Source organism: Pelecanus crispus, chromosome 7, assembly GCF_030463565.1.
Source record: "Pelecanus crispus isolate bPelCri1 chromosome 7, bPelCri1.pri, whole genome shotgun sequence".
Taxonomy (NCBI): Eukaryota; Metazoa; Chordata; class Aves; order Pelecaniformes; family Pelecanidae; genus Pelecanus; species Pelecanus crispus.
Window position 1 is genome coordinate 39,259,372 of NC_134649.1, and position 50,980 is coordinate 39,310,351.

General features: G+C 50.8%; 1 protein-coding gene across 1 annotated transcript; it reads left to right on the forward strand.

Annotated features, from left to right (window-relative positions):
* Nucleotides 1-11,234: 11,234 nt before the first annotated feature.
* On the forward strand, nucleotides 11,235-42,648 carry CHST13 (carbohydrate sulfotransferase 13). Its single transcript, XM_075714424.1, has 3 exons — nucleotides 11,235-11,328; nucleotides 38,420-38,502; nucleotides 41,803-42,648. The coding sequence occupies exons 1-3, from the start codon at nucleotides 11,235-11,237 to the stop codon at nucleotides 42,646-42,648; spliced, it is 1,023 nt and encodes a 340-aa protein (XP_075570539.1).
* The last annotated feature ends 8,332 nt before the right edge of the window (nucleotides 42,649-50,980 follow it).

Consider the following 50,980-nt stretch of genomic DNA (forward strand, 5'->3'; position numbering starts at 1 on the left):
AACCAACATGAGCTTGGTGCTTCCAGCCCAGAGGGATTTGATCCCCCGTCAGCACAGGGCTGATGCACAGCAGCAGCCACTGGATCTCACCAGCTTCATGGTGCAAAGGGGAGCTCTGAACGGCGGGCCTCAGGCTTCATGCACCATGCAAGCTTGGATGAGGGCCATGTTGCAGTACTGTAGTGATTTATATTTCATTCCGAGCATGTCCTTCTCTGCCACCCCTGCAATTTGAGCAGCATTTTTTTATTTCCTCATTAGTTATTAGGTATTCCTAGTCTTGCTTTGATAAAACCAGGAGGCTGGAGGCAGCTCTACTCCCCCATCTCATGTTTGGGAGAACCCTCTGAAGGACTGGAGGACTGCACTACTGAATTGTTGGGCAGGGGCATTTCAGGGCATAAGCCACAGGGAAGCTGACTGAAGCACTTTGTTCAAGCTCCTCCACTCCGTTAGCTCGAGGATGCCAAATGGAAGTAAAACAGAGCAAGCTTCAGTGCAGTTCTCATTGCTTCAGGTTTTAAACATTGCCACATACGCCTGAGCTATCTTGTACTGTGTTCGGCTGGTGTTTTCTGAACATGCCTCCATTAAAAGAGATAATCATGTTTTGTTTAAATTCATTTCTGAAGTTTGAAAATCAATTTCTTTTTAAGACTGCCCAGTTCCCTGAATTGAACCTCTGCACAGTAGCATATTCAGTTTCTGCTGTAACCTGCTACTGCTGCTTTTAGCTGTAGCTTTAACTGCAGAAATAACAACCAAAAAAAAAACCCAAAACCAAGCCTACTATTTGCTTCATTTTTTTTCTAATTTTTTTCGATGACACTGGCTGCACTGTTAGTTGGAAAGAAGGTTTGGGGAAGGCATATGAGTGTGCTTTCTTCCTCAGCTGAGAGAGGCATTTGAATTCTCTCTGGCTTTGCTGAAATCACAGTATTGCTGACAACATCTGTAGAAAAGAATTAGCTTTTTCTCTCCCCCCTTACTGAAAGCAAACTTTAGAGAAGGTCAGGCTCATGGGTCTTTCTGTGGGTTATTTTAACTACACTGAAAAGTGTAGAGCCTGTCTCACTGCAACCAGCTGGAAATATAGCAAACGCTTAAAAAGTACAGGAGCTAGCTGCCATCAATATATAGATTTGGTAACAGTCAGACTGTTCTTTAACGTTTTCAGCAGTGCTAACATTACAAGCCAAGAGCTCTGAGAGAAGCCTGCCATGCCCTGAGCAGTGTGGAGCATCAGTAACTCAGCCAGACAGACTATCTGCGCTTAAATGGGAGGTCACCTTGTGGGTCATACCAGTACCTCCTCCAGGGTTGCCTGTGGTAAGGTTGACAGGCATATTCTCACTGGGCTGCAACTGACTTGATGATCTTAAAGGTCGCTTCCAACCTAAATGATTCTATGCTTCTAAAAGCACTTGGAAACTAAGACTGGGACTCACAGGCTTACGCTTCTGGGAGCACATGATGCAGAAACTCATGAATCATCACTCCACGCTTAATATCTGCAAGAAGAGGCTAAGGCATTACCTGCAGACCTTTGATCTAAGTTGTTTGGGCTGCAGTCTGCAGGCAACTTGGGCTGTTTCTTCTGAATTAATTGTCGTAGTAATAAGAGCTCCAGCTGCAAATCCAGTGCTCTGTCCCCTCCTGTCTATGATGGACTGTGCAAACACTGGACCAAAGTCCTTGTTTGAAAGACTTCTTTATAATAGAGAAGAGCCAGCTGGCTGGGCTTTCTCTGCGGTGGCTCAGAGACTTGGAATGTGCTTTCTCCACTCCATACTAAGCTGATTTGGTAACTTTCCAGGACTAAAATTCTTGCACGAGACACCTCTGGATAAAGTTTCTGGAGGAGGCAGACACCATGCCTCCTAGATATGCCTCCTAGACTTTCTGGGTAGGTGGCTGTCTGATTTTAGCAGTGCTGGGGTTTGCTAATGCAGACATAATTCAATTATGGCACCCAGAGGATTGGAGAAAAGCCTTTATTATTTTTAGTCTAAATAAAAATAGTATCTCAGGCTTCTTAGAATAGTGAAAGCACAGCGAATCATGGATGATTGCTGGACAAAGAATATTTATATGCTTTTTCAGCCAGGGTTTCCATGAAATAGAAGCTGTTTAGATTGGAGTTGACCAACCCTGTCATGTCTAGGCACATGAAATTAGTTCTCTATGCTTAAAATTGCAGTAACAAACCTGGGTTTGACTTTGTGGCAGCACATGCAGGGTACAGCCTCTCAAATGGTATTTAGATGATGATGATGATTATTTTAATCATACCCTTTCAGTAAACAAGAAACTCTGTTTTAGTCATGAGGGAATGTTTCAGCAGTACTAAAGGGATTTAGGAACCTAAAGACTCATCTAAACATGGTCGGTGAGGGCAGTACCTAAGTCACACAGGTTTCTTTGAAAACATTGCTCCATTTGTGGTCTTCTGTCATTCTCCTCTTCCTCCAGGGCCAGGCTGCTTCATTGTAAGGAGTCTCAGCAATGTCAGCATTTCTGGACAGTCTGGTTATGCTGTCAGGATGTGGGGTGTCAAGCGGAGAAGGGACAGACCTGCCCAAGCTTCCCTGATGTGAGAGGGACAAGAACGTACGGGACCTCTGTCCCTGCCTATAACACAAGATTTTAAGGAGAAACGGAACTTTCTCAGCATGCTCATTCTGTGGTTAAGAAGACTTTTATAGCACTGCTCTGACCACTGATGGCAATTTATGTTGTTATTTACAGGCTGGGTTTTTTTTTTCCTTGCCTTTGTATTTGGAGCCACTTCAGATGGATGTGTGCATAATAGCGTCAAAGTGAACGCTGCAGGGAAGAGAGCACTCTCCAGCACGCAATGCCCCGCCAGGCTGAGGAGCTGCTTCATTTGGCCATGAGCACTTCTCGCCACAGTACACCCCCTCACTCCACTCTCAAGGACAAATGTGCCTTTGCTGAGACCTAGGGAGTTGGAGAATGAAACACCCCAGATCACAATCTTGTGCTCATTGCTGCTATGCTAAGAAAGGGGACTTTCCAGACGAGGTACTTAAACTAGGGTCTCTCTCTCGTGCTGTATCTTGGCTGCTGGCTGGTTGGATGTAGAAGATCACAAGACCAGATCATTTGGTCCTGGGGTTCCGGTCATGAACAAGTCAACATAAATAGATCGAAGTGCAGGAAACAGGACTTTTCACAGAAATTTCTGAGCAGTCTTTGCAACCTGCTCTGCTCCTAAGATACCAGGCTTGTCTGTGCTATTGAGTCTCACACTTCCAAGCAAACAGAGCCCAGCTTAGAATAATCTGTTTTATGCCTTTTCTGAAGGTATAAAAGCATGTTGTTAACAAATTTCTTCCTATCAAATGTATGTATAGACTTCCTGGATGTGGTCCCTCAGCTGGGATAAAAATGAATACAGTCTCTGAGCAAATAGTTACAGCAGCCAAAGATCTGGCCTTTTCATTATAGGCTTCGAACTAACAATTCTGGGCTTGCAAATGCATCAGCAAAGGCGCCATGCCTGTGTGGGCAAACACTCCCTCCCTCTTAGTTATCACCAGCTTCAGCCAAATGGTTTAAAGAGCACAGTGCTCAAATTGCCCTGAAATATGGAGATCTCCTGATGGCATCTCCAAGCTCCTGTTTCCCCATTTTGGGAATCTTTTGAATGCAAACTGTGCCCGGGCTCCAAGGAGAGAATTTCTGGTTCTGACATGCTGGAACCATGGTGCCCATCTTGCGCCCATTTCACCTGCCACTGCTGGGGAGGTCCAATAGGACCTGAATGCAGACAGAGGCTTAACAGATCAAAGACTGCAAGCACTGGCCTCACAAATACCTTGGCAAGGTCACGACAAATTACTGTGAGGTTTGGTGTTACCCAGTAATGGAGACTCCCCACTGTGTTCCCCTGAGTTGTAGATGGTAGGAAACCAAGATGCAGGCTAGTTTCTCCTGTTCTAGAAGAGCTTCAGGGGAGCAGGTAAGAAAACTCAACCCATTCGGTCTTGATGCTTTGAAAAGTATTTGAGAGTTAGCCACTATGACAAATAAACCTCTTCCCTTCCTTAGCCTTTGCCTGCCTCACCCAAGGGATTTCTGTCCGGGAAAAGGCTTTCAAGGCAGGAACCCCCCACAGGAGAGGAGGGCTGTCACAAACCTCTTCCATCCTCCACTCCAAATGCAAACTGTGGTCCTGATAGCATGCCTGCAAAATATCTGTCTCTGCGTCCATGTGCATGAAAACAGCCCTTCTCACCACCCCACAGAGTGTGTACAGTGAGTGTTTGTCTCGTGAAGCGGTTTCGAAACAAACCTTGGATAGATGTTAGTCACCTCTCCTGGTGCACAGCTGGAAGGCATTGCAATGTTACACTGATGAGTGCAGTGAAAGGGGGCTCGGTGGTGTGCTCATGTGGCTTTGACTGTTTTTAAAAGATGTTCATCAGTGTAACAAAAGTTGGCAGCTCCTCCACTGCCTGTTACTTGGCTTCAGTACCATGGGTATCTTGTTTGTGATGCTACGATACTCGAAACAGAGATTTGTGTGCATGCTCTGCTTTCCTAGAAGCTAGCAGCAGCTTCCAGAGGCAGGCTGCCTGGCTGCTGTTTACATGGATGCTCTTCAGTGCTAGTGCCACCAGCCTACCCGGTCAAAATGTGCTGGCATGCATGTGGCATTTCTATTCATCAGTCTAAGCCCAGCCATTTCCATCAGGGGAAGGACCACATCCCCAGAGAGGATGTCCCAGTCCTGGCGTGGATCTGGCCATCATGAGAAGGGCCTGTTTTCTTTGGGGAAGACTGGTCATGACTTGTTTTTAATCCCAAACTCAGGCAGTAGGGCAGTGCTCATAATCCCCCGGGGACTTAAATATTGCTGTGCCCCACTGTGAGGTGATGGGGCAAGATGTAGGCTGCAGTCAGGCTTTTCCATCTGTTCAAAAAATTACAGGCTTCGGCCCTTGAGAGCCCATCCTGCCCTGAGGGATTTGGGTATATAACTATGGGAGTATTTGTATTTCTTTTTCCCCACAACAGCATTTGGTTTTATTTGCTGGGATTTGCATTACAAGATAAGAATGAGATAGAGGATATTTTTACTAAACAGTGAATATTCAGTGGCCACTAATCCTAAGAAACCTGCAAGAGAAGGTAATTCAGGACCTATGAAAAGTCTGGCAATGTACCTGCTCTGACTTAGGTATTTGTGAGCCAGGTAAAACCCTATGGGCCCTGCCTCAGGAGTTCTTAGCCTTCCCTTCAGAGCATTCATGATGCTGCAGATACAGTTCTTCCTTGGAGGAGGCAACACCTTAAGGAATCAGAGGGAGAAATTCCCACCTCCAGAGGGAAACTTGAAACACATGTTTTTCTTGCAAGACCTATTTGTGCTTGAAATGCTCAGACTCCTCTTTCCCAGCCACCATAACCAGACTGTAAAAAAGAGCACGCAGTATACAAGTCCCTGCTCTGTGCAAAGCCTTGCTTGCAGGAGATCTCTGTGGCACAACAGAAAAACTACTTCTGTCCCTCTCCTCCCTCTGAATTGTGTTTCCTTGCAATGCAGGAGAAGCTCTGTATTGAATCGTCCGCTGTGCACTGACATATAATGGGCAGGACCGTAGTGGTAGCTTGCTCCAGGGCTTTACAGGGTTCCCTTGAGCAGAAAGGTCATTAGCTGGCTCCCATCTCAGCCATGCAGCAACATTACGGAATCCCCCTCTCTTTGTATAACCCTGCATGTTACAGGGATGGCAGATAGAGCTGACCAGTTGCAGCCGGTGCTTTGGGTAGCAGGCTGTGGCTTTCTGCTGTGAACGTGCATGAAATAGCAGAGCAGGAAGCAAACGGTGACTGCAGGAGTCTCACACTCATAGTGGGAGGCTTGACAGGTTTGCTGCTTTTGCTGTCGGAAGTAACTGCTGTTCCCAACGCTGTGCTAGGATCAAGGGTAATTGGCTTTCCAGTGTGTATCTGTAAATCACATCCCTTCCTCATGCAAGCCTCAAAATCAGACATCAGCAGAGAACAAGCTCCCAGCTGGTACCAGTATATAAACTAATGAAATATAAATGCCTGGTACAAAAGGCAAACACGGTCCCTAGTTGCCACCACTGAATAAAATGGTTGATGGGAGTTTCCATCATACCAGTGGCATTTCCAGTAGATGCAAGCATTGCACGCAGAGAGTAGTCCTCAGAGCCTATAATTTGGTTTGCTCCCATTACCACTGGTGCCTTTAAAAGAAAACAGCTGCTGCTTTTTTTTTTCCCCTCTTTTTTTTTTTTTTTTTTTTTTTTTAAATTGTGGCAGCAAGAAAGTTAAATGAATGATTTCCTGGAATCTATGTTGACAGAGGCCAGCATTTCATGATTAAAAGTGAGAGCCCAGTTTTTAGTTTCTTGGTCTCTAGGGAGATTTCCCAGGAGATCAGGAGATAATTGCAAAAGGATCTGTGGGAAGTGATTAGCATTTTGTTGGGGAACAGAAAGGTGGGCAAGCTATGGAATTAGCCAGGTTACAACATTAACTACTCAGGACCAGATGTTATTTGCACTATCCTAACCCTTAGTACTTTTTTTTCTGACAAGGTGTACGAACCTGCTTAACTTTAGGTAACGTACGCTGTCATACCCACCAAATCAGTGGGATTCCCCAGGGTGTGGAGTGTCTTTGGGATCAGCTGCTTATGCCCTGCTCTCTCCCCCTGAGACCAAGGAGATTTCTCAAGGCATCAGTTCTACTTTGTATGATCAAGTGGCAAAATCTGGCCATAGATTTAAAAGATCCACTAAGTATCTTGTTTTATTATATGTACTTTTAATACTCCAGTTACCTCTCCAGAGGTATTTAATGTAAATTCTACCTTTTATCCAACAGCCTTCTCTTATATACTGAGCCTGCAAACATTTACTGAAGCACTTAATGGTGAAAAGTCCACCACAGCATGACTCTCTGCTGTTTGGAACTACAGCTGTTGTAAATCTGTGCAAAGTGGGCATAAACACTAGTGTTTTGATGAAATAATATTTGAAAACCCACATTCTGCATGTGAAAAGGACTAGGAAAATCAATGCACCTAGGACTAGGAAAATCAATTTGAGAAAGCAAATATTCCTGCTTGGTGACATTAGCAGAATTGACTTTTCCTGGTTAATACAAAAATGTGACAGAACCGGGTGCCCTGCTTGTCTTTCAGGGCAGAATACATTGAGTGCCAGTTATGACAAGGATGGTTCAGACAAGGTGGTAGGAAAACCTTTTGAGGGTTTGTAGTGCTAGAAGGGATTGCTTGGCAAGATCACAGGGTGTCCCTCTCTGGGAAACTTTCAGAACAAGCTGCACCTACATCTGCTCAAGTAGGGGATGAGCTGCGGCTTTGCAAGGTCCCTCTCAGCTGACACATTACAGTGATGCCATAAAAATTTAAAACAAAGCATTGAGTATCGGGAGACATTAGGGCTCGTAGACATCCTGGAGGCAGGGTGATGTCTAATGCAGTGCTTAGAAAACAGAGAGGAGATTACCCACAGTCATTTCTGCAAGTAGCTCCCCAGATGTTGGTTTCTGAAGAAAGTGTGTACTGCATCAGTGTAATTCCCTACATACCTGCCCAAGCCTTTGCTAGCTTGGTAAAATCTGGGGGCTCTGGCAGCAAACAGTGTGCACTGGTGCCTGGCCACCAGCAGATGGAGGTCTCACCAGCGCAAGGACAGGGTAAACTATTTCTGTGGCATTCAAGCTAAAGAATTAAATAACTGGGTGCAAAAGCAAAATAGCCCCTAGAAAGACGCCTTTTCACAGTAGCTGGAAAACCAGGACTTGGGGAGGAGTTCAACAGATTCCTCAGTTTCCAGCTGAAACTAGCTGATGTTTAACTTCCATTCAACATGGTCGTCAGACCAAAGCTTGGGGTTAATTTCACTCAAAGGCACCAAGGTCCTGGGAAACAGCAAGGCATTTGTGAGAAACCTGCTGAGAAGACAGAAACAAGCACCGCTAATGAGCAGGGAGGGAATCAAGCATGCACTGCACCAAAGGCCCAGCATCTTTCTGCAGGCAAAAAGCACTCCCTCTTCACCTACAAGTCAGATGCAGTTCCAGGCCTCAGCAGTAACAAATAATTTTCCTCCAGGCCGTGTTATTAGTACCGTTTGACCATTGTTCTTTGTCTTTACAATCATAAATAGCTCCAGCCGTGGTCTGAACCCCACGGTGCGAGGCACTGTGCAGACAGGGAGCAGGGTGGCCCTTCCATGAGGAGTTTACAGCCTGGCAGAGAAGGAGCTATTGCCAGTCTCTAGCAAACACTCATTTCTCAATTCTTCAAATTAACCTGGCAAAGCGGCAGATTAAAAGAGCCAGGCTCAGTGCTTGCTCATGGAAAACTGCCACACTCATTTTACATGTGCTGCTAAGTAGTTGTATTTTCATGTGTGCTTCATGCTTGTTATTCTCCAGTCATCAGTGGGGCTTGGGGAGGGAGAGAAGGGGCTTCTCCAATGCAAACTGAATCTGATGATTCCTTAGAAATAGGCTCGGGATAATAATTTGGAAGTCTGAGAGCCCGAGCTTAATCCTCTGCTCTTCTACGCTTCTGGGGTGACCTCTTTTCTCAGGTAAGCACCAGCCACTTTTGTCCACCTTATGGGCTGGGATTGCTCTTTCTTTTCTGGATGGTGGGGCTGCAGGGGAAGGGGGATGGTACCAGACATCAGCATGTGAGACTGGGGAGGTTTCTCAAACACACAGAAACAGGCAACAGCAAAGCCCTGACCTCCCAGCAACTGGTGTCATTGCCACCCAACAGCTCTCGCCATAATGTACTTCTCCCTTGAAAATGTTTGTCCTTCTAAAAAGGGTGTTTTAGCATTGGAGCCCATCATATTTGCAGCTGAGTCCAAGTAGGATGCCTATAAAATCTTCATGGCATGCTTCCCCTTACCTCATCTAGCCCCACAGATCTGAACAACATGTTCACCTGGGACTGTTGGAAGACCAGCCTTGCATATCTGATGTGATCACAGATGGCCCCGGCCCTGCCCTCCAGGTACGAAATAGTCAGCAGGACGCAACAGGTCAGTGTCTGAGTTTCAACCGGGATGTTTTATTGCATTTTCTTTTAAAGGAATGCCCAACTATGGGTGAAGCTTTGTCACTTGGCGCTGTCTTTATTTCTTCTGCTGAACCCACGGAAGCCGGGCTAAGGGGATGATTATTTTCCTTAGCTCCTCTGAGAGCCTTGGTCCAGATTTTCCGGTGCTTCAGTACTGGGAGATGCAAATAGTGAAAAACTTACCTACTGTCTGAGCGCACCTAATGGCTCCTGAAAAGCTACTGGAAGGGGGCTCCCACTGCACAGGCTGGACATGCCTTCAGTCTCTGAACCTCACTCTGTTCCCTTGAGAGGTTCAAGGACAGCAGCACCAGATATCCCTTTTGCTGTAGTGGACACCCAGAGAACTGCTGTGGTCTCCTCCAATGCTGACAAACCCCCTACGTCTTTATTCCCCTCTCAGGTTTTTGGAAGCCTCTTCAGAAACAAAAATAAAGGGAGGTCTCACTTTGTAGTGCATCCCTATTACAAGGGTAATACCTGTAAGCAGATATCAAAATGTATTCACACACATCGTCCCCCCCTCCCCACCTGGACTCAGCCAGTCCCTTTGTCCCTGGGGTCTCTCAGCCCATCTGTGCATGTAAGGCAGATCCCAGCTCTTTGCACACTCGCCAAGAGGGCCAAAATTGCTGCACCACTTGCAAGGAGGCGCAACCTGCATCTGCAAAGCCATTCCCAGCCAGCAGCCAGCAGCTCTCCCCTGGCACTGTCTGTCTCAGTCCCCGGTGGCAGGGGTTACAGTCCTGCCCTGCGCACATCTGACAGGCACCGGGCGCGGGAGCTGAGGTTGTCTTTTGAACTGGTTACTGCAGACACTGGTGTGTCCTTGCAAGGAGCTGTAAGTATATTAGGGTCTCAGCTGTGGTCTCATTTCTGTTGCCCCTCTCTAGACCATCCAACACGGGCTTTAAAGAGCTGTGTAATTCCATGGTGATAGCTCAGCTTGGCCTGCAAGGCACTGCTCGGGTTCTTATTCCAATCCAGCTCCCCTCCCTGCAATGAATTCCTTCTTCTGGTTTACTGTGCCCTAAATGAGGGCAGAATGAAGCCCAGCATGCGTGCACACCCAGGCTTTCTTTGTCATTTTCAGTGCCTCCTCCTTGGGCTGTCCTCTTAAAGCTAAATATTTTGGGGATGAAGAGAGAAGCAGTGATTGACTGTTGTCAGTGGGTATCCAGCTCTCAGCCTGACTGTCGAATTCAGCTCTCAGGCTGTCTAATTTGGCAAGTGGCCTTTGAGTAGATGTTGAGTGTTTTACAGAGATGGGTCAACAGCATTACTGGTATTTCAAAACTGGAGCAACAGAAGCTCAGGGCTTGTTTTGCCTGCAATTACAGAGCCTGGAGGTTAGAGGACATGCTAAGAGAGCTTTGCGCTCTTGCTTTCCAAAAACATGCAGAGGTAGGTTAGTAGAAAATTATGTCCTCCTTCTATATAGCTTTACTGCTTGAGTTGAAATTAGTCAGGAGCGTTATTGCCTTCAGTTAAAGTCTGCAGGGCCAGGGGGGTAGCAAAAAAAAAAAAAAAAAGAAGGAGGAGGAAGAGGAGGTATGTTTTAAGGCCACCACGAAACTTTGTGATGCTTACGAGTTAGGGAACGGGCTGAGAAGAGTCGTCAGGAAACTCCCGAGCGCTGCCAGCACACCCGTAACCCTCTCTTCCCCCGCGGGGAGTTCGAAGCGGCCGCGGGAGGGCGGCAGGGGGGTGCGCAGCCCCGGAGGGGCAGGCAGCGGCCGCAGCGCCGGCCGAGGACACCCCCCCCCCCCCCCGGCCCCGCGCCCCCCGGCCCCGCCGCGGCTCCCCCGTCCCGCCGCCTCCGCCGCTCGGCGGGGCTGCATGGGGCGAGCCGCGCCGCGGCCGCCGGGCGCCGAGCGGCAGCCCCGGCGCTGCGGGGCACTCGGGGGGCCAAGTTCCCCTTCCCGCGGCTGAGCCGCTCCGGTGTCACTTCCTGCCGGCGGCGGGGCGAGGCCGGGCGGCCCCGGCCGCCGAGCGGAGCGGGGCGGGGCGGGGCGCGGAGCGGAGCGGAGCGGCGCCGGGGCCGGCGGGCGCTCGGCCGGGCCCTGGCCGCGGGGCGCTGGGGCTGCGCGGCGCCGCCGAGCCGCGGCGGAGGATGCGGCGGAGCCGGGCGCCGCGGCTGGCGCTGGCCGCCTGCCTCGGCTCGTTCCTGCTCGTCGTCTTCTACTTCCAGAGCAGCCTCGCCCCAGGTGGGTCCGCCGCGCCCCGGCGAGGGGTGCCTGCGCGCTCGGCGGGACCCCCGGCCGGTCCGTGGGAGCGGGTGGCGGGGGCAGGGCGCGGGGGGCCGGGCACCGCGGTCAGCCCCTTGCTGGCTCCCAGAATCGCTTCGGTGTCGGTGGAGCCGGTGTGGTTCAGAGGCGCCGATCCGCGGGGGAGTTGAAGTTGGGGTCAGCCGGCGAACTCGCCCGAGGCTGGACGTTTCTCGGCTGGGACCACTGAACTTCGCTGTTGGCGTTCGCTCGCAGCGTCTGACCGACTTCCCACAGCAGCGACGTGAAATTCGTGTTTCATTTTTAAAGCGAGCTTCTTTTGGGTGGCCGTCCCGTTCGGTGCCCCTGCCTTCAGTGAAAGCGGGGCACGGAACCGTGCGCAGCTTCGCGCAGCCCCCTGAGGCTGCGCTGGGGTTCGGGCAGGGAGCGGGGCCGCTCTGTTCCACAAGTGCCTGTTTCACATCCACGGGCACTAACAGTCCTGGGGAATCCGGCTGAATTGCTCGAGGGACTTCTTTAGTGTGTGCTCTTAGAAATATCTTCCACGTTGGGAAACGAGTCATTAATAACAGTACTAAAACATAAAAGTTTTGTACTCGAGGGTTTCTTTCTTTCCCTGCCTGCTTTCTGCTCTTTTGGGGAAATTAGCTCCTCTTTCCTAAGAGACGTTATTGGGTAATTCCTGTAGTTTTAACAATGTACTGATGTTTTCTGATTACAGCAGCGATCCATCAATGGGGCCTTTAAAGTTACGTCTTAAAATTCAGAAGACTGATTTGACTGAAATGTTAGCGGAATTTTATCAGTGTGGACTAAATGAAATGCAGTTTTCCTTTTATAGGGGCTGCTCCATCACTTTAATGTGTTTTTCCCTAAAAATAAAAAAAGGCGTAACTTGTTGGCTGAATAAGATTGAAGAGGAGTTAGGTTTCGGCATGCATTTGTTTCTAGAAGAGCATGCGAAGCTTGTCAAATGAATTCAGTAATCCCAGAAGACCACAATCAGTATTGTGTTCCTTAATAAGTATTTTTTAAAGAAATGATACATGCATCTTATTTTAGTATTGGGACTGTTCAGTAAAAAGTGCAGCACTGAATCGGCTCTGATCTCCCCGGCTCCTAACAGACAGACGATTGCATTTTACGTTGGATTCGCTTTCTAGTATTTGACTGGAGAATGTGGCTCTTTTCAGGACTCAGGTTTTCAAAAGGAGATTTCTGCGTGTCCGAGTCAGCAGAACTTTCTGTGCTTGCTTGACTTTAATCCCTTGCATGATCTCAACGCAGTTTCACGCAGAGTTCCTGTCAGGTCAGAGCAAACCAGGTGAGGGTAATGGTGATGGCATCTCACGAAGGGGCTGGGGGATTTCAGGATCTGGAACACTCCCTTGAGACGTGCTGGCCAGCTGAGGCTTTGGGAAACGTGACAGCCTTAATAGGCTGCAGGTCCTTTGCCTTGATACGGGGCAGGTGTGATTTTTGAAAGGTCCTGTAGTTGGTGATAGGTCTGGGGTAGGGATCCTGACCTGGTGGAAACCAGTGGTGTTTGTCACTCAGTGGAATCCCATTTGCAAGGGTGGTGAACATCCCCTGAAGATTTGCCCCTTAAGGTTCACAAAAGAGGTGAATTAAAGTTTATACATTCCCTAAAATTTGGTTACTTTCTAGCCACATAGTTGTCTCCCTGGGTCCAGCCTTCATTTTTGTGCCATTTCTTTCCCTTATCATTTTTCAGTTTACAGTTTTTCCTTTCCTCTTTAGTTCTGTGAAAAACTCACACTAGCAGAGGAAAGGTCATTACCATATACAGAAAAGAAGAAAGCTAAAAAATTGCTGCTTTTTTTTTTTATCCCAAAGGAAAGCAAATAGAGGCCACTTACTTGAATTTTAGAAGTTACTAGTTACAATAATAGTTAAACAATTTGCAGACAAAAATGTCATCTTTAAAGTGATGGTTGCTTCGAGGTTATTTTGAGTTCTAGTTGTCTGGTGTCATTTGGTTTCTATATAATAATGAAGAAAAATGCTAGAAAAAGCAGCAGTGCTATGAGTTTCCCCTGGGAGCAGTCAGATGCTTTTCTCCGTCTTCAGCAGGATTCAGAGGTCGCCTTTCCTGGTCACCCACAGTCCATTCCGTGTAACGTGCCGAATTAATCCTTGCTAACAGCACATAGCGATCAAACCATCCTGTGACCAGGACAAGGAATATGACATGGGAAGAAAGATGATATAACCAGAAACCTTTAAGTTTGAGAGCACTAAGGGCTCACTCATCTCGGGGAGCAGGAGCTAACCCCTCTGTTTGCATTTCCCACTTTTAACTCCATCCAGGCAGAGTTGTGCTGGAGCGGTTTGCACTGAACTCCACGGCTCTGCTGAAATAAGGCTTTCTTGTTCTGCCCTAGGAACACCCACACGCCAGCGTGTGCTGAAATAACTCTGCTCCTAAATGCCGCTGAGTTGGTTATTTTGGTGCTGGGCTGAATTTGTTTGTACTGAAGTCGGTGGCAGAATCCCCCATTGTACCTCCTGGAGGCAGAAATGGGCTCGCCTGTGTTTCCCAACCTCACTGGCGCTCAGGAGAGGTGAGACAAGTCTCGGTGCTCCCCAGGGAGAGCATCCACGTGTGGGTTTGTGTGCTTGAGCATGCACCGACTTCATATCCCCAGTTGTTTTATTTTGGCTTTCCTTGCCTCTGGCTGTACCAGTGAGCAGTCCCGGGGGGCTGTAGTCCAGTCCCCTGGCCGTGGGGTGCAGCTGCACCCATGGGCTGTCCCCTGCTCCCTTCAAGTCAGTGATGACCTGTCTGTCCCGTTGGCCTTCAGCTGTCTCACTGCAGCCTCACAGACACATGGCAAGAGGCAGAATATCTGCATCGCAGGAAGGTACTAAAGTGGTGCCGAGCAAACTGTCAGGTGGAGTTTTTGTAAGACTGCCATAGTGGGTAGTTATGGGGTTTGGCTGGAACAGTCATCTTCCAGCATCTCCAGGCCCTTCTGCATCTGGACTGGTGATGTGGGCAGGTATGCTCAGCTCCTGGGCAAACCTCACGTGATCTCAGCTCGGTGCCAGGGGTGACGTGGTCCATCAGGGGGACTTGGTTGTACTGGTGTCAACCCACAGCCATCCAAGAGATCCCGTCTGGCCTCAGCGCGATTGTCATCCATCTTCTGCGTTGATCTTCCTCTGCTGTGTGCTCCAGGGATGGCACATCGTTAGTGGTGGCTATGCTGACTTCTGCACACCGTACATTTTCCGCACAGAGAAGGTGGGAATAAGCAGTGGGGCTCTCAGAGCATTGTTTCATCTGACCCTGGTTGTAGCGTGTCTAGACTGGCACGGCGGCAAATGTTGGAGGCTGCTGATCCTTCTCTACATCAAAGCTTTGGTCACTGCTGTTCTCAGGGGAACCGCACTGATTTTAGCGACAGTGGGGGAGCTGGGGATGACTGTGCTAGTACAGATGTGGGACAGAGAGAAGGGAGAACATCTGAAGGAGGCAGAGGGAGATGGGTGGCAGGTGGTAAGGCCCTGTATTCATCTGCACCTGCGGTTTCTGCAGACCTTAATTAAAAGTACTGTGGGGCCACCCCGATGGTAGGTCTTTTGGGGAAACCATGAGTAGGCAAAATGTACTGACATCCAGAGAGCTGGCAGTTTTCAGGCTGCTGGTGAGGGGCCAGAAGGTTGTGTGCATGAACTTGCAGTCTCCTAAACAGTTAATAAGCAGCTCCTCTATCCCAAAACAACGTACTTCCTAATAAGAGGCAATTGGGTGCTATATGAAGCATTTTACATAACCTGACCCCTCTCGAGGCTTCTATCTCTGACCAGTGTTATTTGAGGAAAAAATCCCTTTGCAATCACAGAAGTGTTTGGAGGAAGAGGCACCTTTGGGCGCCTGAGGCAAGGAGGGAGGATGAGATCATGTAGTCTGATCCCAAGGGACCCTTGCATAAGAGCCGGGCTATTCTGTTCTTGCCCCATCCTTCCTGTGTCCAGTCCAGTGACTTGTGTGTGCTGGAGGTGACTGGGGGGGACAAAGGCAGACTTTGCACAGAGGCAGCCAGCGGGACGGGGACTGCTCCACTTCCTTTTGTTTCTAGTTAGTTCCAGTACTGAATCACCTTCTTCAATAAGAAAGAAGGAAAACCCCTCAGGCTCGAAATGATGCTTTATTTCTGCTCCGGTTCTGTCTGACTGCAGCATCCATCTGTTGCTTCTTACGTCTTTTTAGCAGCACTTGCTTAACACTGGCTTCTGCTCTCCCTGTGTTCTTTCATGACCTGCTATCAGCATGAGTTGGATATCCACGGGTCTTTACGGGTTAGATGTACTCAGCCTTCGATCTGACTCTGTCACAACAAGAGATACCAGAACAAGGATCGTAGTAGCACCAAGGTTGTGATACTGCTCCAGAAAGGTTTGCGAGTAGGGAAGCAGCAAGGACCCTCTCCATCCTTATCTGCTCCTGCATCAACCAGTTGGATCTCTTCTGGGCACTGATAGAGCAAAGCCTCCTCCAGCTACTCCCAGAGTGGGGGCACCACTTCCCCAACCTGAGAGAAGAGGACTGGGGTGTTATAGGAGGATGAGCAGCAATGCCTGAAGCCACACCACTGGCATGTAGCACATATCACAGGCAGGAAACTGTGCCTTGTCATTCTGGTGTGGTTAGCGGCACTCTGATGTGCCAAGGTGGATATGGAAGATACCCATTGTCACCACTCTCTGCCAGCTTTGGGATGATTTCTGTTGCCCAGCCCAGCATCTCTCAGCACCAGCAGGTCCTGGAGAAGCTCTTGCTACTGATCTTTGCAAATCTGGCCTTTCAAGTTTTCTGAGCTATGCATCCAAAGTCAGTGGTTGCTCTTGCAAACTGTCAGTCAGCTCTGAACTTGTGCCTAAAGATTTGTCCCTTCGGGGGGGGACAAATTATTACAGAGATTATAGAGATTTTAAGTGATTTGACGGACATCCCACAGAGCAGCAGTCCCTGAACCTACTAATGCACCTAGACCTCACCTGAATGGAGCGACTTACACACTTAGATATTAGCAGACCTTTATAAACCAGGTTTTTTTTTTTCAGAACAGGAAAGAGCCTATTTTAGACCTCAGTTCCTCCCCATTGTTTAAAGGTATTTTCAGGCTGAAATTCAGGCGCTGCCTTGGGATATGAGTGCGGTTCAGTCAGTGAAGGCTTTCTGAGACTGGGTCATGTTTGCAGCTGGCTGACACATGTCCTCAGCCTTCCAGATAACAAACGCTACGCTGCCTTCGCTCTGGCTTAATGCTGCAAGTGCAGGCAGGGCCTATGTGAAATCTAAGACGCCCTCTGAGATGGTATTCATTTTTCTGTTTTGTTTTGATTTGTTTGCTTTTGTCATGGGACAGTTTTGCCCGGCTCAGATTCCCGGTCACAGTGCTGTGATGCCCAGGAGGCAGCCGCTGCCCTTCGGGGAGCCATTGCTCAAAGTACAGTGACGTTTGTCAGCCGAGGCATTGGGCAACGTGGGCTGGAAAGAAGAAGATATAAAATTCTGTAGCCATGACCCGTCACGGTAGAAAAATCTGCCCGGTCCAATGCTGAGAGCAGGGAGTAATGAAGCCCATCTGCTCCTGAGGGCCAGGCTTTTCATGAGGAATGCTTTCTCTACTCCTTCTTGGCTTTCTATGGTTTCCTGAGAATCTTTGACACTTGCAAGAGGCTTGCGAGGGGGAAGGAGGGGGCTTAGCATGCCAGGAGTTAACTCTGTGCCTGCAGGAGAGATCTGTGTCTTGGTGGCTCTGCCAAGGTGGATCCAGCCTTCACTGGCCCCACTGTTTCCCTCTGGCAGAACATTGCACCTGCACTTTCTGCTTTGTCCTCACTCCCAAAACCCCAACACTCCTATTTATCCTGCAAAAAGGACTCCACAAAAACATCTTCTGGGAGCAGCAGGACCTTTGCTTGTGTTGGTGCAGGAAGGACTTTCTGGTGATGATCAGTCAGGTCTGAGGCTGGGAGACAAGTGCTCACGCAGTGGTCAGGGCACTCCTGGGGGTGCTGGGATTTATTACGTGCTGGATTTTCTTTCTTGGTCCTTGCTTCCTGCAAGCGTCTGAATGGAGAGCATGACAAACCCTCCATCTTAATCCTAGTGCAAACACAGCTGTCTTTCCCAGGGCTCGCTATCAGAAGCCAAGAAACTACAAAGGCATTAGGTGCTTAACTCCCATTACTCCCCCTCAGAGCTGAGTACGTAAAGAAGAGCTTAACTCCCCAAATACCTCAGTGGGGCCAATGGGGGGATGTTTCACATTGAAACTTTGAGACACAGCTGGGCAAATGCCCAAAACTTTCCTTGTTAAAAGGCAGTTAAAGACTATTAGTGATCTGAGAGGGAGAGAACATCTCGCCAAGTAGCTCCGGTGGCCTGGAAGGCCTGGGATGAGCATTGCCATGCCGAGGTCCTGCCTTTGCTGCACGGCTTGCACTGATGCTGAGAACAGAGACAAATGGAGCTACCCTAAGACCTGGGGGTATTTTTTTATCGCCAGTAAAATAATCCATGAGTGGAGGGAAGGCCTGGTGTCAGTGGAGAGTTGAACCCCATATTCCCAGCCTCTGCTGTCTAGTTCAGACCAGTCTGCTCTCTCCCATACATGTACCTGCATCTGTGGAGCCGGCACTGCTGCAAATCAGGACACCCTGCCTCTGTCTCCTGTCTGGATCTGCAGCTTTGGGAGAGTCCTATATTCAACTACAAGCTCTCTGTGATTTCTCCACTGTTTCACATGGATCTTTTAATTTTTCCCTTCTCCAAACCCACCTGCCTCCTTGGCAGTAAAACCCTTCCAGCAGGAATGGATGGTGGGAAGTATTGCTGAATGCACCCTGTACACACTGCTGCCCTCTGCGGATGTCTCCCTTCCCTGATGCTCACCTCCAGGTGCTGGGATCCTTGTTTCATTGCCCGGTTTTTGCTCTGCTGCAGGTTTGCACCCTATGTAATTCCAGTAAATTATCCAGTAAAATCAGTTGTAGATCTCTGATAAATAGGGTTTAACCCCCAAAATGTCTCCTCTGCAGCTTGGACTCGCCCTGTTCTCCATTTCCCAATTGCCTGTGACTTCCACTGGGAAGCCAAAATCTCAGTCCGTGTCAAAGGTGGGAATGGCCAAAGGGGGGAAGAAAGAGTTGCTCTGTATCCTCAGGAGCTGAGTGGCCACTGCTCAGCTAAAGTCTTTCTGCATGTCCTTCACAGGAGATCACCCAGTATAGGAGGTAGCACCAGGATGTGTGGTTTGATTTTGCTTCTCTTATAGTCTTAAGGAGGTGGGGAGCAAAGCCAATGCTCCATTTATTGTGTTGGAAGGAGTGCGTGATACTCTGAGGGAGCACGCAGCATGCATGAGAACAGGGAAGGGAAGGGGAGCCAAAGGACACGGTGTGAGAAGTGGCTTTGTGCAGCACGCGTCCTGTGCAGAAGTGATGCCCAACATTCCCCAGTGCCAACTGCACCACAAGCCTGGTGCTGTCAGGAGACGCTGCCAGCAAAGGGGGGCTGCAGCGGCACCAGCCAGGCACTGGGATGTCTACAGACTTTGCAGGAGGCAGCACGTTTGGTTTCAGCAGCCACCAGTGCCTGTTCCTCTCTGCATGGAGCCATGCAAGCCAAGGAGACCTCATAGCCAGATGAACCTGCAGCAGCTAATATCCTTGACTACCAACCCCATCATTTAACAGCCCCCAAATTTCTGTTACCCTCTCCCTGAAGCGTGCTTTCCAGGGATGTTGTAGGACTTACAGTCTGAGCCCCGCAGACAGGACAGCGATTGCAAAAAGCACACACACCACTGCCCCGTGCACACACGCTCCCCGGCAGTTGGCAAATACATCTCAGTGTTCAGCCCCAGGCATCGCTGTGACTCGCCCTGGGCAGCTGCCTAAAAAATGGCCTTTCGGTATGAAAAGTTTGTGAACAGCTGTGCAAGAGCACTGCGTGGGATCTGGACCCCGGCCATGCCATCGGGGATCTGCCTTGAAGCTGGTGCTGTCCTGCTGACCCACCCAGCCTGGCAGGACCCATGGATGTGGGGACATCTTTGTGCTGGCTTGCTGGTGGACGGGTTAGCATCAGGGAAGCTAAGCTCTCCCCTAACATTTCTTTTGAATGCTGTTGAGCCGGTTTCATTGTTCTCAGGCCCTTGGCAGCAGCCCTTACTGGGGTAGTTGGGGTGAATATGCTTTCTGAAGATCTCTGCCTTGTCACCCTTTCCAGCTCCCACCTTTTGAAGGCTCAAAGCATTCTATGATTCTACGACTCTATGATAAGCCTGAATTTTGTTTCTAAATAGACCAGATCTTCCTTGCCTTGGAGAAGGAATTAAAAATCTGTTCAACTTGCGCAAATCCGTTCCCTTTAGCTTGCTGGGATGGCACTGAGCAGGTTTAGCTTTAGGGCACTGAGGTGTCCAGCCTTGCGCCAGCCAGTGGGGAATTCCTGCAGCCTGGCAGAGGAACAGCCCGGCTGGCCTGGCTGCTTCTGTTTTCCCCATAGTGCCCCTGAACTCTTAATATTTGGATGAGCTTTGATTAGATAAAATAGTTGTAAATTTATGGGCAGGCTAGGAAGAGCTGGGAGTTAGTCTTTCCTGGGAGAAGAAAGCAGTCCTTCTCACCACTGGTTAGTACTACAGCAGCTCTGTCACCCTTGGGTTTGGCAGCTATGTCTGCAACTGAGGTGGCTCATCACCATCTACCCGTGCAGGAAGGCCTGGCCACATAACCCACATCCTTCAGCAGCTCTATGCTGAGATGAAAATCACCGTTCGGTATTAAAAATTGTCGAGGACCTGGTTTTGAGGATGCGAGTGCATGTGGATTCAGTGTCTGCCTACTTTTGCTGTCCCGGTTGCATACACTGCTCCATGCAGTCTCTGGTCCTTCCCTGCGCAGCGGGAAGAGCTTCCTGCATGGGCTCCCCAAGCACCAGCTGTTCCCAGCCCTGTGGACAGCCCAGCCTGGCTCCTTCAAGCCTGTTTGCCTCCTTCTCTGTGAGCATGTCCTGCTTTCCCTCCACCTTATAAATGATCCTCCCTGATGCACCGCAGCAATGAAAGACAAATGCATTCAGTGTTCCCAGCCGTGCTGCTCTGCCTGGTTGCCATCACCAAACCCTCGTTGTGCTATGTCACATTGTGAAGCTGTTTCTGCAGCTGGGAGATGTTGCAAACCACACTGCCGCAGATCCGAGTCTGGTGGTGCGCTTGGGTGAGTCTGTTACATGGCCATGTAAATAAACAGTGGCTGAGCACAGGTGCTGAGACCTGCTGTCCTGAAGAAACACCCAATGCTGGTGAGACCCAGCTTTTTCATAATGGGACTTAATTTTCATAGACTCCCCCAGGGCATTATCCAGCTGGATTTGAAGCTGCTTTCTACCCCGGAAGTCTCTTCTGAAGGTGTCACTGCCTCTGCAGTGGCTCAAGTGGCAGATCAGCAAGTCCCCTAGCCTCGGCAGGCGCTGACAGCTCTACCAATGGTGTGTGTGCATGGAGGAGATACGCCGCTGAACATTTTGGACCTGCACAGCAGTGCACAGGGCGTGTTTTGACCCATGTCCCTTCCCATCCCATGTCACCTCTGTGGTCTGGAGGGACGCTGCGGCCATGAGTCCTGGCCACTTGTCGCAACAGTGCTCACAGCTTATTCTTTTCTTTGTAAACGCCACTTGATTAATAGCCCTCCATCTCCTGGATGCTCTCCCAGCCCTTCCGGGGAGGGAGCAGCAGCCATGGGTTTGAGCCGCCCCTTGGAGTGGTCTCCCCAGGAGCGCTGCTCTCCCTGTGGACTTGCATCCTCACCGCTAATGTGAAACCTGATGCAAGCCTGCTCTCTGGCCAGATGTTGCTTCACTGACCTTGCAGGAAGATGGCTAATGTTGACATGAGGTTCAAAGGTGATGTTTGTTTGGAGCCGCTGGGTGTGGGTGTCTCTGGGGCTGGCTCCCCTGTTCCAGAGGGCTTTATTCAAGGCAGGGACCTGAGAAATTAGCACAAACTAATTGGAGGTGAGAAGCTTCTCAGCAATTGCCCATCTCCATTCTTATTGTAATGCCCTGCAAGTGTGTGGCTCTGCCCCCCTCCCGTGACCGCGGGGAGCGTCTCTGCACGGTCATGTTTCTCCATGGCACAAGAAGGCAGCGAGTTCAGTCCTGCACACATCTGCAGAGCTGGGCCGTTCCTTTTGGCAAGGGTGCAGGGGTAGCATATTCACAGCTGGGTCTTTCCCAAGTTTACTCCTGGCAGCATTGGAGAGATTGATTTCCCTTTAGCTTAATAGGATCAGCACACACAGGCGCTCTGAGACTGAAACAAGGCTGACTTGACGCTGGTGGAATTTTGCTTCAGTTGCCCATGAATGGCCACTGCTGGGTGGGTGTAGATGCAAGACTCTGGTTCCCTTCTTCCTGAGGTCTCCGTTAGACCTTGCTCATGCCCTGTAAAAAGGAAAGAGATGTCTTGAGAGCACCTGCTGCTAACAGCCATTCTCAGGGCTTGACCAGCAACAGGGAGATAAATCCAACAACCACTCCGACAAGTTGCTAGCAGTGATTCTGGATCTGTTGTGTCTCAGTGCTGCAAGGACACCAGAGATGTATGTATCCTCTGTTAAACATGCTGGCTGGGGAGACAGGGCTCTTTTGTGGCCTCAGGCAATGCCCACTACTACATGCAGCAGAAGCAGGCTCAAGGAGCTATGTGATGAGAGGTTGTGTGCTGGAGATGGCTCTCCCTAGCCTCCAGCAGGCTGTAATTTGCTCCTGTCCTCCTCTGCAAGCTCATGCATCTCCAACACATTGTAAAGCCTCTTGCTCTGTATCTTGTGGCAGCGAGTCTCACAGGCTAATGCCCTGCTGTCATGTAGAAAGGCAGGACACAGACCCTCAGCTGCCCCTGCCGAGAGCAGAGGGGCAAGAGCTGTGAAACAAAGCTGGGGAGGGAGTGGCTGTGTGCAAGGTGGTGCATTGGGAAGGGTTTGCCGAGCATGCATTTTTTCCAAGATCTGCTTGTTGGGCCTTTCATCAATTCCAGATGCGTGGAGCTGACAAGATTGCTTGAAACGTATTCAGCAGGCAAGTCATTGAGCCATACAACGTTAGAGAGACTTCATTTTTTCTTGTATGTGTGTAGGTAGCCTATGGGCAGGGGGCACAGACAGCATCTGCCTGAAACCAGACCTGACTGCAGGCAGGTTTTGAGCAAGCCCAGCCTGATCTCCTGGCACCCTGGCCTGCCGTGGCCTCAGCAGCTGAGCAGAAGGCAGCAGGCTGGTGCAGATGGGCTCTTGGCTTGGTAGATCCATGCAGCTGTCTGAGCCCAAGAGCTTTCTGCAGCTGTGGCTTGCCTGAGCCTGCCCCGGCGGTGGGAGCCCGCAGGGGTACGGACACCACCGCAGTGTACGGGTGTGCGGGGGAGAGGTGGGTCTCTAGTGCAGCCTTTCCAGTTGAAAATCAGCCCCTGTGCATGCTGGCAGGGATCTCTGCCTTGGCACTGCCAGCGCAAGCCCTTCTGCTGCAATTCCTGTTGAGCAGCAGACTGGAAAGGAGGAGTTTATTGACAAGGAATGGAAATGCTGGCAGTTCAGGCTTGCATTATATATGCAAGCAGCCAGCCAGGGCCAGGAGAGCGACAGGCATGATGGGGAAGAGCAATTGCTCTTGGAAAGCTTCTAGCTTGGCTTGTAGGAGGAGTTAACCATTTGACAAAAGGTTGCATAGTGCTCATGCACAGATATTTTATTTGCTCACAGAGGCCATATTCCTGCTGGATACTGTTAATTTTCTGTTTCCTATAAAGATCTCAATCACACTCCTTCTGACAGCAGAGAGCTAAGCACATTGCCCCACTGAAATACATCCCACCACCTCAAATGCCTGTGATCCTTCTATTAAAACTTGCTGACAACTGCCTCAGGCTGATACCAGGTGACCAAAGCCTCCTGCCACCGAGGGCACACGTGGGTTTAGGAAGAACCACTGAATGGGACAGAATGTCCAAACCAGCTGCCATTGGCTCTGGTCCTGCTCTGATCCCCAGAGACGACGCTGTGGCATTTGGCAGGTTGCTTGAAGCAGCTGGATTCTTTCTTTCCCTCTCTGTATGATTTATTGTGAGCTAATCCTATAGCTGTCACCCTTTTCCATCACTTGATTAGAGTTTCCCTGGCTGATCCTTGACTCAGGTTGACTAAATTAGAATACAAAGCCTTCCTTCAAAAACAGAGCCCGAGCTGCCCTTGTCTCTGGGGAGGAGGGAGCCACACAGCCAAGGGCCAGCTGTGCAGCCCCTGTGCCTGGGTATGGGTGGTGACACTGTGATAGTCCTAGAGCTGCCACTGGTGAGAAAAATTACCTTCAGAAACATAAAGGCAAAGTAAGCTGTGCGAGAAAGCAGGTGTCAGTAGAGGAGAGAGCTTTTATGAGGCTTTATAGAAAACAAGCAGCTTCTGTATGTAATTTTTAGTATCTTCTTCCTAATGACAATAACTTCTTCCTAAGTAAACCTACCAGGATCCTGAGCATCAAGAATAATGCTCAAGTGATTTTAAAGCATGTCCAGCAGCCAGCTCTCTGAATCACAGTTGCTTCTGGAACCATTGACTGATGGTCCCTGCACTGGCTTGGGTACAGCCAGCACTCCCTAAACAGGAGTCATCTGGCTGAAGCCTGGACAGTGCAGGGATTTCAGGTCTCAGGAGTCTCTTCTAGGCAGTTGTTAAAGGCTGAGCAGTCTTCTGTTTGGGGAAACAAAAAAGAGGCAAAAAAATAAAGTTAGATAATCATTCTTCTGCCCAGTGCACGTGACATGCAGTAGAAATCTGCAGTAGTGCAGGATATTCAGACCCAATGTCACATCAGGAGTTTAATGTTCTTTTTGTAGCAGCTTAAAAAAATACATACATCTGATGACACCCCCTCAAATCTTCTAGCCGCCTTCGTGGCTGCTGTCTGAGCAGTTGTGTACAGCATATGGAAGATGGAGTTGGCTGCAAACGCATTAATGCTAAATCGTCTCTCAGCTCCAGCATTAACTGCAGAGTGCTGAGTTTGCACGGCAAATAGCAAACTCTGTGGGCTGGGTTTGTCATCCAGGCACGAGAAGCAAAATGCACATACGAGTCCCTTGTCTCTTTTGACACGCAAGTGCTCCAGCAGCCTGCTGGGAAGTGCCCCTCCAAAGGGCGCTGGCGGGGGGCTGCACGCAGGGTCACGCTAGCTTTGCAGCAGCTGGGAGCGCTTGCGTGCCTTGGATGGTGAAAAGTCAGCACCAGTTCCCGTTAAATCCGTAAGAGGTTTAATAGAAATGGACAGTGGAGATTGCATTGTCAGCAGTGCTTGCCATGGTTCTTTGGAGCGCTTTCAGCAGAGAAAAAAATAAATAGTTCTGAATATTGGACCAGTGCCCCTCTCCCATCCCACGCCCCATGTGGCATGGAATGGAGCACGCAGGCCATGGTGCGGCAGTGGTTGGTCTCGCCCAGCATCCTTTCTCCAGCCATGGTCTGTGTCAAAGGGACAGCAGACCCTGAGGAGTGAGAATGAAGCAGCTGGAGAGGTATTTTCTGGATCCTTTCAATGGAGGATGGGGGTGGTGATGTGAAATAGGTCTTATTGTCACATTTCTGTGCCAGCCCTGTGTGTCACCTGTCAGAAAGCCCTGTTCAGGTGTGATTCTTGGTCAGGATCTTGGTCGGGACATGTTTGAGCTAGAAGAGAAGATACTGAAAAGTCAGTGACAAGGGGGACAGTCAGCAGGCGACTGCAGTTGGGAAGGGGGTCAGGTCAGCTGCAAGGCTGCTGCCTTTGTCTCGCCAGCCCTTCAGGAGGCGGCTGCTGTTGTTCTTGGCACAGTGGCATTGCCTGCCCTACAAAGGTTGCCACGCATTTGGGAGGCTGGGCCGAGGCATTTTCTTACAAAAGTCAATGTGTCTGTGTTGAGCTGGATCCAGACGGAGAAACCTGAAGTCTGGCAGCACTTAGTGCTGGTGGCACTTTGCGCTGAAGGCCCAATGAATGTCCGGTATCTGCTGTCTGCAGTTTTATTGCATCCAGCATAAGTCATGAAGAATGGAAATATTTATGGGTAGGTGACAGTCATGAACAAGGGGCATTGCAGCCCCGCACCGAGGCAGCAGGGAGCATCCATCTGTCTTTCACCAGCAGGCTGGGAATCACGTCAGTGCATTTAATACACTTCAGGCTCCTGGCCCATCCTGTCTGCCCTCCTATTTCTGTGCATGAGGGCCCTGTGCTGGGAGTAATTTGCACTTTATGGATGGTATGAGTGCCCCAATATCAGACAGAGGGTTGATGCAGTTCTGCTGCCGTTCTGTCCCCCGATGTTGCATGCCAGAGGCACTCCCATCCCGTGAGCCCCAGGCACAGGGTCCCAGACAGCAGACGATGGCGTACAGACATCAGGGATCTCAGGCACAGGTGGAGGCAGGTGTGCTTGGATTTTTGGTCCCGCTTCAGTTCCCTGAGGCTGTGTATTTCCACTCCCAGACATTCACCACAACCACTGCTGCTTCTGGCAGGCTTGTCTGTTCCCTGTCTGGCTGGAACGAGAGCAGGACGTGTACTCACCCCTCTGCGTGGCTCTTCCCATCCATCACTTTCCATAGAGAATAGCTGAGGACCTTTGTCCACACCCTGAATTAACATTTCCTGAAGGCATCACACCCCCTTGTCCCTCTCTTGCCCATGGACGGCTGCCTTCCAGCCAGCAGGGCACATCTCAAGAAGAGTGAATGGTTTTTCCTGTTAAAGGCAGTGCAGCCCATCAAGTTATCCCATGTAAAACAGTGACTCATTGTCCCCTCTTAGAGTGTGTTTCTTGGCTAGAGGGAGACTGTCATTAGTGCCAGGCAGCCTGGCTGCCGTTACCATCCGGTTGTGCCACACAGCCCTGGAACCCTGGAGAAGCTGCAAGGTGGTGATTGCTGCAAACAAGGTTATTATTTTTAGGGGCTGACACCTCCTTTCATCTCCTTCCCGGAGGAAGTCATCTTGGGCATTGGGGAGAGCCCATGCACACCTTGTAACAGTGAGGTCAGGGGATCCCCAGTACCTCCAGATCTCTGTGCGTGTAGGAACTGTGTGGTTTGAGGATGGAAATGCTGCAGAAGGGTTTGTCCCAGGGGATAGTAGCTGTGGAGCATGTCCATTTGGTGGAACAACATTGGAAAATGCTCCTTTCCCTCTTGTCTAGGAGGTTTGTATAGCTGGGCCTCCTCAGAATGGGAAGTGTCACTTCAGAGGTCACTGCCTGTGGTACCTCTTCTGTGGAATGTGGCTGGGAGAGAGGTACTGGGGGTGCTTCATCAGCAGAGATGTGGGCTGAAGATGGGTGCTGGGGATGGGGAGCCCCATCACCTTTCAAGTAGCTTCCCAGAAAGCCAGAAGAGTCATTTGGGGAAAAGGGGGAGATTTCCAGGGGAGGAGGGTCTGTGTGATAAGGGCTGGAAGGACCCCTCCATCAGCTCCCTGGGGATGCGACATGTTTTAGCCAGGTGCAGGAGAAGAGGAAGAGGGTGGACCATTGTGCAGCCTTCATCCCTCCTCTGCACCCCTCCCTCATCTTGCCCTGAAATGGTACTTTATCATGGTGGCTATAACATTACTTCTGGGTGACCCTGGTGCCTGTGGTGCTGCAAAACCACCTTCTCCCATATGCAAATGTGTGCGGGTTCATCCATCTGAGCTTATGGGAGAGATTTGTCTTTCACTGCTGGAGGTTGTGGTGCCTGTTGTATGTGGGCTATTCTCTCTGTAAATCTCCTCATGTGCACGTTGTGTCTTGCCCCGCTCAGGTTTGCCTCTGAGCTGCTTTTGTTTGTGTTTTTTCCCTTAGCTTTGTGGGTAACCTCCTTGCAAAGCATCTCTGTTTAGCCCTCTACAGTTTCTAAGTGCTGGGAGGTGAGGGAAGTGGGGGGGGGGGGGTTTAATTATTTGGTTTGGCTGTTTCAAAAGGGCTGGGGGGGATGGTAGAAAATGCGTAGCGGTGGAAAAAAAGCCTGAGCTAAGCTTTCAAGCATCCCTGTGCTGCTGGGACTTGGTTCTGTCTGATCCAGCCAAGTTCAAGTCACTCGGTTGGTTTAGTTTCTGCTGAATGAAACAGCTTTAAGTCAGGACCACGTGAACTGCCAACTGGAGCATTCTCCCTTCCCATGGGGAGCAGTCCCAGCAGGCTGGGCTGCTGGTACCAGAGTGCATCTGGTCACAATCCTGTATGTGGCTGATTCAGCAGGACCTCTAAACAAGGGTGTGTTGAACCACCTGAGCCAAAACTTCCAATGATCTGTTGCTCAGACTGAGCAGGTACATGTTTTCCAGCCCACCATATCATGTGGGTGCTGTTGAGCCTTATACAAACTCATAGAAGCAGTCTTGTAATGGTTAGAGAAATTAAATACCCTTCATTAAACCCTCTGATGGACAAGCAGATGAGCTTCAGACTCATGTGCGTGTTTTACTCCCCGTCCCTGCAAGAACAGACTTTTGGCTGTCCGTGCTTCTGGAGGGTGTGACACCAGTGACAGCTGCCAAGCTGCTGCGATGCTCCTTGTGAGAGATGCTGCCTGGCTGGAGATGGGGCTTTGCCGTGGGGGATAACTGGGCTGACAACATCCAGGTGGTGGCTGTGCTTGAAAATAGAGTTGTATGGCCCAAAACCAAGCTACCTGGAGGCAGTTTCTGAGCCTGAGAGTTAGGATGCTGTCCTGGTGAGAGAAGACACTTACCCAGTGTCAGAGGGGTTTCAGAGGGACAGCTGAGCTTCCAGGTCCCATGCCAATGCCTGAGGGTTGTGGCTCAGCTGGTGACATGGAGGGATGCCATTAAATCACGTGGTGGTTTTGCAGGGAGCAGGGGTGTGCCTGCCTGCTGACCTGCTCAAGGAAGCAGGATCACTATGGTGACTCTAATCCTGCCCTTCCAATACGCTACATTAGCCTGGCTGGTTATCTGGGAAGGACTTGCTCCAGGACCCTTGCAGGAGTACAACCAGCTACAGACCTTGGGCTTCCTTGGAGGTCCTGTTCCTAATGCTTCCACTTCCCATCCCTCAGGGACAGGCGTATGGGATCGGGGCATTAGTTGGATCCTGGTGCAGATGCATGGGCACCTTGTGCAATTCTTTCAGCCTTCCCTAGCTAGTCAGCTCAGCGGTATCCTGCCCCTTGGCTCTGCTAGAATGTCTGAAAATGCTCTGGAGCAAGCAAGGGAAGGTCCTGCTGCTCCCCAGGATGCTCTGGGTTGTCACTCTGCTGCAGGCTGTGGAGAGGAGCTGGCAGGGGCAGGTCTGATGGAGAACGGAGGATTATTCCCTTTCCCTAACAAGTCAGCTGAGACAGATGTCTCCGACAGACTCTACGCTGCCTCTGCTTCAGCAGAGAGAAATGCAGAGCCAGCCAGCCTTTACCGAGGCTTGGCCCGCAGAGCAGAGGGCAGGCTGTCAGGAATAGGCTGGGTTATATATTACCGGCTTGTTCGTCAGCAGGGGGAATGTCAGAGGCGGATGGCAGTGGGTCTGCCTGTGACCACACTGCACGGGGCTGTGTTAGGTGGGAACCTGTTGCCCATGTCCACATAACCTCCTGCACAGGAGTCACTCGCTGCTCACCTGCTGATGGGAACGAATGGTCACCTGTGTCTGTTCTGAGCCTCTGCAAGAGGCCTTTGTCACAAGGCAGAACAGATGGAAGAAGCCATAACTGGGGAGAAAAACACCACGCAAAGAGAAGCAAAGATGGGAAGGGCCACAGGGGCATTTCCTGAGCTACGGAGGATGTGGGTCTGGAACAAGAAACAGCCGTTTGTATTGTAAATATTAGAGCTACAGAGTTTTGTGAGTTGATGCCAGCTCCCTTCCATCACTCCTCCTGCTCACCACTTGCTGGCACAGCCCCAGGATAAACAGAAGAGGTCAAATACAGCGTTCACTCCAAAGGGATCTGTTGTCTGCCACGTGGAAGCTGTGCGAGATGTGCTCAGCTGGGGCTATCGCAGGTCAATATCTGATTGTTCTCCGTAAGGCTGGTTACTTTTTGCCATTGCTTGTGCCTGTCTGAATATTGCTTGTTCACCTTGAAATGCTCCGTCTCCCCAAAATGCTTAGTCCCGTGTGTGCTCTGCTCCCAAGCGTACCTGCCAGAATGGGGCATGGATACTGCCTGCTGCCTCTGAGTGTGCCCAAGGGGCACAATCTCCTACCACCAGAGTATAAACAAAGTGCAGAGATACCCATCACCTGTCTAGGGGACAAACCTCAGCTCTGGAGATGTAGGAAAAAAGTTGGCCTGCTACCTGGTAAAAGAGCTCCTTCCAAATCCGCTCAGCCCCGGTGGGTCCCGCAGGCCCTCAGCAGAGGTCTGGAGGCTGCCAGGCAAGTCTGAAATGCCTGGACATCCCCTGGCTCTCCCGCCAGCCCCCTGCATGCCCAGAAAGGCAGTGGTTGGGGCTGCACTGCAGAACAAGCACTTGCTTCAGGTCTTTGTACGCAGTCGTCGTGTTACTGTTTCGCTTCCGGGGGCTGAACGGCGCCTGTCGTGTCCTGCAGATTCAGGGATCAGTGTTCTTAGCTGTGACTGATGCTCTTGGCTCTCCCCCCGCGGGAGGTACAGCTCCCATGTTTGCACAGCCACTCTCCTGTGCAGCCTCAGCCAGGGCTCTGGTGTTTGCCATCCACCCCGCGTTTCCCACACTACGGCCTCAAGTCCTGTGCCCCGCATCCAAAGTATTTGGGATGTTCCCTTTTCCCTTGTGAGCCATGGGAATACTCATTTTCCGAGTGGTGCCGCAAGATGGTGAGAGGCAGGGTCCCACCTAACCCACTGGAGGTAGCTGCTGGTGTGACACAGCAGTGTGACGGGGGACAAGGGTGCTGTTTACCGTCTTTAAGACCAGCAAATCAAGCAGGCGCCGCCGGCTGAGCAGACGGCGAAACGCTGCAGGGCCGTGCTAGAGGAGATGTCTTGCTGCACTCTTGTGTTGTGGTTGCCCCTCATCGTGTGGCCTCACACCGCGGCCGTGCCCTCCTTCCCCTCCCCACAACACCGTTGCACGTGGGGGATCTCCAGCCTTGGCAGAGAAGATGCTGAAGCAGACTCGAGTTTTTGGGGGCAATTCATCGAGCCACTGCGCTGGTTCTGGGAGCAAACACCAGGGTAAAGCCCAGCCGGTTACATCACCTGCTTCTCGTTTCACTTGCAGCTCCCCAGCGGAGGTGGTTGTGTCTGAATTCACAAAGCTGAAGGATGCATTTAAGCAAATCAAGCATGTGGCTTTGCTGGATTTCTCTTCCTTTTTTCTCTAGCATTTTAATTCAGCCTCTGTTGTCTACATCCCCAACTTTTTAGATGCAGTAAAAATGAGCAGTCGCAGGAATCTAAGTAGATTGGATTTGCCTCTTTGCTGAAGCCAAAAAATTTGCATTCCCAAATCAAAACCTTCCTGTAAGAATAAAAATAGGAATGGGTTTTGGTTGTAATTCCCAGAGGTGCTCCCTTAGCTCTGAAGATGCGTAAGGGTGTGAATGCCAGAATTGCCACACTTTTTCACAGCTGAATGTAGCATGCAAGAAAGCAAACGGTTGCTAATTTGGTCCTCTTCTCCATCAAACAGAGGTCACTACCTTCAGCAGCGTTAAGTCATTGGGTCTGGCGTTTGGTGGGGGATTTTGGTATTTGGGATCCCACATCACCCTCGTTTTGAAAAGTATCTTTAAAAAAAAACCCAACAAAACAACAATCAACCCTTGTGCTTAGGTGGAAATAAAACAAATGTGTTCTGCACCAGTACAAGCCCAAGCATAAAAGCCAGAACTTCCTAGACTTAAACTTTGCTTTCTTGAGACCAGTACTTTTCGACCCAATAGCACTGATCCTTCCAGGCAGGGCAGTTCTTCACACAGACCGTGGACCGCTGCCCACAGGTTCGACTGCTGCTTCCGTGTGTGATTTCTTGGCCTCCATGCCCTGGAGCATCCTCACACAGTCGAAGTGTCCAGCTGCCAACCAGGCAGTGTGTCCCAGGCTTTGCTATCAAACCAGGAGGGAAAACTGAGCTCAGACTGCAGGAACTGTCTGGAACTATCACTGCTGCTGTCAAGCTCTGTTTTCTTTTTTTTTCTCTCTCTCCCCCCACCTTGGATGTTAAAATTGAAAATTGGACAGATTCAGCAGCCAGTCGCTGCAGCTAGGATTTGGTTTTGAATAACGCAGTCTAAATATCCTTTCTTAAATTAGATGGCAGGATCCTTCTCCGTGTCTCTTGGGTGCAGTTACTTTAATAGCGAGGAGCCTGTCTTCACGAAGCGGGGCTGCGTTTCTACAGTCAGGGACGAGTGAGCCATCACTGGTACGATCGAAGCAGTAGTTCATCACCCATGACAGGTGCTGGAGAAGAGTCAAAACCAGCAAAGCCTGGAAAAGCTCATTGCTGTGCCCACAAAGAGATCCAGGTCCTAATTTCAGGCTCTTCCCGTGACTGACTTTGAGCAAGTGCTGATCCCTTTACACTATAGAGCTCCGGGTGTTGTTTCCTCTTCCAATATAAAGTGGAAATATTGTTCTTATTTGTGTTCACGCATATGTGATGGATTCACAACCCCCCTCCCTCAAGTTCAGAGCTTTTTTGGTCTGAGAGAGAGCATCTCTCAGATGCCCTCAAGAGGGGCTGCCCTGCGAGCTGGATTTTCCTACAGAACAAACAAGCACCTATCCCACTCACCCGCTGGGAGCTGCAGGCTGTAATTAACACTCAGACTGATCATTTCAGGTGGCCAGGCACCACAATTATTTTTTCTCTTTTTTTAGGTTTTGCACAGACACAACAGGAAGTGAAGCTGGGGCTGTGCGACAGCAGCGGGGAGACAGTGGTGGGGTCAGGATTAGCTCCTTGGGGCCTGTAGGGTGCATACTCACGTGCAAGCACGCGTGCTCTCTCTTCACTTCCCTTGGCCGGAGACCACCGAATCTACAGGTTTTAACCCTCTCCCGTGTTTCGTATTGGAGACCACGAGTGGAGCTTTTGGCTCCTTGTGACCCCAGGGTCTAGCCTGGAAAATGCCTGAAAGCTCCATCCTGCAGCCCAAAAGGAGTTTGGATTCCTCCTGCTGCATCTCACCCAGACTCCTGCTGATCTGGGGTCTCCAAACCTCTTCTTATTTGGCACCTGAGCAGCTGCGCATGAAGATACCCTGCATGTGAAGCACCCCCAGTCCCTCTCTGCTGGCTTGTTCCCAGGGGACAATTACATCCCGGCTCAGCTCGTACATACATCCATCCCTTGCAGCAGTACATACATCCATCCCTGCAGTCTCCCATTGGGCAGCAAGTCCTGGGATTGCCCGGTCGCCTCGCAGCCCTGGATCTTGTTCCCAGGAGAGCAGAGCTGTCAGTGCTGCAGGTGAGGGTCGCCAATGCTATGGATAATAGTATTCATGCTTTTTTTGCTGCTATGGCAAATACCTCACCTGATGTGTTTCAGGACTTCATTTGCCTTTTTTTATGACTGTCACACTGGCAGCTGATAGCCCAGAACTAATGCATCTGGGACCTCCTGCCACTTCCAGCAGCAAAGTATCAGAAACTGCTGAATTCCACCATTGCGAAATTAAATTCTGTTGTATTTCCACTCCCCTGATCCAGGATGAAGCTTCAATTTCCCTGTTTGGTGTTTCAGTCTCTCCCTGCCATAACAGTCTTTCTCAATGCTTTGTCCATCATCAGTATCTTTCTATTTTTATGTCAATTCATTCCTGAAGTACTGATCCCAAAGCCAGTGTTAGAGATACTTTACTAGAAATCTGCCTTCTGCCCAGTATTTTCCATTTAAATGCCACCTGCTTTCCAGTTGCTTGTGTCCCTTAGAGTTCACCTTTTAAACTTCATCTTCTCTGTTTGAAGTACTTATTTCCTTTGGTATGTTGTATCTCATGTATTACGTATATCTGGGTGAAGATCTACCACATATGTTTGATCTACAGAACTGGCTTATTTTATTGACAGGACAGGTTGCATGGGTAGAAGCTGCGCTTAGTAAATGCCGTGTTGATTGTATTCCCCTATCCAGTTGCACCCACATGTTTTAATGGTTTTCTTTCCTTCAGACTGTGTTCTAAAGCCTTGGTAATGCTGATGTCAGCCTAGCAGGCTTGTCGCTGCCTGAATCCTGTCTCCTAGCCAAACTCTTCAGTACAGGCGCTGGATTTGCTGTTGTGGTTGCAGAGAACCTCCCTCCATAATGAAAAGTCTCTGCAGCCAAAACAGCAAATTCTTTCACTGGTGCTTCCAGAAGTCTGGGATGGGCATGATCCAGTCTTTCCCTCACCTCACACATGTCTGGCTGTCTTCGCAGTCAGCTAGTACACCTAAATATTCACAGCTTTAAAATCTATTCCCTTTTCCAAAGAGAACTGGCAAGTCATTGAAACCCCAGATCCTGCTTGCGGTATTGATGTCAGACTGCTGCAAGAGAAGAGCTTTGCTTTTGATGGGATAGCGCTAAAATCTGGGCTGCAGGAGGAAAGGAAGGAGGGAGCGCATTGCCTTTTTAAGCTCTGAAGGAAAGACAGAAGGCACTCATAGCACAGGAGACTCCAAAATGTGCCTGAGCTCCCTTTCAGGCTCATCTCATTCGGTGATTTCTGGTCAATGTCACTGCCTTAGCATGGGATTTTGAGTCTCTTCCTCTGCATCACTCCTATTCCCTTGCCTCATCCTTTGAAGATGCAAAGGACAAATGTGATACTTCCTTCTGCTCATCTCAGTGAAAAACATTTTGGATTTGGATCACGGACATATACTGTCTTGATACTTGTTATCCAAATGGTGATCCAGCAGTTGCCAAGGGTTGATCTTTTCTCCCCTTTAGAAACTCGATATACTTTGGCTAAGTGACATCCCTGCTTTCGGATGTAATTGTGGCAATGCTAAATTTCCAAGGATTACCACTGCATGTGGTGGAATCTGGGAACCTCAGTAACAAGCTATGAAGTCAGGAAGAAAGCCAGAATACAAAGATCTTGGCAGCTCCCCCATGATGGAAGATCCTGCTGTACAAAATGCAGCACGAACCATTAATTTACTCTCATGGTACTCCCTCCTCAACACTGTCATATATTTCAGTATTCCTTGGCCTTCCCAAACTTCTTGGAGTCCCAGGAGCATCCCAGGGATGGGTAAGCCAACAGTACTGGGGATGGGCTGATTGACTCACTCTCAGCATGAAAGAGTGGAAGAAGAGGGATGTGTAAACACCATTGCCCATCTGCCCCCTTCCTCCCTCCTCCTCCTCACAGTCCAGGCTGTACCCCAGATCTGATGGAAGAATCAGGCACAGATCAAGAATTGAGCCTTTCCCCATCTCCCACTCCATGTTTGGTTTCCTCTCCAGCTATGCAGTTCAGCCAGCTGTGGAGTCCCTCGAGCTCAGCCTTCCTAATGTGGGCCATTGCCTGCTTGGGGTAGGCAGTGAAGGCGAGGACAGGATGGGGAGAGACCCCAGGATGGGAGCACGCTGTGGGATTGCATGATGAGGTGGTTGGGATAGAGCAGCAGGGGAAGAGGGATTTGTTTTCAAATTAGGGCTGAGCTGTGTTCGTAGAGCTGCATGATGAGGACTCAGGGTCTGGTGACATGGGGAGGACTGGGAGAGGAGTGCATCAGCAGAGATGTTGCAGGTGCTGGGGCTGAGGGATGGTGAACAGGGGATGGCCACAGCTTGGGGTCACGGGGCAGAGCTGTGTTAGGTGGCAAAGCCTGGTCTTCGGGGACCTGGACTCCGTTAAATCACTATCTACAGCATCCCACTGGCTCAGGCAGATCTCAGGAGCCCTGGCCTGCCTGCCACTGTGACAGCCAATGTTGCTCTGCCAGGCAATCCCAGATGTTTTGGGGATGCTGCGGGCACCAGGGGCCCGGACTTGTCTCCATTCGAGCACACCCTGCCAGCCACAGGCATTTGCAGCCGCTCTGACCCCAGCCTTGCAGAGGATGGATGCTTCGGTCCCGCGGGGCACACAGATTGCCTGCTGCCCTCCGCATGTACCAGTGCTGGCATGGTGCTGTGCTGAGCCGCACACGGTTGCAGCTGCTGCATCTCCCCCTCTGCTGCAGGGCTTAACATTGTCTTCCAAAGTCATCCGCATGGCCCAGCCAGGAGCCCGTTTGCTTTTCTCCTTGGGATGCCGTGTGTAGTGCAAGCAGACGGTTTCTGAGGTAGGGGAGACTGCCTGCTGTTGGAGCTGTGTTAAAATCTGCCATTGGGCCAGACGTTTGCTCTGAAGGGTTTGGCGAGTGCCCCGGGCAGGGGATGGTGTCGTCACTTTGGAGAGCAAAAGCTGTCGAGATGCAGTGAGCGTGGAGCCCTGGCCTCTTCCCCCTGCTAGCTCAGTGCTCCCGGGCTCCTCCAGCTGCACAGGAGCAGCCTGGCAGCTTTTTTCCCTTTTTTTTTTTCTCTTCCCCTTTTTTTCTGGAACCCTGAACAGCATGAGCATAGCGGGGATCCCAGGGGGTTTGCTGCTATCCATAGAAGACGCTTTGCTCTCTGCCAGATCTTGCACTGAGGAAAGGCTCGAGGAAAAACCATTTTGCAACGTTTCTGCTGGGTCTGTTGGCAAGTCATGCGAGGTACAGCAGTCCCTGGCCAGGGTTGTTCCGCTGCCTCAGCAGCGCCGAAAGGCGCAGCTCAGAGCGGTCAGAGCACAGATCTGACCTGCCTGACCTCTGCTCACTCCCTGCTTTGCTGCAGATTTGCTTGTTGTTCACCCTAAAGAGCCTCCTGCTGAGCCAGCCCACTCCTCCTGGGCCATGACCTGACCCTGCACCGGGTGCTGAAGCCTTTCCCTGGGATGGCGTTTCCACGCACCCCTGCGCAGCGCTGGCATGAGCAATTTGCATTTCTAGCAGCTTCAGGTCAGCCTGAACCACCCAGGGTTTGCTTATGTTCTTCGTAAGAAGGGTTCTGGTTGATACACATGTTAATCTTGAAAACAAACGCCTCCACATTGCTTTTACTAAATATAGGGCAAGTATCTGCTGTGGTGCAGGGCAGTTGCTGACAGCACACAGCAGGGTCATGCTCTTAAATCTAACGGGAGTTTATGAGCCCCGGCCAGGAAAGGGACTTGAGTTTAATGCCTTCTGCTTGCAAATTCGAGCTGCAGTGAGTTGAGTTTTCAAGGTCGATCTCATTCCCTGTCATTTGCAGACAGCTGAGCCTGGAAATGTGAAACGGGGCTCCTCTGGGACGTGCATCTCAGCCCAGCGCTGTGTACGTTGGATCTTCCACTTAGCTCTCGTCAGCACAGATGGCATTTCACCCTCCTGTGGGGTAATTGATACAGGGGATTGAGGAAGAAGTCGTACCTTCTTGTTGAATCACATCTTGATCAATCCAGTGCTGCAGGAAGTGTCATTTCCCACAAACATGCAAGCGTACATGCACTGCTAATGAAATCTTGTGAGACCAGGCAGTCATTTACCCCTAATTACAGCTCCAGGAATGAATGTTTAGCTTAGACCCTGGTGACTTTGTGCTTTGGGGCAGTTTTCATTTAAGCAAAATAAAAGCACATGAAAATGAAGATGGGATTTGGATTTTTCCTTCTGGTTATTTTGGTTAAAAAGATGCCACCTGGGGCCTGTATAACAAATTTGGTTTTGTTTGGTGATGGTCAGTGAACGAAAAGATCCAGAGCCCCAAATTGTCATGCAAAAAGCCTCTGTGTTAGAAACCTTCATGTTGCCAAAAATGGTTTGTGAGAAATGCTTTTCCCTCCACCACATAAGTCTGTCTGAGATTTTTGGAAGGTCCCTGTAGGAGCAGAAACTTGGAGAAGAACTTCCCAAGCCAGGATCTCCCGAACAATGTGTTCTATCATCCCCTTCAGAAAAAACATCATCTTCCATTTTAAAACTCACAGTATCATTTCTTCTGTGGAAGCCAACTCCAGGGCTGCATAACCCCCATGATTAGAAACCTTCTTCTCATATGAAAACTGTCGTGGCGTCATCTGCCAATGGGGAGGGTCAGATACAAGAAAGAGAGGGTGGGTGAGAGGTGGGACAGCTGCTTGGATGCGTTACCGCAAGCGAGAGCCTGCGCCCCTGTCGTGGCTGGCTCCATGCATTTAGTTTGGGATATCCAGGCCTGTGCTGGAAACAGGTCTGTGGGGCTGAGGGATGGCAGCTGAAGCGGGTGCTTCATAGCCTGGAAGGTGGTTGCATCCCTACATAATTTACGAGCATGAGAACCTGAGCATCTGTCACCGACTGGGTGTCTGGCACCACATTTGTGGCTGGCCAGATCCAGCCTTGGGTTTGGTGCTGCTGCAAATAGACCTCTGAAATCAAACCAGCTGATCTGCATGGTGGGGAAGGGGCAAGGACTGCTTGGGTGGCTGTCTTCAACTTCAAACACTCGAGGAGATGTTGCTGGTTCAGAAGGGAAGAAAAAAAAAAAAAGCAAATAAGAACTTGAAATGACTTACCAGTCAGATGAAGCATCTGACCAATTTGTCTGTTAACGACCATGTCTCTGAGCCTGGACATGCAAACTCCAAGCCTGCGGGGACTCAGCACAGAGCTGCCGGTGTTGGATCTGCCCCTTATCTCTGCCAAGCACAGATGCTGTCTCCCCCCTCACCGGGCCGCGGCGATGCTGGTTGGGGTCCTGTCGCCTCCTGAGTCATTTCCTCACCCATGCAGCCTGCACACAGTGGCATTTCCCAAATGCACATGGATCAAACTGTTCCCGGTCGCTCTTGAAATTGTAACAAGCCATTATCTTCATTTATGGTCTTTTATTTGTTTAAAGGTTAGATCTAGACCTTTTGAACCCTAACTGCAGGTTTTGTTAAAAAATAAGAGGGAGGGACAAGCATTGCTTGAGCATCTTCTCCCAAACGGATTTGTCTCTTCTGGAGGGATGCTGCCTTGTCCCAACTTGGGCATCTCCAGAGAGGGTGAGGGAAGCAGCCCCTCCCAACCCCTCTGATTTTTCTTGCTCCTTTTCCAGCTGCACAAGATGGAGTTATGAGATCCACCTGGCAGGGGAAGGCCGGTCGCAGCCCACTCCAGGCCCTGTATGAGAGTGACCAGGTAAGGGGACAGGGAGAGGGAGATGGGGGGGTGAAGAGGGAGTTGGGTGCTGGGGGTTGACCCCTTCTTCCACCCCTCTGGTGTGCGGGGCACCGTGCTGTCTCCAGCCACCCCCAAGGTCCCCATGCCTGAACCTCTGGCTGTGTCCAAAAGAAAAGACCACATCACTTTGGGGAGTAACTGTTGATTAAAAAACTGCTTGTGGCCCTTGCTGGTACCTGGGCAAATGGTTTCATTACCAGTGGGCTGAGTGATAGCTACGCAAGCCCAGGAGTTTTCACATCTGAGGATTTCAAAGCCAACTCTGGGCCATCATAGCAGGGCAAGAGCATCATTGCTGCACTTTCTGAGCTGATGATTGATAGATGCTTCTATATTGGGTGCTATATATACGTGTGTGTGTGTGTGTGTGTGTGTGTGTGTATATATATATATATATAAAAAAAAAAGCTGGACCCAGCCATGAGGGGTCTATAATCCTGGGTCATCTCAGTCCTCTCCATCACCCTGAGCTGTGCTAGCTACACCTGCTGACAAAGGGACAGCCAGGCACAGTCTGGGCAGGGAAACGCTCCCCGCTGGGTGGGCTTAGTGGGTCCCTGTCCATGCAGCGGTCTGCTGCAGGACAAGCCATGGTCACTGCTTGAGGCAGGGAGCACTGGCCCTTGCCAGCCCCCAGTGCGTGCAGCCCAGCTGGCATCGATGACCCAGCATCAGGGAAGGTGTCCCACTTGCCCTTTAGCAGCTCAATGGGAGCGTGGGTGTCTGTGGTTGAAGCTGCAAAAGGTGTGTTTGTTTCCTTCCACTGCATTTTCCCCCTGGGTGGGCAGTTTTCCTCCCATGCAGCCAGACTTGTCTTTGCAGAGGGATCCTCACCCACAACTTCCCTGCAGGAAGTCCTGCAGGAAACCACCCTCCAAACGGTACAACAAGCTGCGCTGTGGCCACATGCCCCAGCCCCCAAATGTGCCCTGCATCTCCCCACATCCACGGGGCAGTCATCTTCTGCAACCCCCAAGAAGCAGAGGGCAATGCTGGTGGTCCCTGCAGCTGGCTGCCATCCCCACTGCCTCCCCACTGCCCATCGGCAGTGCCCGCTGCAGCCAGACCCAGATCTCCTTTCCATATGCGACGCTTTGTGTTACTGCCTAGGTTGATGCTTTTATGTCTATAAGCAGCCAAATTACATTTGCTCTGGGAAAAATGGCAAATGTGGACTTCCTTGGCCACGATGCCGGCAAACCCTAATGCTGCTGGAATGTCATGGTGTTATTTCCTTAAAAGTGATACTTAATTTCTCTGGTTTCTAAAGAGAAGGAAATGAAGGGAGCAATTTTGCTCTGAAATAACTGCAAGACAAGCACTTATTCCAGTGGGCGGCTGTTGAAAAGTAGTCACATTTATTTGTTGCCATGCCTGCAGACAGTGTCTGTCTGTCTGTCTGTCTCTCTGGTCCAATAGTTTTGAATTATGCAAGTGCAGGGAAAAACACCTGAAAAAAAAATCACATTATTAAAATGCCCCTTTTTTTTTTTAAGCACTTGCAAAAAGGGTTTCCAATTTTAAAAGGTGATGGGGAGCCTCCAGGCAAAAGAAATTTCTGCTGAAAGGTTCGACTCTGCTGCAATGAGGTGCACCACAAGAATGCCTCTTCAGCTATGATTATCACCTCCCTAGGTGCTATATCGGCTTCATATCCAAGTAGCCAACAATGTCAAAGTCATCTCTTGATAGCAGTTAGAGTCTGTTGACTTGTATTTCCTCCATCTGAGCATTTTCCCTTATCATCTCCCTCTTCAAAAGAGCAGGGATGGGATGCTTTCTCCTTCCCCTGTCTCAGGTTACTGTCTATGCAGGTTCCTGGACAAAGTGGTCACTAAGGTGACCTGGACAAGGTTATTTCTTTTGTGGAAATGAGATCCAAAAGGGTCTGAGTGTGGTTTATCCCCTGCAGGAGGAGCTTTTTGCCCAGATGTTAGTGCCCCTCTGAAGGTGACAGGTCTGCTGGATCATCCACGAGATGGGCACTTTTTCTGAGGATCCCAACTCCTGGCAGAAGCTTTACAAAGCCCCATCTCCACAGCGCTGCCTCTCCCAGGCGGTGGTGCCTCCCAAAAACCCTTATGGGCCCCCAGGGAGAGGTGAGGGTGCACTTGAAGCTTGGCAAAGGGTGTCCTTTGGCATGCATAAGTGATGACAGCTGTCAGGAGCAAGGATGTAGGGACCAAGCAGGTGGCCTGCCCTTGCCCTTCATCTTGAGGTTGCCACATCTCTGCAGGCTGCAGAGACATTTGCCGTGGTGCCCTCTGATGCTGGCAGGACTGTCTCCACAACCCTGAAGTGGAAGCCACTGTTGTCTTGCGACATGGGGGTCATTGCATTGCGCTACAGCAACAGCTCCGTGAGATCTGCCCTGGGTTAGCAAACGGGTGGTGAAGCCGTTAGTGGCTGTGGCCCGGACAAGGCTGTTGGAGGTTCCCAGCGATGACCTCAGGGCTGACCGCGAAAGCTCCCAACCCTTGTGAGCAAAACGGGGAGGGAGTGGGCAGGAGGAGGAGGCGACCTTCCCCTTCTGAGTTCCTGGAAATGGTTTCCTTCCCCAGATGTTTTAATGACATTTTGGGATTTCTGACAGGAAAGGTCACGTCCCCAAATCTGGAGGGGGTGCTCAGCTCAGGCGGGGGTTGGGGGGCTCTGGGCTCCTGGGAAGCCAATGCAGCGGCTGCCAGGCCTTGATGCAAGGATCAAAAGGGCTAAAGAAAAAGGACCTCCCTGCGGACAAAGGAGACTGTGACCAGAGCTGAGGCATCAGACTGGCCTGTGTGGAAAAATGTCCCTCAGGAGAAGAAACCCAAAGACCTTGGGAAGGGCCACCCCACCACCTCCAGCAGCGCCTCACTCCTCTCCATCGTGCCCTGCCACCCCACCTCTCCTTCAGCTCCCTGTCTGCTCCCCAGGGTTCGACCGTCGGCGTTAAAGACCATTTTCCTCCACCCGTCTCCCTTTACCCTTCCTTGGCAGCACTCCTGCGCCATTTTCATCGTACATGTCTGCACTCGCGTACCACGTTTCTGCCTCTGGCTGCAGTGTTTGCAGTGAGCCCATGGGTGTAGGCATCAGCACAAAGCAGCAATGCCCCATTGCAGCCGGGAGGTGTGCGGGGCCCTGCACCAGCAAACGGGCTGCACTCTTTGCCCCTGGAGGGTCCAGGAGTGGGGACAGTTGTGGGCCAAGTGTTGTGTGTAGGCCACAATCAGCTTGGGCAAGTTGGTGACCATCTCCTTTTTTTTTTCTCCCCAGTTTGAGCAGTCTTCACTGCAGGTGGTTCACCAGCAGAGACGAGAGCTGTTGAGCAATGTCTGCAACCGTTACACCCGCAAGCGGCGTCTCCTGCGGCCGGATGACTTGCGGCACTTGGTGGTGGATGACACGCATGGGTTGCTCTACTGCTACGTGCCCAAAGTGGCCTGCACTAACTGGAAGCGGGTGATGATGGTCCTGACGGGGCAAGGCAAGTATCGGGACCCACTAGAAATCCCCGCCAATGAGGCCCACGTCTCATCCAACCTGCGCACCCTCTCTGAGTACAGCATCCCCGAGATCAACCACCGCCTGCGCAGCTACCTCAAGTTCATCTTTGTGCGGGAACCCTTTGAGCGCCTGGTCTCAGCATACCGCAACAAGTTCACCCGCAGCTACAACACAGCCTTCCACAAGCGCTACGGGACCAAGATCATCCGGCGGCACCGGCAGGAGCCCAGCGACAAGGCCCTGGAGCGTGGGGATGACGTGCGCTTTGAGGAGTTCGTCTACTACCTGCTGGATCCACGGACGCAGCGGGAGGAGCCCTTCAATGAGCACTGGGAGCGGGTGCACTCGCTCTGTCACCCCTGCATTGTCCACTACGACGTGGTGGGCAAGTACGAGACCTTGGCCGAAGATGCCAACTACATCCTCCAGCTGGTTGGGGCCGACACGAGCGTCAAGTTCCCATCTTCATCCAAGACCACCAGGACAACGGACGACATGACGGCCCAGTTCTTCCAGGACATTAGCCCTTTCTACCAAAGGAGACTCTTTAATTTATATAAAATGGACTACTTGCTCTTCAATTACTCCATCCCCTCATACCTCCGCATCCGATGAGGCAGGGGCTGGGGGGAGAGGTGAGGGAGAGCTGGGTAACTCTCATCTTGCCACAATTCTTCTCCTCCCACCCTGTGCTCATCTCTTGGTTGACTTCTCTCTTGTGCCCTCTCTGTTATGGTCTGCTCCACATCTGATGCATGGTCTGGAGGAAGGACACCTCTCAAAAGACTGGGGCTGGAGCTTTTCCTTCCCTTTCCCTCCTATCCATCAACATCTACAAGGGATGGTGGTGGGACTGGACACTGCTGGGTAGGAGGGCTTGCCTTGGCTGGGGACTTTCTTTTAACTAAGAGACTCGTCTGTAGATCCAAGACTTGGGAAGGCTCCTTTTTCGGGCAGGATCCCTTCAGGTCTTTCTCCTCCTTACTGGGCTGTTGGGGGCGGCCGTGGCGTCTTGGAGGGCAGGGTGGAGTGTGTCAGAGACTTTCATAGAACCAGAAATAAAGCAATAATTTAATGTAAGTTTTTCCTTTCGTTTAAAATTGCTCCCACCTTTTCTTTTCGCCTCGTTCTCCTCCGTCTTCCCCCAGCTTCCCGCGCCATCCCCCATTGCTGGGGAAGGCAGTGGTGTCTTACTGTGACCATGCATTTCTCCCCACTGGGCTGGCAGGACCCAGCTTGCAGCACTGGCTTCTCATTCCCTGCCACCATGTGCTGCTCCCGTGCGCAGCCAGTGCCTCCCGCATGGGGTGGCCGCATTGCATTGGGGGATGGAGAAAGGTGCTGGGGCATGTTTGAGGAGCACTGTGCTGGGATGTGGGAGATGGCTATGGTAAGGAAAAGGTGATGCTGGACTGGGAAGGCCAGAGAAGAAAAGTGTGCACATGCACGCGTGCATGTATGTGTGTATGAGAAAAAATTGAGAATTAAAGTGGGGACAGAGACACCTAGAGGAAAATTCCCCTTTGGCTGGCTGGCTTTGGACAATTCATTCCTTGAAGCAGAAATGTGGAGGAGGGGGCGAAACACAAAAGAAAATGACAAACTTGGTCCTAGGATTTTAAATTAAAACCAGTCCAAGGAGCTGTATTTCTTTAAAACCGTATTTTCAGTCTTTCCTTTTTTCTGTTCGGCTTTGGCTTCGTGGCTGCCTTTGTAAATAAACACGCTGGTAATAGATGCTGTAGAGTGTGTCTGCTGGCTCGGCTGCAAACACTTGACTTATTAGTGCAATACAATGGGAGGTTTTATAAAACCCCAGTGCTCTCAGGCTCTTTGAAAAAACAGTGTTTTCATCTAACAACTTTTGGCTATTCTCTCTTAACCTTTTTCCTCTCTGCCTCTGATCGGCAGCTATATGCTGACACTCCCTCCTTGGTTGCTCCATTTGGAGATAGGGTTTAGTAAAGCAATAAAAAAGAAAAATAAATAAAATTGCCGGTGATCCCGGCAGTCTGACTGATTCTCCCAATCTGGACTGGCGATCTCGCGGAAATGGTCTTTCTCGTGCTATCTCAGCATCTCCCCATCTAGCTGAAACTCAAAAGCACAAAACCAGATTAAATGATGTAACAAATTTCATCTGCAGCATTCAGGCTTGGCGTGCATTCCTCCTGCTTTCTCAGGAGTCTCGAGTTCCCTGCTTAGCACTGCCTCTGCTTGGAAAAATCATTGTTCAAGTCACCACAAGCTCTTTTCATCACTTTTGGTCATGAATCATAATTTGGGGTCACAGTCAGAGTCACAAACGGATGGATTTTTGGATGGATTTTTTTTTTTTTTCCTTTTCCTAAATACTGTTCCCTGAAGGTAGCTCTTAAAAGCTGGTGGCACAGCAAGTGGCAAGGACAGCTACACAGACTCTCTCCCCGTAGTGCTGTCTGTGGGTGTTTAGGCAACATCTGGCCGGCTGGGAGCCCCTTTGGGCTCTCTTTGGCGTGAAAGCGAGGGACCGGCGTGCTCTGGGCTTTGTCTTTTGGCCAGCTGGTTTCTAACCTTTCCTGCAACGGTGGCGATTTGGAGCCGGTCCCGGCTGTGACGGCTGTGTGATCAGCTGCCCGTCCCCTGGCATCCCCACCAGACCTGACCCACGGCCCCAAACAGCCGCAAAGCCACACGAGGATGGAGCGAACGCAGCCCTCCAGCCTCAGCCATGGTCTGCTACGGGCAATACCCTGCTGAGATTTGGTCTGCAACAGGGTGCCTTTTGGGTCACGTAGGACCTTTGGAAATACCCACCTTCGGGCTTTTTCTGACAAAAACAACCAACAGCCACAATCCAACCCATTTAGGTCATACCCTTGGCTTCCCCCCCTCCCGCCTAATACCGCTTTCCAAAGCAAAACCTGCCCATGCAAACAGAAAATGGCCACTTTGTATTTCTGAAGCAACCGCCTTCAGCCCGGGCCGGAGCTTTCCGGGCCTGGAAACCCTTTGCCCGTGCCAAAGCCGAGAGCAGCCGGGGCGGGCGGTGCGGCGCCCGAGCCCTCCCCGCAACGCCCCGAACAACGCTGCAGCGCCGGAGCAAAACGGAGTTACGAGGACACCGTGTGACCGGTGATCCCAACTACAAGCGGTTTAATTTGCTGCAAGACATGGGCTGCTGGGAACCGTTTCTCTCCAGGGCTTCTAGTTTGTTTTGGGGTCGTGTCATGTCCCCCCCGTCGTCGTCCCCCGCTCCTAGCTGTTTCGCTGCATCCCTTTTTTTCTTGCCAGAGGAGAAAATATCAAGGTAATCTAGGCGACCTCTAAAGTTGAATTGGATTTGGTTTTCTCCTCTACCCAAGACTGGGAATGTGGTAGTGCCTGATGTGCAACAAAGGCTTGAAAAGCAAGGAGCTTCCCAGGGAGTGCCCCCCAGGAGGACGGAGCAGGGCGTCATCCCCTCGGCCCTCGCTGAGCACCCCGTTGTGAGTGGGGAGTGTTTCCAGGAGGATGATGGTGGTCCAGTGATGAAGGGCATGCATGCACCACAGGGATCCCGAATGGGACCGAAACACAGCCCTGCTTCTTAGTGGCAATGGGGCTTTGGTGCAGCTGCCCTGCGGGGCCACATACCATGTACTGCCCTGCGTTTTGGCCAAGGTTTGATGACGAGTGGAAGTGAAGACTCTTCCTGGGCAGCCCTGTGACCAACGAGGTGAAGACAGGAGCAACCATCCCACCAGGAATACGCACAGCTGCTGTCACCTGGAAGAAAGTGCAAAGGGATAACCGCAACGGCAGCCAGGGCATTTCTACCTGTGCATGGATGACTTCCGGTGTTCTTAAATACAAGCCTTACACTGCCAAAGAAAACCCCCAACTTGGTATTTCTGCAGGGAAATAAACCTCCCCTGCAGGGCTGGTGCCCGGGGATAAGTGTGGCCATTACCCGCCATGGCCCCGCACTGAGCTCCCGCACGCGGGGAGCACTGGGAGCAGCTAGCTGGGGGACAAGGAGGGGACACCCCATGGCAAAGCTAGAGCTGCTGGTGGCTGCCAAAGCAGCCAGGTGAGACCACTGGGGTGGCCCCGCTGCAGTAAATGCAGCGACCCTGCCAAAAGGAGCAGAGGCACCCGAGAGAGTGGCTGCAATGAGACGCCTAGCCCATAACCAAGCAGCTCGCCCGCTGGGGTGCATGGGGCCAGGCACTGCGCCTTGCTGGCCAGACAGCGCCGTTTTCTGCCCTGGCTGGAGTCCTCAGTGCCGCCTGGGCAGCAATGGGTTGGGGCAGGAGGACCCGGGTGGCTGAGGGAGCGCCGCCGCAGCCAGCGCTGCCAAGGTCACCCCCAGCTCAGGAACAGGAGCCCAAAGACAAACGGAAAAATCCAAGTTAGACGTGACGATCGCACACGGCTCAGCCTCAGGCAAGGAATAACCTTGCAAACTATTTAAACCTTCCCTTCCTCATCCCCCCCATCAAGTGCCTATTAAAAATAAATAATTAAAGGAACAAAACATGGCTGTTGCCATATGAAGAAGCGTTCAGACTTCTGAGTTGCAGAGTGTCTGTGTCACACAGCTGAGCGAGTGCACCATGGGCACACTCAGCGAGGGGCTCAGGGGGCAAGCACCCACCCTGCCAGGCTGGCTCTGGGGTTCGGTGCGAGGTTTGGGAGCTGCTGGGGAGCCATCAGAGCACCAGGGATGCAAAAAACAAGAACAACCTCACTTTGATATGTCCATCTGTGCACACATATACAATGTAAATAATGATTATATTATAATGTATAATAGAATTATTGCAAATAATTGAAATATTTATAGGTAACAATACATGCATTATATGTAATATGTATATGTGTATAAAGTATGCATTACAAGAATAATTAAACAGCATTTATGATTATACTTACGTATTGTATGTTGAGTGATTATATTTGTATATGACTGTAATACTTAATAGCCATTTGGTTTATGTGCGTCTACATATGTGTGTTTCACAACATCGTATTTATTATATAAACACACACATACACCCCAACATAAAAGAGGGAGCACCTTCCCTTCCTGCAATGTTGAGCTTTGCCACAGTCTGACGTGGCTTAGCAGCTAACGGCGAGCCAGCCCCTTCCTCCCCGTGCCACTAACAGCTCTGCTTGCTCCAGCCTTCGGAGCGTGGCGGGCACTCTGCCTGGGCTGTGGGTATTCCACGCTACGGAGCCACCACTGGCCCCGTCCCTGGTGACCCACGTGAAGCTGTTGAGTTTCTCCTTCCAGTGGAACAAAACTGAGCTTCAGTGATAGGGAGGTTTCCTTCCAGAGATTGCTATGCACCACAGATTGGGTTGTTTACCAGCTGGAGGATTAAACAGATTTCCATCGAAGGGAAAAAAATTATGTAAGTGTTTTCAAGTATGTCTTGGAAGCGGTGTCTCGCTTGAAGGAGGCTTTTCAGACTTGCTTGTGTTTGCTGGCTGGCACTTCACTTGTCCCTGGTAAGGATGCTGCATCTTGCACAAAGTAGAGTTTCTGGAAAAATACTGCATTAGGATGGAGACAGGGCAGTGAAGCGGGGGGTCAGAAGAAGAAAATTAAATGCTTTGACTATCCCTGAAAACACCCCCCTGCTCCCATCTCCCATCTCTCTCTATAGCTGGTGACAGCCCTCCCTGCCCCCCACTTTGCTTGCAAAGAGAAACCCTTCTGCACCCAGGAATGAGGGAGCCCCTGACCGACCTTCCTCCCCAATGCAGCTGAGATCTCCCTCAGGTCCCAGCAGCCATCCCAGCACCCAGCACCACACCCAACACACTGGTCTCGCGGTGGCGCAGGGCAGGCACCCACCCTTCCCAAACTCCAATGCCCTTCCTCAGGCCCCATCCACAGCGCTGACATGAATCTGAGATTTAGTTTATTGGGGGGCAACTAGTGGCCGATCTCAGGAGTGAGCCTAAACTGGACTGCTAATACAGTGTGAAGCAAAAGCAAGGGAGATATTAAAAAAAATCACATTTTTTTGCTACCTCCTACTACAGCCTGGATCAGCTAGCTGATGGCTGCACAGGGCTTGGAGGATTCAGCACAAAGCAATTTTTTTTTTTTTTTTAATTTCTGCTTTATTCAAAAACAGCCAGTCTCATTCTTCTGCTGACACTCCACATTCGCCTTTATTCCCTGCAGAGATTAAAACAAGGTAAGCCTTCGACTGGGATCTCGTAGCATTTGATGGGTTTCTCAGTCCAGGGCAAGCGCTGAGCCTAAATGGGCAGGTCAGCAGCCCAGGACCAAAGAGCAGGAAGAAAGGAGCTTTCTTCTCCCACCTCTTCCTTTTTAAGGACATTGCTTATTTGGGAGCTGTGAGACCAAATACAAATAAAAGCTGCTGTCAGCTCAAACAGAGGTGCTGGTGACTGTGGCAGGGTGGCTACAACCCAGAGAAAAGCTGGGCACAGTAATGACAGACACAGTGGCAGAGAAGCCAGGCCGACTGCTGGCAGTGACTTTCCTGCTGGGTTAGATTAAAGACAGAAATCGCTATGAAATGTCCACACCCCATCTGCGCTCTGCTACCCACACAGGTTTGCTCTGAAACCACGTGAATTTTGTGAAGGAAGAGGGAGGAAAGCAACCCTCTCCCCAAATCTCCTCCCCAACAAAATAACTCCAATACAACGCCACAGGGAGCATAAAACCAGATAGGGCCTGCTGTGATGTACTGAAAGCACTTAAAAGCTGAGGATCCTGCAGGCATTTAAACACCAAATCTCTGCTTTTCAGCGGAGGAAAGGGGGACGATTCCTGGACCTCTCGGTGGCCTTTGCCCTGCCGGGACGGAGGCTGCGCTCCGCGCCACCCAGGCGGCCGGTGCCGGGGGAGGGAGCCGTGCTGCCCACGCAGCGCTGCCCGCTCACTGGAAGGGCCGGGGGTGCTTTCTTGGAGGAGCAGGTTCAGATGGAGTTACAGAAACGCTGATCCAAGCCGTGCTCCAGGGTTACTTATAACCTTTGTTAGCAAAGGCCCTTTCTCATTTGGGCAGGGAAAGGAGGAAAGAGAAAGAGTAAACAGGCTGAACAGCCAAGTAACTAGCCTTTCACTGCCCTTAAAAAAAGGAAAAAAAAATCCCCTTTTATTGAAACCATTTCCTTTGGTTATATCATTTCTCTTGAAGCTGGAAGCAATTTTCAGTTTTAAGTGCATTCCCTGCACTAAGTGCACGGGCACGAGGCTGATGCTTGGCTGCCCACCAAGGGGTACCCTGGAGAACAGCACATCTTGCTGTGCCCTTTGTAATCTCCCCACACCAGCCCATAGCCCCAACGCCTCCTGCAAGGGGGGAACCCCCAAACCCTGCGCAGGCAAGGTACAGCATAGGTCACCCCGGCCCAGCTGGGTGCCACAAGTAGGACACAGATGGCATCCATTACGTGTTCCCATCCGTGTCCTGTGTCAACAGTGAAAACCAGAACAAGCCGAGCTCTGCCCAGAAGCCCCCTGATGAAGGAACACACCAGGGCTTTGTGGCAATCACCTGGCAGAGGAGCAGCCATCTGTTGGGCACTAGGAATTGATGCTGGAGGAGGGTGACTGGGGTCCCTTGCAGTCTGCACCAGCCATGGGCTCCAGTATGGGGCTTTTGGGGGATTGGACCAGGGGCAAGTCTGTGCTATCAAAAGATGGAGTTTCACATGTCTGGGACCCTGCAGAGGGCTGGGGTGGTCCTCAGCAGCTTGGCCTTAGGACCAGCCTTGCCTTAGGACCAGCCTTACCTGATTCACGCCAGCAGCAAAAGCATCAAGGTCCGGAGAGGACCTCTCCAAGGCAGTGGGTACATGCAGCAAGGAGGAGAAAAGACGGTGTTGAGGCACGAGAAGTTATTTGCCAGGACTGCTCAAGCGAGTGCCAAATTGGAGCTAATAAAGGTTTACAAAATAAAACACTAAGCTCAAGTTATTAAAATATATATGTACATATCTCCTAATGCAGCCCCCTCAAACTGGGACCAGCAATCAGATGCTTGCTTTGCTTTCCCCACAAGCTGCCTCAGCTGCTGCGGGTGCAATTATCACACGTGGGTGCTCGGGGCCAACGGCAGCGCAGCCGAGCAGAGCTGACAGCACACAGGCTGCAGCCAGAGATAAAGCAGCGAGGCCCAAGACGGGGGAACATGTGCCTTGAATGCTGAAATCTCCCCCACCATGAAGCTGGTGTGCGCATACTCTCCAGCTCAGCCAGCGTGGGGTAATTCATCCTTCATAACAAAAAAAGGAAGAGGAGGCTTGGAGAGGGGGGAGGCGACAGCTTTTTTTTTTTTTTCAGGGAGTGCTTTTCCCCATGCCTGGCAGCCCAGAGCTGAACAGCTTTTGCTGTTACGCACCTTCAGCCACGTGTTGATCCTGTGCAGAAGTCTCAGCTTTGCAGCAGCTCTGGGAGATGAGAGCAACACTGGGAGCAAAGAAACACTCAAGGCCAGTAGGCACCCAACACAGCTCAACTTTAAGTGTTTAAGAGCTGGCAAGTCCTTGAACAAGGCATCTGTCTGCCAGCAGGCTGGGGGACTTGACCTCCCCCTTTCCCTCCTCCAAGACATGCAAAGGCAGATTATTATTAAAGTTGAGGCCTAGTGGCATTTTTCAACAGTTTGATCCATGTCTTCAACTCCTGACTCTTGGGCACCTTATTATCTGGAGGACCCTACTGCATGTTCGATTTCAGTGGGAATTGGCTGCTTTCAGCCCCACGAGCTTCCCCGACGTGTTCCTGGCAGCACAAGATACCCACCCTGGAGCAAGGACCTAAGGAGTCATTTGCCAAATCCTCATGCCAAATCGTCACCCAGCCCAACACAGTCCTTATGCACACACACAGATTCCAGACTCGTCGCAAAGCAATTCTTAATGAGTGGATGGTGACTGTGGGAGGGGGAATGGGCTTTAGTTCTAACCTGAAACATGGGGGCTGCAAAAG

Coding starts and splice junctions, on each gene's coding strand:
- CHST13 (XM_075714424.1), top strand. CDS start 11,235: ATGCGGCGGAGCCGGGCGCCGCGGCTGGCGCTGGCCGCCTGCCTCGGC. Junction 11,329..38,419: donor CCAGAGCAGCCTCGCCCCAG/GTGGGTCCGCCG, acceptor CTCCTTTTCCAG/CTGCACAAGATGGAGTTATG. Junction 38,503..41,802: donor CCCTGTATGAGAGTGACCAG/GTAAGGGGACAG, acceptor TTTTCTCCCCAG/TTTGAGCAGTCTTCACTGCA.